The following is a 71787-nucleotide window of genomic DNA, read 5'->3' on the forward strand; positions in this document are numbered from 1 at the left end:
AATCCTAGTTCGTTGCAAGGTAGCTGGTTGGTAACATCTCCTATTAGTTGTAGAGAAGACCCAGGGTTGAATTCCACATGCACCAAGGTTGGGGGTGGGCTATCCCAGTTGTGTAGCCTCATGGAGCAAAACTAACAATAATAGTTAGGTTTGTGTATGCCCCTCAAGAATTGGGATTAGGAATGACAATGGGGCAAGGTGGCAAGGGGCCTTTGCATGTCCCATCCTTGACCCCGAACTCAAATGCCCCATCCCATATTCGCCTCAAACCTATCAGGGCTACAAATCCCAACCCCTCCCTATCCTTGTGGGGAATGGGGATCCCCAAATTTGCCCCACCTTGCCTCGGTCATTACTACATGCATACTTGAAAATTTATTTATTTTTTATTTTTTTAAACCTACTTAAAACTATATTATATTTTATAATATAATATAATATAATATAATATAATAATATTATGTACTATATATTAACTGCTACATATATATATTATGTAATATAATATAATTGAAGCGAGTTGGTGACCGGGAGAGGGGCAGGGTTGACGAGTTCACATCTCCACCCCATAAGGGCCAGCCCCACAGCACATCTCCGCCGTGTAATGGGAGCATCTCCCGATGATAGTACCACTCCCAATGATGTCATCATCGGGAGATGTTCCCAATATAGGGCGGGGATATGTTGTGGGGCGTTGTAGGGCAGAGATGTGATCTCGAGGTGGAAAAATACCATCCTGTCTTGTCCTGATGCATAGTGAAGGGAAGGGAGATCCATCATATAGATGACCGAACCATGCAGAGTGGCAAGGTGAAATTTCAAAAATTTACTTTCTCCCTTCCGAGAATCCTATTCCCTGATTTAGAAAAACTGCATTTTTCAAGGTTTGTTCTTGAAACAAACTGGACCAAATATGAAACCAAGATTAAGGGAGGGATATACCTGATACGGAATCAATAGTAGTTCCCAACATAGGTGTTCACACCCAAAGAATTCACCAAATCCGTCCTCTACTGAAGATGACACAACTTAGGGTGAAGTAGGATCAGCAAAGAGATTCTTCAGCAAGAATCACGCAGGGATGTGAGCACAACTTCAAAATTGTTTCTTCAAGCAAGAAATGATACCAAGATCCAATCTTAATCACTCCAAGAACTAGAAATCGAACAAGGTAGGGCAGCAAGAGCAGAGAGAGAAAGTAGATTGCAGAAAAGAATAGTTCTTTCTAAAGAATTCACCCCCTAATTATATCCTTTCAAGATCAACTTCCTAATCAAATTAGGAAAGGGTTCTTTGATCCAAATCTTTATTTGGATCTAGACTCTTAAGTGGATAAGACTTATCTTATCCTCTTGCCGATTCCTATCCAAATATTGATGAAGCACAAAATATGCCCACCAATAGATAAAGCACAGGATCTGTTCACTCACTCGTGTTTGGTGAGGTAGCTCGGACTGAGTTCAATCTACGGTAAGCCAAGCTGTTGTGCCGAGCTGAGAGTTGCTGAAATGAGAGAGGTTCGAGTGCCTGGGTAAATTTTACCCAGGAGGAGACTCCGATGCTTAAGTTAGTGAGTAATTCTCTTAGAGAAATTGAGAGAGAGTGAGAGCTTATGTGCGCATACCTTTTAGAGTGTCCATGGGTTCTTTTTATAGTTATTAGTGTCCAGGTGTCATTGATCAACGTCTTTGAGTTTTCTACGGAGCTGTTTCCACAGTTTGAGGGAGTGTTGGGCCATTAGTTGCTAAATTCGTGTGGCAGTTACAAGTTGCCTGCGGGTTTCGTGGCGTGCGGTTCGGCGAGCTGCCCCTATAGTTCCGGTAACAGTACTAAACCGGATATGGCATGTGGGTTGGTTTCAGGTGAGCTATTGCTGTCGGTGGGCCGAGCTTTGCCTCAGCTCGGCCACACACCTGTTATAAACTGCCACGTGTTGAACTAGCAAGCTGTCTTGCTGAGTTGGATGCTATGTTACTGATAGCATCAACATGTTCACCATTTAGTGGATTAACCAAAATGCCCCTCATCAATTGCCCCCCACTCTCGAGTCACTACCTATTAGGCGAAGAGAGTAGAAGTTCTTGGGGCATTTTTTTTGTGCCTTACTTTTGTTCTTTCCTTTTGTAGGCAAACTCTTATGGCCAGGCCTTGCTGGATCATGCTTAATCTAGCCAGAAGGAGCGAGCTAGCCTACAGACCAATGTTGGTTTGCTTAATGCCATGGTGCAGAAGCTCAGGTTGGACTTGGAGGGGGAGTGTGTGGAGCACCAACGTTTGCAGCACGAGCTGTCAGAGGCAAGGTCGAAGTGTTCTCAGAAGGAGTGCCTAGGGGCTGAGTAGGCTAGGGCAGAGGCAGTTGCTTCTTACTTAAAGTCCCTCACGTACGAGAACCAACAAGCATTGGATGGTATCCCTTTGATGGAAAGGGGTTTGAAGCTGTTTCGCAGCTATCTTAAGTCTCTTTTTCCCGACCTCGACATCAGTCTGTTACTTCTTAGAAGGTGCTACTCGAGCTCGTCACCTAGGTGGACAAGGAGCCACTGACCCCGTCGGAGGAAGAGGAAGACGACAAAGAGGGATTTGAAGGGGGAGATGGCGAGGAGGCTCAGGATGATGCTGGTGGTAAAGAGTATTCTGCTTCTTAGCTTGGCTAAGGAATCCATGGTGATCTTTGGTGGTTCTTCTTAGTTGTTTTGGGGGCTTTATGCTCTTGTTAAGATCTTGGGGCCTATGTGCCCTATATTGTCTGAACTCATGAAACCATTTTTTTAGGCAGTCACTTGGCCTGCCTCTTGTAGGGGGGAGAGTCCTAGTTCCCCTTTTTTCTCTCTTTAGTAATGGAGTTTTGTTTCTTCCAATGTTCCATGCTTGTTTATTCTGTGTGACTTAGTTGCGTTGTGTTTTGCGGGCTTACCTACTGACTACTGTTAGGCGAGCTAATTTCTAGTGCTGGCAAGCTGTTCGAGTCCCTTTTTTAGGTGTAATACTGGTGTAGGTTGTCTATGTTCCATGCCTGGGGAACCATTTTACCTTCAAGTGTCTCAAGTTCATAAGCATTCCCGCCGAAAATTTTAGACTCTATAGGGACCTTCCCAATTTGGGTCGAGCTTCCCTACTCTAGGCTCATGCATCATGATTTTCCTAAATACTAGGTCGCCAAATCTAAAATTATGTTTTCTGACTTTAGCATTATAGTATTGCGCAACACGTAATTGGTATGCTGCAGTCTGAATGTGAGTGAGTTCTCTGGTTTCTTCTAGTAGGTCGAGGTTAGTTCGTAGCTCTTCTTCGTTTGATTCTTAGGTGTATGCCTTAGATCGCAAGGTTGGAATTTGTATTTCTGTCGGTATCACAACTTCGGTTTCATAGGTTAGATTGAACGACGTTTCACCGATTGTTGTTTTGGCAGTGGTCCTGTAGGCCCATAGCACGCTTGGTAGCTCGTCCATCCACAATCCTTTGGCTCGAGATAGCCGAGCTTTGAGTCCTCATAATATTGCTCTATTGGTGATTTCAGCTTGCCCATTGGCTTGGGGATGTGCTACCAATGTGAATTTCTGCCTTATTTCCATCTTGAAATTTGATATCGTCAAATTGTTTTCTGTTATCAGAGACTAGTACTCTTGGTAAGCCAAATCTACACACTATGCTTCACCAAAAAAAATTTTCAATGCTACGAGCTGTTATTGTTACTAAAGGTTCCGCTTCCACCCATTTGGTGAAGTAATCCATAGCTACTACCAGAAACTTCTTCTATCCTTTAGCTAGTGGAAAGGGTTCTAGTAAGTTTATGCCCCACTCGCAAATGGCCACGGGTTGGTCAGGTATCTTAGGTTGGCAGTGGGCTGATGTAGGGCGTTCACGTGTCATTGGCATTTATCACATCGTTGGACTAGCTCAACTACGTCTGCTTTCATGGTGTGATAGTAGTATCCTTGTCGTAAGGCTTTTTAGGTGAGGGCCCTACTCTCCAGGTGTCCTCCACAAAGGCCCTCATGGATGTCGTGTAAAAACTTGGCTCGCTTTAGTTCGCCTCAGGCATCGCAAGTAGGGCAACATGAAGGATCTCCTATAGAGCAGCTAGACTACTATCACGTAGCAAGATGCCTGTCGCTCTATTCATCGAGCTGCATTTCTTTCTATTAGTAGCATTCCATGTTTTAGGTAGTTGTGGATTGGGTCAATCCAGCTTGGCTCTACGTCTACGATGCTTGCGATTTCCTCGCTTGTCCTTTCTATCGAAAGGTGAGGTAATTCTTCTTTGTAGATAGTTTGTTTTGTCGAGTCAATCGTGCTCGCAAGTTTAGAAAGGGCATCAGCATCTGTGTTTTCCGATCTCGGAATTTGATGGAGATACCAAGAGTCGAAACCGGGGAGTAGCTCTCTTACTTTGGTGAGGTATACTGCCATGGAGGATTCCCGTGCTTCGTAATCCCTGTTTACCTGGTTTATGACAAGCTACAAATTGCTACATAAGATTATGTGTCTAGCTCCCACTTCTTTTGCCAGAGCTAAACCTACTAGTAGGGCCTCATATTCAGCCTTGTTATTCAATGTTCGGAATTGAAACCAAAGTGCGCATTCTAGCTTTGTCTCGCAAGATCCATATAGCATTAACCCAGCCCTGCTTCCGCCCTAGTTAGACTAGCCGTCTACATAAAGTATCCAGGGCTCCTCGTCCCAACCTGCTATCTCGCAAGTTAGAGGAGGTGCTACGCTAGATGAAGCTTCTGCTTCCCGCTCTGTCGGTTCAGGCGATGATAAGTTAAGGGTACACTCGGCAATGAAATTTACCAAGACCTGTGGTGGCTGTGTACGATTCAAACCAAATATCATATTTGCTGAGCTTGATTGACCATTTGGTGAGCCTTCCTGAGACCCGGACTTGCTTCAGGGGTTGGTTAGTTTGCACCACTATGGTGTGGGCTTAGAAATAGGGCCTTAACTTTCGCGCGGCTAATACCAATGCAAAGGTGAGCTTCTCTATGTTGGGGTACCTTGTCTCAACAGTGTGGAGAACCCTGTTGACATAATACACAGGTCGTTGTACTTTGTCTACATCCCTCACAAGGATTGAGCTTATCACATCGTCACTTGTAGAGACATAGAGCTTGAGCTCGTCTCCTTTCTCCAGCCTGGTCAACTGGGGGGCGAGCTAAGGCATCGCTTCAGTTGATCGAAGGCGATCTGACATTCTTTAGTCCACTCAAAGGCCTGGTTCTTTTTTATGGCCTTGAAAAAGGAAAGGCACTTCCCAACCGATTTAGACATAAATCGGTTCAAGGCTGCTATTCGTCCTGTCAGTCTCTAGGTCTCTTTAACCGACCTAGGTGGTCTCAAATCTAGGATAGCTTGAATCTTCTCTAGGTTGGCCTCTATACCACATTGGCTGACAATGTAACCTAGGAATTTTCCTGAGGTTACACCAAAAATGCACTTGTTCGGGTTTAGTTTTAAGTTATGTTTGCGCAGAACATCAAACACAAGTTTTAAATCAGAAACTAGATCTTTTGAAAAAAGTGTTTTTATAACCATGTCATCAACATAACATTCGACTTTATTGCCAATCAACTCAATAAAAACAAAGTTTACTAAACACTGATAGGTCACCCCAACATTTTTTAAACCGAATGGCATAACCTTGTAGCAGTACATGCCTATTTTGGTGATGAAAGCAGTCTTCTCGTGGTCTTCGGGGTCCATTAGAATTTGATTGTAGCCTGAATAGGCATCCATGAAACTGAGCAGTTCAAAGCCTGAGGTCGCATCTACCAGGCAATCTATACTGGGTAGGGGGAAGCTACCTTTTGGGTAGGCTCGGTTCAGGTCTATAAAATCTATGCACATCCGCCATTTGCCGCTTGCTTTCTTTACTAAGACTGGGTTGGCTACCTAGCTCGGGTATTGGACTTCTTCAATGAAGTCTGCTGCTAACAGACTGTAGGGTCTACATTAAGCTTATGAGTTATCAAACTAGGGTCTATACCAGGCATTTCAGCAGCTGACCAGTCGAAAACGTCTAAATTATTTAACAAAAAGCTTACCAATTCAGATCGCAATGGTTCCTTCAGGTGGGCTCTTATCTAGAGTACTTTTTTAGGTTTGGCTTTAGAGACCTGTACCGTTGTTGTTTCTTCAATTGGGTAAGCTCTTTCTTCTGTCTTCTTCGGTGGTGGCTCCAAGTCTATATCAACTATCATTTTGCCTTTGACTTTTAATGAAGCCACATAACATTTTCAGGATTCCAATTGGTCGCCTCGTAACACTCCTACCCCCGTATCTATCAGAAATTTCAGCGTGAGGTGGTATGTTGAGACCACAGCTCGTAGCACATGTAGTATTAGTCATCCCAGGATTGCGTTGTATGGTTATGCAACAGCCACTACTAGAAAATCATGTTCAAAACATATTGTGTGTGGTGGCAAGCCCGCCTCAACAAGCAGTTTGATCCTGCCAATCGGGTGAACTACCTTGCCACTGAGTCCTACTAAGGGTACGTCGGCAGGCTACAGGTCGCCTTTGCTAAGTTCCATCATGTTAAAAGCTTTTGGAAATAAAATATCTGTTGAGTTGCCTGAGTCCACCAAGATCCTCTTCACCTTGAAATCATTGATGAGTAGTTTCACCACTAGGGCGTCATCATGGGGGTACTGGACCGCGCACATATCATCTTCTGTAAAATAAATGATTTCCTTCTTTCGTTGGTGCTTACATGGTTGGCTGTCTTCTTGCTTCAATTCTCGCACTATGTTCTTCCCGGCTAACATGGTACAACATGCTATTATTAAGCCCCCAACAATTACATTTATGGTCCCTTGGACCTGCCTTTCTTGTGTTTGCTTACTCTGCGTAGTTTGATCCTACTGCCTGGTGTCTTGAGGTGCTTCCTTGTTGGTTCCCGCTTCAAGCTGTCGTTCATCCTTGATGAAACGTTTCAGGTAACCTCATTTGATGAGGTCTTTTATCTCGTTCTTTAAATTCCAAAAATGCTCAGTTTCATGTGTGAAATCCTTGTGAAAATGACTATTTATTTAGGTTCCGGGTGTTGGGGTCTCTCCTCATGTTGGGAAGCCACTTTACATAATCATTGGACTGAATTTGCATTAGGATCTCCTTCCTCCTAGTGTATGTCGATGGCGTTGCTACTCGTTGTACTGCCCTCCTAACCGGCGACCTGCTTTTTTGGCATGGCGAGCTGCTACATCTTCTCCTTGGGGACTTGCTCTTTCTAGGCGACTTGCTCCTTCGCCTGGTTCTGCTGGTGCTTGCTTCTTCATCAACTCGCTTCCTTTTGGTTGTCTCAGACTCTATGCCCCTTGCTTCTTTAGCTCTAATGAAATCATTGGCTACTTCAAGGAATTTTTCCATGGTAGTCGGGGGACACAATTCAATTTTCCACTTCAACTCTCAGTGTTTTACTCCTTTCTTGGCCGCAATAAGCTGTACATAGGGATCCGGTTTTGAAATATGCAGTCGTTCCATGTTGAATTGTCGAATGTAGTCCCTGAGTGTCTCATTGGGCTTCTGTGTGATGTTGAATAGACATGTAGTTGATTTCGAATGCAACTTGTTGGTGACAAACTGATTTATAAAGAGTATGGAAAATTGGTCCCAGTTCTTTATAGACCTTGAGGCCAACCTTGAATACGATAGCCATTCTTCTTCCTTCAAAGTGGTGGGAAACGCAATGCACATACTGGCGTCATTCTCTCCATGGAGGAGCATAAGGGCTTGAAAGCTATTTGATGTTCTACAGGGTTTGTTTTTCCTCGGTAGGATTCAAGGGCGGGGACCCGAAAGTTTTTGGGTCGTGGTGCTTTAAGGATTTCGGGTGCTAGGGGAGTCTCACGAGTCAAGCTATGTTGTTTTGAGAGGGAGACCAATTTACCAGTTGGAATGTTGCATTCTCCAGGTGGTATCATACTTTTGGCCCAGGCGAGCTATACTTTCTTTCCTGCTCGGTGTGTCGATTTTTTCTTCTTGGTATACTTGGTGGAACTAGCTACATTGGACCCGACCAGTGCATCTGCTTGACTCTCTACTAGGACTTGTTCATTTCGAAACGCCACTTCTTCTTTATCTGGGACCTGAATTTGGCTTCGCACTCGTTGAGGGGGTGGGTTTTCACGATTGGAGTTATGACAAGGAGTTGTCGGCTGTTGCAAGGTTGACTTTCTCGCAGTATTTGCTGATTGTCCTGCTGAACTGGTTGATCTGGTATTGCGGAATGCGTTTGTCGATATTGTTGTTGCTAGTGCTATTGTTGTTGCTGCTGAAGAGGTTGCTGTTGTTGCCCAAAAATGAATACAAATCTATTTTACCACGTTTGCATTTGCTTTGTCATGTTGTGTACGCATCGTACCAAATCATTAAACTGTTGTACATCAACAACTGCGGGAGGTGCCACTGGAGGTAGTGGTGGAGTGTTCACATTGTTCTGAGCATCGACTGGTGGTAAAAGAACGTCGATTTGGCCTATCGTCATCATTGGCATTTGGCCATTGACGGTGTTGGTAGAAGGGTTGTCGGAAGATGCCATTGAAAGGTTTCTTTGAGGAAAATGAGAGAGATAAATAGATGAATGAAAGAAAACACAGGCTTTTTGTTGCGCTTCCCACATAGAACACCAATTGATGAAGCACAAAATATGCCCACCAATAGATAAAGCACAAAATCTGTTCATTCCCTCATGTCTGGTGAGGTGGCTCGGACTAGGTTCAATCTGTGTAAGCCGAGCTGTTGTGTCGAGCTGTGAAGCTGAGTTGAGAGTTGCTGAAATGAAAGAGAGGTTAGAGTGCTTGGGTAAATTTTACCCAGGAGGATACTCCGATGCTTAAGTTAGTGAGTAATTCTCCTAGAGAAATTGAGAGAGAGAGTGAGAGCTTATGTGCGCATACTTTTTAGAGTGTCCCCGGGTTCTTTTTATAGTTATTAGGTGTCTACGTGTCATTGATCAGCGTCTTTGAGTTTTTTGCAGAGCTGTTTCCGCAATTTGAGGGAGTGCTGGGCTGTTAGTTACTAAATTTGCACGGTAGTTACAAGTTGCTTGTCGGGTCATGTGGTGCACGGTTTGGTGAGTTGTCCCTATAGTTTCGGTAATGGTACTAAACCGGATATGCTGTGCGGGACGGTTTCGGGCAAGCTGTTGTTGTTGGTGGGCTGAGCTCTCCTTAGCTCGGCCACACACCTATTATAAGTTGCCATGTGTTGAACTGGCGAGCTATCTTGTTGAGTTGGACGCTATGTTACTAACAACGTCCACGTGTCCACCATCAAGTGGGTTGACCAAAATGCCCCTCATCAGATATAAACCCCAATTCGCCCCTTTTAACTAATCTCATTAAACCCAGTTCGAATTGGGCTTTAGGTCCATTAAGCTTTCAGGCTCACTTCCTTTTAATTACTGGCTAGTTTGGCTCTTTTTATATAGTGTGGGACCCTAACATTGATCTTCACAAAAGTCATATGGGTTCAACCTAGCCTCTGTTACAAGGCCTGGCCAAACTCATTGTTGATGACAGTGAACCCTTGAGCCCATCAGTGTGGGCTCTTAGGAGGTCCAACATTTACACTAAATGGGCCCTGGGTGCAGCCACCTTATGAAGGCCTAAGGACTATGGACTTAAGTGATCCCATCAGCTAAAAGCTCTAAATGGTCTTATACTTAACCTCTCAGCCCCTAATGATCAAACACTGCCCGACAAGAGAGGACCTCTTCCTCTGCTACAAGGTACAATGTTGTACTCTCTACTCACATGGATCTTGGGAATTAAAACATTTTGCAAACATTTTGTGAAAACATAATATATATTTATATCTCTATATAAATATATTTTGCAAAGCAAATTTAAACATGTTTGAAATCAATTGTTGATAGTTTAGGTTTCCATCAGATAGAGTGCATTCCCCGATCATTCACTTTATCCGATAAAGGGGCTAATTCTGTCACTATGTTCACCCACTCAGGTGAATTCTCAGACTGCCCTAACATACCCAGGTTTTGACCCCAACTAAGGATATCACTAATTGGCATATCAAAAACAGCCTAATCCAACACCTAGTGCAATACTATAATCGCGTCTAGGGGTTAGGTGTAAATTTTCAGTTTTGCCCATCTGTCTCCAAGGTCCAGGGCATAACTGGAAAATGGTCCGGTTCAAGGTTTCAAGCAAACCCACACTATATGTTCTTTAGATCTCACCCTGGCAGCTGAGACAAGCCACCCCAACCGGTTTGGCAGCACATTAGTGCCAGTCTTGGTAGGATAAACCTCCCTAGGTCTATCCAACGACTATAAAAATTCTAAACTAACACGAATCTCCTAAGTGTCCATTTTAAGGGTATAACATAGAAACACATCATAATAACATGAATCAATTATGTATTTTATTCATTTACAATAAATATAAAAAAGTATGGAGCTAAGAACATACACTATTTAACACATAGAATTATGGGTGAAACCCAAATTAGTGGTAAAAAAACCTTCCTCAACCGAGACAGGGCGGGGTCAAATTGCCATCTGCAATCGGGATTGGAAAGGGGTAAAAGTGAACCCTAGCTCTAATCCGATTATCAACTCAACCGGGGTTGGGTTCGGACTTACCCGCCCAAGTTGAAAACCCACTAGGCTACGAACGTCAGCCTAAACTAAAAAGAACGCAAGACACGTAAGACCTTACACTTTCTTTGGAGTTCCCGGCCCGTGGTCTTACATCAGAAAATTCCAAGGAGACACGGCGTTGGAAGTTGGTGCAAACAACTAGTCTGTTAGTGGACCAGCATTAGCATGTCGTCTAACAAGATTCGGGTGTTCGGACTTTGGATTCAACTACCGGGCAAGTTCTCATTTAAAGGACCCGGAGCCGACCACGTGGCCTTGTGGGAGAAGTGTGTGGTGCACAATATGCCAATCACGCGGCTCCCTTGGCTGAGCTGCTGAATTATGATCAACACGCAACTGTCTTCGTCACTCACCGGCTCAAAATAGAAAAACACGATTTTCCTTCCTTTCCTCACGAACGTCTCAAATTTCCAGCCAACGAAACGACGAAAACAGTAGGGCTCTCGTGGCTTATTCGGTGAAAACGCGCGCTCATTGATGACTGATGAGCTACCACAAACCACAAGGAGCCAAAAGGCCCAAAACAACGCAGCCAACTGTATACACTATACAGATCAAAATATTCTTAATTTTTTTTTTCATCTTTCTGGTTATATTTTGGAGACTGATTTGAACTTAGGTTTCAGGAGCGAGAGATTCTTTTGCTTGGATTGGTTTGAAAGTTCAGTATCCATTCTTCTTTTCTTGATTGGATTTGGATAGGTTGTAGTTATTATTATCAAATTCAGCGCAGGTGAAATGCTGAGATCTATGCGTGATCGAGAACTGTTAGGGTTAGCTAAATCCTTGAAACGGTCCTAGGGAGCAGATTGAAATTTATACATGTTTAAGAGATTCTGAGAATCTGAGGTTTCCATTGGTTGATCTTATTTGAACTTTCTACAGGCTCTTGATTGATGGGGTAAATGGAAGGAAGCTAAAGAAATGTGCGGATCGATTCTGGGGAAGGTCAGAACTCAGAAGCTTCACTTTGCAGATTTGTTGTTTTTTAATGGTTTTCTGCTAACTCTGGTGTCGAATAATGGAGATTAGAGAGGTCGTAGGCGGAAAAAAAATTTTGAATAATTTGAAAAGAATGTATAAAATATATTGGCGCTCTGCGGTAGTTTTGGCGAATAGATAAGAATAAAAAAGGGTTCCACCAAAAAGGTTCAAAGCCTAAACCCAAAAGAAAAAAAAAAGGTTTGCGACTGTTTACTTCATTACTTGATATGATTCTGGACATGAGAAGCCTTGTCCACAAGTTGCTGATTTTACCACTCTGTGTTGTCTTTATCGAAGCTTGAGGACGTGGTTGCGCCACGTACATGTCTGGAATAAAATGGGTAATGTAAGGGCGAAGATAGCTGTGGGGAATGGCTCACAGTCTCCGACTGGAGAAACGGGACAATAAAGTAATTAAGCAACAGGAAAGGATTCAAAAATTATTTTGGAGAAATATTATTTTATTTTCAGTTTTTTCTTTTTTTTTCGCACGCCGTGTCTGGCTTTTATGTGGAAGAGATTTTTTGGAAGCTCGAAGAAGAAAAGAAGGAAAAGTTTCGAGTTTTGTGAGGCTGAGAGCTTCGTCGGGAAAAGGTCGAATGTAATCAAAGCTTGGATGTATGGTTCAGTTCTCAGGTTGGAGCCACAGTAACTGCAGATCATCCCACGGTACCGCCTCCCTTCCTCCCTATAATCTATATGCGGCTTTATGTCTATCTGGCCTTCCAACTCTTTGTATGTTTGTATCTTAATTTGTGTAGCTTGCTTGGTATAAGCACTTCATCCGGGTAGTTTGATTTCTTTGTTGTTTGCTTGATTTGAATCAATTTTCTTTTGTTAGTGGTGGAAATGGGCTCTTCTGATGGTGGGTGGGTTCTTGCCCTGGTAGGCGTTTACGTTGTTTTTGCCGAGAAATGAATACATGCTTCAAGTTTATGCCTGAAGTGTATCTTTTGTGTGTCAGCAGGTTGTGGTGTTTGTGTTGAGAAACTAGGGTGGTGTGACATGGTGCTTTTCTTTGAGTAAATATAAGCTGTCGGTTTGAGTCTGAACTGGGCTTTCGTCGTTTCGGTTCACAATGGTGACTGCAGAAGTTAGAGAGTCTGGTAGAAATCCGAGCATTATTATTGCTGCTATACGTGGATGGTGATGGAGGGTTCATCCGAGTCTGGTTGGGAGAAAACTGATAGTTCTAGGGAATTGAATACTTGTGCCGTCTCCAGCGGGAGCCTTGGGTTGTTTAGTGGTAGCAGGCTCCGTTTCTCGGGCGATGCATCCAACAATGTCAAGTATATGCCAGGGGGAAAGGAGAGAGACCGGGTGCTGCTGACTCGCACCAATCACCTTGACAATCAAGTTGGCTCTTCTGGGGTGTGTGGGCGTGCCGTGGCAGTGGACTCAATTGTTCATCCCCTAGAGCGGGGTGAGGTTAGTCTGAGGCACTGGTTGGACAATCCTGAACGATCTGTTGACCTCTTGGAGTGCTTGCACATATTCAGGCAAATTGTGGAGACTGTGAATCTGGCACACTCACAAGGCATTGTTGTTCATAATGTGCGGCCTTCCTGCTTTGTCATGTCCTCGTACAATCGTGTCTCCTTCATTGAGTCTGCCTCGTGTTCAAGCTCGGGTTCTGATTCATTTGACGATACTTTTAACAGCCAAACTGTAGGGGGTTGGTGCTCGAGCTCACCATTAACCCAGGAGTTGAACTGTCAGATAGGCAGGGTAGGCAGTGGAGATTCCATTATGGAGGTTTCACAAGAAGGTACTTCCCAAAGGGCGTCGGAAACAAGTTGTTTGCGGTCAAGTTCAGCCTATGCTACACGTTTATCATCAATAGAAGAGAGAGAAGAAAATAAAATAGAGGATAACAAGAAATTTGAAAACGCTACGGAACATAAGAAAACGTTCCCCCTGAAGCAGATATTACTTGTGGAGAGCAATTGGTACACTAGTCCTGAAGAGGTTGCTGGTGCTCCAAGTTCCTTTGCTTCAGATATTTACCGTTTAGGGGTTCTTCTATTCGAGGTTTGTATCAAATAAATCTTCGTTTTTAGCTTCTTAATTTACGTTAGGAACTTTCTGGACCTTTTTTCTTTTAAACCAATATTATTTATTTATTTATTTATCAGCAGTTGTTCTGCACGTTTAGCTCCATGGAAGAAAAGCTCAGAACAATGTCCAATCTGAGGCATCGAGTTCTGCCTCCTCAATTGCTGTTGAAATATCCAAAGGAAGCTTCATTTTGCCTGTGGTTATTGCATCCTCAGCCAAGTCCTAGACCAAAAATGAGGTAACACTTGTATATTCATTGCATTTAAGCTTGAGATTGCTATAGTATCCTTAAATCCTATTTAAGTCTGTTATCAATGCCTTTCATCAGTATAATACATCCTCTAATAATAAATATTCATGGTGGGAAGAGAGTTTACTAATTGCTTAAAAAATTGTTGTATGACTTTGCTGTGTAGGGATTACATTTTCTTATAGATGTATATATTAGACTAACATTGAAAATGTTAGGCGCTTTTTGTACTGGATATCCATTAGTTACTAAAAAAAAGAATGATCTAACTTCAAGACACTGACCTTGAATTCAACATGAAAGCTATGGGACAAAGGACCTTAACCTTTGGCTCATCCAAACTACTTGAACTCAAAATCAATAGGAGTAAAAACCAGGAAAAGCTTATGTTTGTTGCAACTTGAGGACTGATAAAAAAATAAGGATGAAAGTTGGGAGCATTAGGCCAGATGGAATCAGCGAATTTTCCTTTTTTCTTTTTTACCTCTTTTGAATAGGATTGGGGAAGGCAATATGCATGAGAGAGTGTTTTGTTCTTGTATAGTGTCAGCTTAAAGAAACTGAAGGCTAAGTTTTAAGGATTCCCTATACACTTAATTAATATTATTTCCTTGTCTTTTTCTGTGTGTGTGAACATTACACTTTTAATATCTAATGTTATGTAAAATTCTTTAGAACATCTCTCTTAGTAGATATTATGGAATACTAATTGTAAACCATGGAGCCAAGGTGTTTCTTCAAAATTTTATTAGGTAAAGTTTTGTGCTTATAAAATTTTAATTATCAGGAAGCTACCTATGTAAGATATTTCCTGTCTTGAGAATATTGTAGTACCTACAGCATTGTAGATATGGATGTACTAAAAAAATTCTATTTTTGGTAGATCTCGATATTAAAATTTTTTGGGTCATCCTTGGATTGTGGTTTTATTAGAAACTTATTTCCTTTTAAAATTCATACTGGCATGCAATGCCGTGGTGAATTCTGTGCGGCTGATAGGCCAAGTCAACTATTGATTTCTGTCTTAGTAGTCTGAGGTCTTGGGAGAGGTAGACTGGATGCAGGACTAACCTTTGATATTTTATTGGATGATGTGGTGACTCAGACTGAAACCTCATTCTTATGTTTGTCAGACTGAGATTTTACCATTACACTAAGAAGTATCTCCCTTATACAAAAAGTAAATGGCTCATGTGCAGCATATATGATTATTCATCCAGAGCAATGTTTTAAAAACTGACCCGGAGACCGAACTGTTTTTGCCTCCAGGTTGTGGGTCACCGGTTCGACCGGCTGGGTCGAACGGTTCAGACTGTGCCACATCAGCACATATATGTATTAAGTATATATATATATATATATATATATATATACACAATTGCACATATATATGTGTGTGTATATGTATAAATATATATTTTAGCAATAAATAATGTATAAATATGTTTTAGATATGTTATATGTATTATTTTATATTTTTTAGTTCAGTTTTTAATTTTTTTATTTATAAAAATATAATAAATTGCAATTTGAGGCCAAAAAAGGTTTTTTTTTTTCATGAAAATAGTGGGGCAAGGTGCCTACGGCTCCTTGGGATGCATAAATCTCGAAAAGTTACCCAAAATAAAAAAAACCCCAATCGGACATTGGAGTGCCAAGTTATGGCCTCCGAAAGTTTGCATGCATCGAGTGTGCAACTTGTGACTCAGTCACTGGTTTGAACATGTCAATGGTCGAACCGGATGGGCCAAATGGTTCTTGACCAAGTCAACGGTTTTGACCATCTGGTGGGTGACGGTTTGAAAGGTTCGACTGGCTGGGTCAATGACAAGTTGAAAACATTGATCCAGAGGACTCAAAAGTAATGCTGCTCCAATTATTAGAAGGGTGATAGAAGTTTAGGCCTTGAATTCTTCTAGGATGGAAGACTAGAAGTTGGTGACACACAATACCTTTTCCAACAGCCACCCGGGTATATTTTCTGATTAGATATTTTTCTATTCTTTCCTTCTATATGCACCAGCATATTGCAAAAGGCTTAAGCTTCCATAAATTATTGCCTTTCTTTCTAAACCTCTTTTGCTGTGTTTGGTTTGTTAGAAAATTTCATATTAAGAACTTTCTCTTAACTTTCTGGTTTATTTTCTATAAAATGAAACACAGTCTTGGAGGTCTAGCATCAACATTGTGCCCGGGATGATCCATAACCCGCTTTTGGCAAAATAATTTGCACTCTAGACTACCAGTCAATTCATAATTAGTGGTGGTAGGGTTTCCTTGTATTGATTAGGTACCTTTTTGGTGTTACTATCATTAAGCAATAAGAAACCCTGTTGCACTTGGGAGTATCTATTCTTAAGATGGATGTGAAGGTAGTAGCTGTTTCAAAGCTAAGGATCCTGTTGTGTTTCGGAGTATCTGTTCTCATTTTCTGTGATTTTTATCTTTTTTAACTTAGGTTTTATGCTTAATATGGTTATTAGAAAGTACAAACCAAGAAAGAGGATGAGGGCTTTTTACAGATTTTTGAGAGTTGAAACCAAGAATGGTAACACTTATAGCCTTATAGGTTTGAGGAGTTTTAATACAAATATAGCAGGAAATAAGGAATTTCATGGATATATATATATATATCTTTGAGTCAAAATTGGTCATTTTGTTTTCTCTTTTTGGGATATGCAATTCTTGAATCAGTAGGATAGCTTGGGGATGAGGAAAATGAGGGAAAATAAATCAGTGGCTGGTAACTATGGCTAGATTGATGAATATAGGTGAGTAAAAATATGAGTAATAAACAGTCCTTATAGCCTTAGTTGGATTATCATAATGTAGATGTGTTTGATGGCTCATTTACATTCTGGAAGATGGTTTGTAGTTATTGAATTTATATTTTCTACTATAGTGCATTGCTCAAACTTACAATCCGTTCCCATTGTTTGTATTTTCAATTTTGAGAAGTTACAGATATCACAGTTGGGAAATTTTGCAAGGAATTCAGAGACATGCCAGTAAAATTTTCAGTTAAAGAAAAAAATTCCAAGAAACATAAATTTTTCTTAGTGGATTGTTAGAAGATTAGAAGAAAGATAAAATGTATGTAATGACAATTTTAGGACCCAAATTACCATTTTTATGAGTGGTTTTTTGATCAGTAATTACCATTTTTTATGACTTGGGATCCAAATACCATTAGTAGTCAAGTGTGCATAAATGTATTTATCCAAATGGGGTGTACTAGCCTTTGGATTAACATATAAGGTCATTACAATATTTGTCAAGGAAACATTTAGGTGACAAGGCACTCCTGGAGGGTTGCCTTGTCTAAGTGCCTGGCTATTTTGTACATGGCACTGTAAAATATTTTATACTCTTCTATTTTTTTGAGATTATAATAATAAAATAGACATCATTACACAAAATTATTCATTTTGTGGGTTTATATTCTAGTTTCTTTTTATCATTTTCTTGTTTTCTTGGGTTCAATCAATATAGATGTTGGAGTATGCTGTCTTGAACCCTTAAAGTCTTCAAAACCTGAACTGACAAACAAGGAAGAACTTAGAATTTTGTCTCATCAACACATTCCTCTTCTTCTACCTTTTTTTTTTTTTCTTTTCCTAGGCCAAAAGCAGGGGGCTGAGCCCCTATATTTTCTGAAATTTCTTTCTTTCTTCTTTTTCTTCTCCAGAATATGTTGATTTTCTATGTTTTAATATGAAGTCTACTTTTTTATGAGGGTTACCAGTAGTTACTAGTAAAAGATGATTGCTCGTTGCTATGGAACCTAGGGAATTATGTTAGCATTCATGGTTTTTTATTCATTTTTTTATGGGTAACAAGAAGCTTTTATTAATTACAAAAAAATTGCTATGCACAACTTATGTTTAAGCCAACTACTAGCAGTAGCTAGAACAGATAAAACTTTCTTACATTGTTTCCTGAAAGGCCCAAATACTGAGGAATGGGGATTTGTATTAAAAAATATCACCTAGGCACCTTGTCACCCTGCCCTTGCCTTGCCACCTTGAAAACTATGGCCATTACCTAAGGTTTTTCCTAGCTATCTGTTTCTTTCTTTCTTTTCTTTTTCTTTTCTTTGTTTTTTTTTTTTTTTTTTTGGAGTGGGGGTGGGAGGTTTGAAGCGGATTGGACAGATATGTAGAACAAATTATTCAAAACTATAGGTGCAACTTTGGTCAGGTGGGGTTGGGAATTTGTCAAGTTTTCAATGACTCTGAACCCTAACCTGAGGCCAATGTGGTTGAAATTCTTCAAGTTGGGCAACCTGACTTGCAGCTCTGTTTAAAACCACAGAATAGTAATGACGGCACAAGTCATGTCAAATCCATGGATAATAGAAAAATGCTGGAAGCCAAAGGTTTCCATGAATTTTTACCATGTCCGTACTGCACATTAGATAGAGGTGATACCCAAAATGCTACCTGCTGGGTGCTGGCATTGCTCGTAATAGTACTTTAACTCCAAGCAGTAGAAGTTATACTTTTACAATAGTAACGCTGAAAGTTACCCATGATTTGTTATCTTTTATTGGCTTTGTTATCTTTTTATAGTGTAGATATTTGTTGCAAGACAAAACCTGAAAGTATATGTGCAACTTGCAGCTATTAGTTATTACGGTAACTAGCTTACCAATATATTTTTGTAGATATATTGATTCTATAATTTATATCTATACATTAATGTTTATATAAATGTCAATAAGCATTTAGGAGTTTGCATCTTGGGTATCGACTGACTAGTTAGTGACTAGTTGGTCGCATAGTCATGACCAGTTGATGCATTGATAACATTGCTTTACAACTTACTTTGAACCAATTTTCAAGCACCCATCAATGAAGGAACATCTTGACTTCAATTGATTGATAAGAAAAAAAATATTGACTTCAATTGATGTTACAATAATGGGGTGGGGATGGGTATGTTTATCTTGGACCATGAGTTACCGGGATATTGTTTTACATTGTAGTGGGCTTTGGAGTGTCTTTTTTTGGTTCTTAATTATTATTGTTACTTTTTCTTTATTTTTTTACTGCTCATTGGTCTCTTTTCCTCCTTCGCAGACCTGTTTTTATATGCTAGTTTTTTTTTTTTAAATTTTTTTTCTCTTAATATAGTTTTTCATTATTGATAAAAAATGTTATATAAGATACTTTACTAGCCTTTTGTTTTGGTAAAAGGATTTTATTAATTTGAGCTTCCTTGTAATATTCCACTAGTAAATTTAGTTATTGAAAATAAGGGATTGTGTCGCATCCCACTACTAGATCTATTTCAATCCATAAAGTTAGGAAAAGAAATACACTACTAACCAAATAATGAGGAGAACCATGTTGGCTTCTTAAATCTAGCGCCCTTTCCCCCAAAAAAGAATGGAATACTAGTTTCTCCTTATTAAAGTTGTTAATTTGCCTTTGAAAAAAAAAACAGAAATGGTAATTCATTCTTTAGTAGACAAATCCCCCTCTTAATGAAAGTGCATTTCAACCTTGCCATGCTGTTCTCCCTAACAACAATGATAACAATAGTAAGATTGTAAGAATAAGAACAATAACCCCTTTTCTTAATTTTCTTTTGATCAATAGAAGAAAATTTTATTTAAAATAGAATTAAGACAAAGATTTACAACATGTAGATGGGAATGTTGTTCCTCATTTAGTATGTATTTCTATTCCACTTTACAGCTTAGCCCAAAATAATTGTTGTCTTAGTTATGGGTGGATTCGAGCCGAGCCGAGCCAGGCCGAATGGTATGAGGCTCGAGCCCGGCTCGAGACTGTTCTACAAGGCTCGAGCTCAATTTTGAGAAAAAATGTTTTATAAAAATAAAAATTATATATAAAAATATTTTTATTTGATATTTAAAAAATTAAAAATTATAATAATTAATAATTATAATATTTTTATTATATATATTATTTTCTATAATTATATATATATATATATATATTCGAGCCGGTTCGCGAGCCTCACGAGCCGAGCTTTTCACAAACCGAGCTCGATCAGCTTGTGAAAAGCTTGGCTTGTTGCCACCCCTAGTCTCAATGCCCCTTGTTTTCCAAGAGCACCAGCTAGGCCATTAGCACTCCTGACCCATTGAATTCAGTTTCTACCTCTTTTGCAATCTTTTCCACTTCCCTTTTCTTAATTTTTCTTTTGGATGAAGAAATGCTCATATTTCTTGACTCTTTCAAATTGGCCGCATTTGCATTAATCTAATGGCAAGAACTTCTTCTCCTGTGCCCAATTCTTAATTGAAGGGGTAAGGTGATTGTTGTTTAAAATGTCTATTTTATGTTTGATCTTTAATTCCATTTTTGTTGTGTTTATTCACGAGATGGTTTTAATTTCAGATGTTTTTTAAATTCAATTTTTATTAATTATAGTGTGACAGTAATTAATATATTTTTGGTTGGTAACCAATAACTAGTACTGGTATAAATGTTGATTTCTATTCTATTAAATAATGTCCTGTATAACTTCAACAAATATTTTAAGAACAGATTGGATGGAGTGGTCAAAATTTATGTGTGCATTGATTGAAATGAACTTCAAATTAGATTAGAGATGAAACTCTAGATTGATGGTATATAATGCTGGTCTGTGGGTTGGCGGTGTATGGTTGATTGCGCTTACGATTCTGAACTAATGCTTGCGACTAAATCAAGCTTTTAAGGGTTTTTTAGTAAGTGATAATTCAAAGGGCCTTTACTTTTATTGGTTGAGTGAAGGTTATCATTAAGTTCCAGAAATTCTTGTGTTCAGGGCTTAGTCTCTTCCTTTTTTCTGATTATTTATTACCACTATACTCTCATGTCTTACCAAGACATTAGTTTCATGTATTGCAGCCAAAAAAAATTATATTAGTTTCATGTAGTGAGCTACTAGGAGTTCTTTTAGTTGTCTTGTTTTGTTTTTCATAAAAATAAAAATAGTAATTTAGAAAGGTAACAACTCCATGATTTCCATGTTATCAGTTGGTGAAACTTCTTGGTCCTATTTCCTTACAGTTTGGCGTTGAATTAATTTTTCTTTAAGTTGTTGCACTGGTCGTGTCTTTGAATCATTGTGCTTGGAATGAATAATAACTGTGGCTGTTGGCATATCGCATATGTTCAGCATGTTTCATCACTTATTGTTTTGTAGGAAATGAAATGATAGATACTTACTTGACCTTTTGGTATGATGTATAACAGTGAGGTGTTACAAAGTGAGTTCCTCAATGAACCAAGGTGTAACTTGGAAGACCGCGAAGCAGCAATAAAGCTAAGGGAGGAAATAGAAGAGCATGAGTTGTTGCTGGAGTTTCTTTTGAATATACAGCAAAGGAAACAAGAAGTTGCTAATAGGTTGCATGACACCATTTGTTGTCTGTCTGCTGACATCGAAGAGGTTCTGAAGCAGCAGAAGATTCTAAAGAAAAAAGGAAATTTATATCTAGATTTAAATAGGGATGACCATTCTGCATTAGAGAAGTTGGATGATCCATCATTTCATCTTATAAGAGATGAGGACTCTGCTAATTTAGCATCAAGAAAACGCTTTAGATCAGGAATCCAGATCCCTAATGATGAGGAATTTAGTGAGCCTGTTGATGAGGCTCAGAAGTCAGAGAACCAGGAAAGGCTTTTATCCAGGAGTTCTCGATTGATGAAGAACTTTAAGAAACTGGAATCAGCTTATTTTTCAACAAGATGCAAGCTTATAAAACCAACAGGAAAACCTGTTGCTAGATGTTCACCAATCAGTAGTGGTGGTAGGGGATCTATTGTGATGACAGAAGGAAGTTCTGTAGATAATTTGGCTTCCAAGGAAGGGCATGGTGCAAGTCAAAAGAGTGAATGGATAAGTCCATTTCTTGAGGGCTTATGCAAGTATCTATCCTTCAGCAAGTTAAAAGTTAGAGCAGATTTGAAGCAAGGGGATCTGCTAAATTCTTCCAACCTAGTATGCTCCCTTGGTTTTGATCGTGACAGAGAATTTTTTGCTACAGCTGGTGTAAATAGGAAAATTAAAATATTTGAATGTGACATGATCCTAAATGAAGATCGTGACATTCACTATCCTGTCATTGAGATGGCTAGTAGATCAAAACTCAGCAGTATATGTTGGAATGGCTATATAAAGAACCAGATTGCTTCAAGTGATTTTGAAGGTGTTGTGCAGGTAAGCGAAGTCTTATCCATGTGCCTACCCATCCTGTATATCTATTTATGTGTTCAAATGAGGTTATGGCATTTTCAGTGTGTTCTCTGTTTTGTGTTTTAAATCAATGGCTTCTTCAAAACATTTTCAGGTGTGGGATGTTACAAGAAGCCAAGTATTGATGGAGATGCGGGAGCATGAGAGGCGTGTATGGTCAGTTGACTTTTCACTGGCAGATCCAACGAGGTTGGCTAGCGGAAGTGATGATGGTGCCATTAAACTGTGGAATATTAATCAGGCAATTCTATTTTTGCACTTGGTGGATGTCAGCTTTGAAACTAAACGTACTAAAGTCATCTAATTATGATCACTGTGTTTATTCTATACCAGGATGTATAATAAGTTTGCTTTCCTTACATGGGGTGCTGCTGCAGGTAGGGAGTATTGGTACCATCAAAACAAAGGCAAATGTCTGCAGTGTTCAATTTCCTCCAGATTCTGCACGCTCACTTGCAATTGGTTCAGCAGATCATAGGATCTATTGCTATGATCTTCGAAATACAAGAGTACCACTATGCACATTAATAGGCCACAACAAGACTGTGAGCTATGTGAAGTTTATAGATTCAATGACACTTGTTTCTGCATCCACGGATAATACGCTTAAGCTCTGGGATCTATCAGCATGCACATCTCGGGTCATTGATAGTCCACTCCAAACATTCACAGGACACACAAACATAAAGGTGTGCCATCTTATAAACATTAGGACTTGAGGAAAAAAATAGTACAAAAGTACAATGTCAATGCTTCATGATCTCTTACTCATCAAAAAAAAAAAAAAGGCTTCATGATCTCTTTCCTGTCCATATCTAAATCTATTCTTGGCATGTCTTAAATCTTCTGTTGAGTTTGGGAACATTCCTTTTTTGCTAAACTGGGTGCATTCCTAACGAATTACAGGTTATCCCTGTTTATAATTAGAACATTAATACAAAGGGATTTTTCTTTTTTGGAGCCTTGACCAATAGTAAGGGGTGTTTCCCCTTCATAAAAAATTGGATGTGGTCAAATCACCCCCAGGTTTGGGGGTAGTGGAATTTTCTGGGGATTCAGTTGGCATGATAAAAACATTTTGGTTCTCCTTTGTCTGGGCTTCCCAGAGTAGATGCTTTTGATATATCCCTTCTGTGGGTTGCTTTACCACGCAATGTTGTCCATATTTCTTTAGGCCATCAAGGAATCACCAGTCAACTAATGGCAGCTTGGTATGCTTGGTTTTTGAACCACCATCTACCCACCTATGTTATAGTAACCCATTTGATATTTTGTGAAGACAAAAAGAAAAATAAGAAACAGTGTCATGATCTCAACTTATCATGGGGGGTGGGGGAGCCCAAATCTTAATCTAGGAACCTATTTTGATGTGTGATCTTGGAACTTGGTCATTGTGATGGAACATGGACCTAAAATTAGAATGTGAAGCACTAATTCTTTAGAGTTCTGTGATATCAGTTTACAAAAGTATGTTTATTTGTTGGTTTTATCAATTCTGTATCCATGAATGATTAGTTTTTGCTGATACATATACTGCTTGATCTCAGAATTTTGTAGGCTTATCCGTATCTGATGGGTACATAGTCACAGGCTCAGAAACAAATGAGGTATGCCTATCAACTGAATTATACCTGCAATTTCATTAGAATTTTCCTGTCATACATACTATGTTTTTTTGATCAGCAACACAAATGATTTCATTAATAAAAAATAGGCATGAGTACAACAAGAGGTTGTGAAAAAAGAAGAAAAGCACAGCTATGGAAAAGCTGACCCCACCCAAATATTACAATTGAGTCCTGTGTACCCCTTTCTTAGCTAGATCATCTTCCAAGCTGTCATACATACTATGTTGTGAACCTGGTTTTTCATTTATTTTATTTTTAACTTGCCTGTAAATCAGTACAGATAAAAGGCATGTCTGGAGATGTAACCCGTTGACCAACATAGGTGTCATGTTTTGACATGGATACTGGGTGTCGCTGTGTCAGGCACAGCAAGCTCCAAAACATGGAAACATTTATTTACATGGCTCCTATCTCTAGGAAGAACTAAAAGGGTTTCCTAATCAGGTTGATTGGGGAGCTCCCTTGCACAACCTACACTATTTTCATTGCTTAGGTCTTAATGTTTCATCTTTTTAATTAACAGGTATTCATTTACCACAAAGCTTTTCCTATGCCAGTGCTTTCATTCAAATTTGGCAGTACTGATCCACTGTCGGGGCACGAAGTTGATGACGCCTCACAATTCATTTCCTCTGTGTGTTGGCGTGGCCAGTCATCCACTTTGGTTGCAGCCAATTCCACCGGGAACATCAAACTTTTGGAGATGGTTTAAAATGGTCTATACCTTGAAGTACAAGTAAAATTTTGGAGTTTTGACCGGTATAAGCTATTGATAGAAGGGAAAAATTAAAAAAAAATAAAAGATGACGACGAAGAGAGGAAGCGAGGAGCATCTATAATTAAAACTGAAGATGACATTTAGCAGCCAAGAACAGGGCAGCGTAGAGATTCTAGAGAATACAAGACTGGCATGCAAATTTTGGCGGTTTGTTAACTGAGAATTGACTTGAAAGAATTTGGAATTTGGCGAGGTGTAATTGGGGAGGAAGAGATGGGCGGTTTATGTACATTAATGTAATTCTTCCAAATGTATAATCATATTATAAAGTTGGGTTGGTAATTTAAGTTTTAACTGGGTTTGTTCTGTCTATTGTCCGGTCGATGGATATATTGCAACTCGGGCGGGTTGGATCGGGGATGCCATTCCATGCTTAACTCAAATATCTACATATTGAACATAGTTCTAAATATCGGTACAGGTCGATATGATGGGTGTTCTTCTTATTTTTTTTTCAGTCTTTTTTAGGCTCGTCTATCCCCTGAAACAGGTCAACCACCGCAACCAAGTTTAAAGTGGGTCATTGATATGATATGTATCAGCCAGTAAGTATGTTGTGAAATTTTGATATTTGATATCGAATAGACTCAACGGATGGGCCCTGCTTTTGTTGAGGTTGAATGCCCGTTTGGGAGGGCTTTCACACAGCGTTTCTGGCTTTACAGTGGGTGCTTAAATCTGTTTGGGTGGGCTTTCATACAGGTCAACAACCGCAACCAAGCTTAAAATGGGTCATCGATATGATATGTATCAGCTAATACGTTGTGAAATTTTGATTTTTGATATTGAATAGACTCAATGAATTGGCCCTGCTTTTGTTGGGGATGAATGCCCATTTGGGAGGGGCTTTCACACAGCGTTTCAGGCTTTGCGAGATGGACCCCATCTGGATGGCCTGAGACATATTTGATGAAAACCTGGAAAGCCAAAAATGTCTGTCTGAAAGTCAAAAACATGACTTAATGCTGAAGCTTGTTTAGAGGCTTCTCCAAAGCAGCTGAACCAATTTTTCAGCACTCCCAAACCAGGCCTGATTATACTGAAGTGGACCAGGTGGTGTTTTAAAAGAGGTCGGATTAGCTCCACTTAGATTAGATGGGTGTGTTGGGGACTATGTAACCAATAATAACGCCCCACTTCAGAGATCAAGTTTATATATATGCCCCACACAACCACTTCAATTTCTCATAAGACCCCCATCAAATACAGCTCATATGGATTAATTTTGGAAACTGCTGGGAAGGTAGCACAGGAAGTCAGGAACAAAGAAGTCTGAATGACCCTATGATCGTCCACATGAAATTTCTACTGGGGCTGACCCTTGTGTGTTTTCAGACCCATTTATCAAATATGTTGGTCCTGGGTCGAATTTGTTAAGGCCAACAGCCTACGATGAATCCATTTTGCTCATTAATAGCAATCATGTTTTAACATGTAATGAATGGCTTCCAACATTGTTTTATGGTTTCTTTTCTTCCAGGAGTTGTAGGCTAGGATGATCGATTACTTGACCAGATGTATTGGTTTGGATTGGTCACAAAAATTGGTCACACGGGCAAAGTGGATGGAGAGTCCACTGGCGCCAGTGGACCTGAATAGAGAGTGTCTTGACTTCAAGTTGTCCTGATTAAGGAGACCATTTTCCTCAATTTTAAGGTCCAGAAGGCCCACTTGGAGTTTTATTTCGATCAGAGCTCATCATACAATTTTACGTTGGGTAACCGCATTCCTTGAACCAATCTTCATCAAACTCTTCCAGGAGACATGTGAACTGAAGCTTCTATCACTTAAATAAGCTTGAATAAACGTTTTTTTTTTCAGGAAATAAGCCTGTTTTGAATAAGCTCAAATTTTTACCTTTTTTTTTTCAAGTGATTTTTGAAAATACACTTATTGCATTTCTAGCCTATCCTGGTCCGTTACGTAATATCGAAAATACCTATATTACTCTTGTTACACGCCGGACCGGATTCAATAGGCACAAACATAGGAAGCACATTTGTTGAACATTTTATAAATATTCTGACAACTGTTAAAAGTTGTCTTTAATCATCTTTGGGATAAGTAGACTGCAATCTATCTCAGAAATCTGAAATTACAGTCCTCTCCTAATTTACTAGTAGCCTCCCCCTATAAACTGCATCCTGCCCCTGGATTTGACATCGATCCACGGTCAGGAATCATCCCACCTCTACTGTGAGGCTCAGATTTCTGGGGTGGACTAAACAATAAAAACCCATCTTTTCAAGGATAGGTTAGGGGTATTTCAAAGAACTAATGTCAAAAAAATTTAAAAACGCTCATTTAACTAATTCACAATACCACGAGTACCTAGTCCGAACTGTTAATGTGGTGCAGGGGGTTGCACCACATTAACAGTAGTACCACATCATCAAGAATCAAGGGTGTTAGCGGTAATGTGAAATTCACATCTTTTTTCAGCTTTAGCAGTGGCGTTAGATTAGCATCTTTTGACATTTAATTTACATGTTAGTTAAGAAGTTGAACTTTCTTTAAATAGGAGAATAAAAGTCATGTAGGACTCTCTCTAGTTTGTTATTATAATAGGAATAATCCATGTTTGAAGGTATGATTGAAGACAATATAGTAAATCCATTAAACATGAAGATAGTATAATTTAGTGACAGTAACTTGTGGAATTAATATACCTTCATCTTCATACAGTCGTTATGCACAAGGGCAAGGTGTACAAGTCCCACGGTGAAGATATATCTGCCAAATGTAAAACTCCAGGTGAAGATAAATCTTTCCCGTTTGAATACAAATCAGATTAGAAATTTCTTGACGTAAAATTTCTGGGCTATTCCTGTTGGAGTACTTGACCTGAACGGATTTATGTAGATTACAGAAATTTCATGAGATTAGTAAAACTTTATTAGACTTGAAAGATAAGAAAGAAAAACCAAACCCTCTCTGAAAGCATCATCATAATCATTATTTAATATAACAATGTTAAAGATGCTCATTAAAACTAGAGACAGCTTTTACATTTTCTTTTTCTCTATCTGTGAGCTTTGGGACTTCTGGGGAGGAACAAGAAATTTAAGATTGTAGAGATAAAAACTTATTCGAGGAGCTCACTTAAGAGCTTAAGCTCCTCGAGATGGTATCAAAGTCCAATGTTTTAAAAACCTTGGTACTGGAATTGCTTTGGCCACCAACGGATTTCCATTTGTGGTTCAATCATTTGGTCCAAATTGATGGTCTGTTGCAATTTAAAAAAAAATAAAAGCAGCTAAAAACCATTATTCTGACAGATGGTTCAATGGGTTATTAATCAAGTGATGGAGGCCCATCTCACCCCTAGGGGCGGCATCTCCTAGGATAAGGTTAAGTCAAGATAAAGTTCAAGATTATCAAGAAATCAAGACTTAACCCAAGACTCCAAGACTTATCAAGGATCCAAGACTTATCAAGAATTCAAGATTCATCAAGAATTCAAGAGTTCAAGACTCATCAAGATTTTCAAGAATTCAAGATAATCCAAGATTCATGCATCAAGGGAGATCGGACGGTGGAGATCAAACCAAGAAGAGTTCGATCCTATCATATTAGATATTTGGATCTATCCTAGTTGTTATTTCCTAGTTCTTTTACAATTTCCAAATGTATTATAAATACTGCTATTTTCCCAGAATTATTCATCAATTCATACTTCATATTCTCAGAATTTCTTCGAGTCTCTTCTTTGAATTTTCGCCACCTTTTCTCTCTCCTAGAGAATTCGGTGTTCTTCGCTAGATGCTAGTGATCGCCCGGTGCTTGCATAGCCAGCTCCGGTTTCCATTGCTTCCACGCTGCGTCAGGTGGTATTAGAGCAGGGAGTTCGCCCAGTCATGGCCAACCCAGACGGTAGCAGTCGCAACCCACCCCGTGACAGAGATCAGGGGTTTCCAGCTGTTTGGAGAGCAATCGAAGAGTAGCGCATAGCCACACGTAACATCGAGCAGCAGTTGGCAGAGATGGCTGAACAACTGCGAACCTTGTTACGGGAGGTTGCTCCACGGAACTGGGAACATCCACAACAAATCGAGGGAGACGACCACGACAGACCACCCGTCCATACTGCGTTTCGACGACCAGTCCTGGACGACGACAATGATGATGATTTAGAATTTTGTGGTGCTCCAATTCTTCCCGGCAATGACAGAAATGGCAGAAATTGGCATAACCAAGGTAATTTCAATCTGCGTAGAAATAATGATGAATTCAAACTTAAAGTAGATATTCCTACCTTTAGTGGAGATCTTGGCATAGAGGGACTTCTGGATTGGATCACAAAAGTCGATAGATTCTTTGATTACATGGAAATACCGGAAGAACGAAGGGTAAAACTGGTAGCTTTCTGATTAAAGGGAGGCGCATCTGTTTGGTGGGAACGGATGAGAGAGACCCGGATCAAAGAAGGAAGGGGTCCTGTTCGAACCTGGAGGCGCATGAAACAATTAATCAGAGGTAGATTTTTACCTCCTGATTATGAACAATATATGTTTGAATCTTACCAGCGGTGTGCGCAGGGTTCACGTAGTGTTAATGAGTACACATCAGAATTTTTAAGATTAATAGAAAGAAACCAGTTGTCTGAAAGTGATAACCAGCAGACAGCCCGTTATCTGAGCGGGTTAAGACCGTCCATCAGAGACAAAATTGGTGTACAAATGGTTCTTAGTGTGCAGGAAGCAAGGAACCTAGCCCTGAAAGCAGAATTAATGTTCCAAGACAAGGTTTGCAGTGATAATTACCGCCGGTACAGCGGGAGCGACAACAGACCAGCAACTGTCGATAGGAACAAATCAGTCCCGGCAGTACAACCCTCTCACCCGGCAAGCACAAGTAACGCCAGTAAGGCTACTACATGAGGACATACTCGAGGTAATCCTTCCAACCCTCCTAAACCCAGTAACCCTTATGCAAGGCCTGCTCCTATTAAATGTTTTAAATGTAATGAGGTTGGACATAGATCCAGTGAGTGTCCCAAGAGGAAGACAGTTAATATGGTAGAAAGGGAGGAGGAAGAAGATATTGAGGAGGAGGTATACTGTGAACCTGATGGGGAGGATGAAGAGGGTCCATATGAACATGAGGAGTATACTTGTGTGGTAAGAAAATTAATGTTGTCCTCGAAAAATAAGGATACTTCTCAAAGGCACCGATTATTTCGTACCAGATGTACTGTCAAAGGAAAATTATTTAATTTAATTATTGATAGTGACAGTCAGGAAAATATTATTTGCAGGGATGTCATCCAACAATTACAGCTGATTCCTGAAAAATATCCCAACCCATACACAATTGGGTGGATCAAGGAAGGAGGCGGTGTACGAGTGGAAGAACGCTGCAAGGTACCTTTTTCAATTGGTAAGTACCATGACGAAATATATTGTGATATCGTTGATATGGATGTTTGCCATATTTTGTTAGGGAGGCCTTGGCAGTTTGATACAAATGCAAGGCACATGGGTAGGAAGAATACCTACCAACTTGAAAAAGAGGGTACACGTTATACTTTGTTACCCATAGCTGAGAAAATTATTTCAACTGCTCCAAAAGCCCATGAGAAGAATTTCCTTACCATCACCCATCATCGTACTGAATTTGTTAAAGAATGTAATGATACTCATGAAATACATTTGTTAGTAGTAAAAGGAGAAGATGTTAATGATGAAAATAAAATTCCAGCTGAAGTACAAGGACTACTAGATGAATTCAATGATGTAGTTCCAGAGGAGTTACCAAATGAACTCCCTCCCATGATAGATATACAGCACCATATTGATTTTGTTCCAGGTGCCAGCCTACCTAACCTCCCACATTACAAGATGAGTCCTAAGGAGAATGAAATCTTACGGGAAAAAGTAGAAGAACTATTGAAAAAGTGACACATTCAAATCAGCATGAGTCATTGTGCAGTACATGCCTTACTTACACCTAAGAAGGATGGCGGTTGGAGAATGTGTGTCGATAGCAGGGTCATTAACAAGATTACTATTGGGTACAAATTTCCCATTCCTAGGCTGGACAACATGCTGGACCAACTGAGCGGAGTTGTAGTTTTCTCAAAAATAGATCTTAGGAGTGGATATCATCAAATCAGGATCCGTCCCGAAGATGAATGGAAGACAACCTTCAAGACTAGAGATGGCTTGTTCGAGTGGTTAGTCATGCCCTTTGGACTAACCAATGCACCCAGCACATTCATGAGGCTGATGAACCAGGTATTGCGCCCCTTCATTGGTAAATTTGTTGTAGTCTATTTTGATGATATTTTGATATACAACAAATCTATCACTGAGCATGTGGGACATATTAGGGAGGTCCTGAAAACATTGAGGGAAAATAAATTATATGCTAATTTGAAGAAATGCATCTTTATGAATGATAATTTATTATTCCTGGGATTTATTATAAGCAAGGATAATGTAAAAGTAGATGAAGAAAAAGTGAAAGCCATTAGGGAGTGGCCAACTCCATCCACTGTCACAGATGTCAGGCGTTTCCATGGGTTGACAACCTTCTATAGGCGCTTGATTAAGAATCTTAGTAGTATCATGGTTCCCATTACTGAATGTTTGAAAAAGGGTAAATTTCAATGGGGAGATGAACAAGAGCAACATTTTGCTCTCATAAAAGAAAAATTATGTACTGCTCCTGTTCTTGCCTTGCCAAATTTTAATAAATTATTTGAAGTTGAATGTGACGCCAGTGGAGTTGGCATAGGGGCTGTATTGTCCCAAGAGAAGAGATCCATTGCTTTTTTTAGTGAAAAATTATGTGAAGCCAGGAGAAAGTTGTCTACTTATGACAAGGAGTTTTATGTTGTGGTTAGAGCCCTGAAGACTTGAGAACACTATTTAATTGCAAGAGAATTTGTTCTCTACACTAACCATCAGGCCCTAAAATATCTTAGTAGGCAAAAGCAATTAAGAAGTGATTTGCATGCTAGAAGGTCTGCCTTCCTAGACAAGTTCCCATATAAAATTGTGTATAAGACAGGACAACAAAATAAAGTGGTTGATGCACTTAGCAGGCGTGTAGCCCTCATCAAGACCCTCAGTGTTGAGATTGTGGGTTTTGAGTGCCTAAAATACTTATACGCCCAGGATGAAGACTTCCAACAGGTATGGGAGAAGTGTGTAAACAAGCAGCCAGCAGAGGACTTCTTTATTTATGATGGGTTCCTTATGAAAGGGGAACAGCTGTGTATCCCTTGCACCTCCCTCCGCGAAAAGATCATCAGGGATTTGCATGGGGGTGGATTAGCAGGACACTTGGGAAGGGATAAAACAGTAGAAGCAGTTAAGGGGCGATATTACTGGCCGAAATTAAGAAGGGATGTGTCTACCATTGTAAGCAGGTGCTATGTTTGTCAGACAGCTAAGGGACAAACCCAGAACATAGGTCTCTACATGCCCCTACCCGTTCCTACTGCTATATGGGAAGACTTGTCCATGGATTTTGTGCTAGGCTTGCCAAAGACCCAGAGGAACATGGACTCTGTCTTTGTGGTGGTTGATAGATTCACAAAAATGGCTCACTTCCTCCCATGCAAGAAAACAGCAGATGCATCCGCAACAGCCAAATTATTTTTCAGGGAGATTGTCCGCTTGCATGGGGTACCCAAGACCATCACATCAGATCGTGACACACAGTTCCTCAGTCACTTTTGGATGACCCTGTGGAGGTTGTTTGATTCATCACTTAATTTCAGCAGTACAGCCCATCCGCAGACAGATGGACAGACAGAAGTGGTAAACCAGACCTTAGGGAATTTAATTCGCAGCATATGTCGGGAGAGGCCAAAACAGTGGGACTTCGCCATAGCCCAGGCCGAGTTCGCCTATAACAATGCAGTACACAGTTCTACAGGCAGATCCCCATTCTCCATCGTGTACATGAAGGTCCCTAACCATGCACTGGATTTAGTGAAGCTACCCAAAGTACCCAACGCCAGTATCTCAGCAGAACAGATGGCAGAACAAATCCAGTCCGTCCAAGAGGCCGTGAAGCAGAAACTAGAGCAAACTAACGCCAAGTACAAGATGGCCGTAGACAAGCACCGCCGACCTCAAGTGTTTGATGTAGGTGATGAGGTTATGGTCTTCTTAAAGAAGGAAAGAATTCCCGTAGGTACTTACAACAAGTTGAAGCCTCGGAAGTATGGTCCATACAAGATCGTGAAGAAGACTAATGACAATGCCTATGTAGTGGACTTACCAGATCATATGGGTATCTCCAAGACCTTCAACGTTGCTGACCTTTACCGGTACTTGCCAGAAATTACACTTGCCTATCCTAGTCACGACTCGGGGTCGAGTTCTCTCCAAGTGGGGGGAGAATGATGGAGGCCCATCTCACCCCTAGGGGCGGCAGCTCCTAGGATAAGGTTAAGTCAAGATAAAGTCCAAGATTATCAAGAAATCAAGACTTAACCCAAGACTCCAAGACTCCAAGACTTATCAAGGATCCAAGACTTATCAAGAATTCAAGACTCATCAAGAATTCAAGAATTCAAGACTCATCAAGAATTCAAGAGTTCAAGACTCATCAAGATTTCCAAGAATTCAAGATAATCCAAGATTCATGCATCAAGGGAGATCGGACGGTGGAGATCAAACCAAGAAGAGTTCGATCCTATTAAGATTAGATATTTGGATCTATCTTAAATGTTATTTCCTAGTTCTTTTACAATTTCCAAATGTATAATAAATACTGCTATTTTCCCATAATTATTCATCAATTCATACTTCAAATTCTCAGAATTTCTTCAAGTCTCTTCTTTGAATTTTCGCCACCTTTTCTCTCTCCTAGAGAATTCAGTGTTCTTCGTTAGACACTAGCAATCGCCCGATGCTTGCATAGCCAGCTCCAGTTTCCATTGCTTCCACGCTGCGTCATCAAGTCAACGGTTTTTCAGCAAAAACCATGCCAAAACCTGTTTGACCTGGTCTAGTATATGTGGACAGAATGAAACCTATTTAAGAACCTCACCTAATAGGTAAGCTTTTGGTTTGACTGGTCCCTTGGGAGGATTAAAGACTGATAGACTTAGATATGCCTTGAACCAAGTCTAAGATGAAACAAAAATACAGTATTTGGGTTGGCACTGTATGGGTGATAGAATCTTCTGAAAGTAAAAACCCTTGAGAATAATCTGTAAGTACGAGCATCCAGTCACACATTGAAAACATCTATCGATTTAAGATCATGCACAGGAGATATTCCTGATGTGCAATTGGAATCCATGCCCAACTAAACATCCGGTTCACTGCGTGGCTCATATTGCTTATGGGAAGAATTCTCACAAAAAAATATCCAGTTGTTTGGTTGGTCACTTGGTTTTAGGTAAAGCTTGAATCCCAACTCAGGTTTCTGGTTTTGGTTTGGTGTTTACTGTTTTCCTGGATGCAGGAAAATTTTTAACTTTTGATAAAAGCACAATGACAGACACTCAGATTTACTTGGAACTATTTGATTACAGCGGAAATGGCTAAAATGAAATTGGATAAATCATTGTATCCTTAAAAAAGTTATTATTTAATTATTTTATCTATTAAAAGGCAAAGCTCAAAGCTCAGTTAGCAACCTCAACCTTTATCAAACGGTTCAGGAGATCAATAATTTGAAGCCTTGGAGATGAGGTTGATTAGGGAATGGGTACACACTGGAAAGAATGAATGATTCAATTAATTTTACATTTTATCCTGGATGAATAATGTTTTGAACAACTCTTAAAACAACCTAACTGAGAAACTCAAGACCCGACTATTGCCTAATCCACCCACCTAACCCGATTGATTTACTTTATTCTTTTGGTGCTTGTCAAGGTTTGTCGCATTAGGCTTGATAAGATGTATTAAATAATCTCAAATGTAGATGGTTCAGATGTTGGGCCACCTTAAAAACAGGCCAAAATCCTTAATCCCTTGTAGCATCCAAAAAGTTTTTTTTTTTTTTTCAAAATGCAAAAAAAAAAAAAAGTATTCCTTAAAATGGTGTTCTTCAAAAAGTACTTTCTTTCATTGTCCAGTTGGTTTGGATGTTCTCTGTCTCTATTGGATTTGATTTAATCCACATTTTGAATTCAAGGAGTGGCTGAAATGCTGGTGGGTTGCAGATGGTTTAGGTCGAGAAGCTGTTAAACCTACAATGACTGGTTTTGCTCTCTGAAACAAAAAGTTGCTCTGTTTGCAAAGAAATTGAGATACCAAAATTATGTCCCGCAACCAGCAAGAGGACTTTCTGGGGGGTTTACTTTGTTGTTGGAAACAGGACTTAGCCCTTCAGATTTTGCATGTCAGTGATCGAGTGAAAATGTGTGAAATACGCTCTCATATAGAACCATGGTTCCTTTGTTTGACATATGGTCACCCAATTTCCTCAAGGAGGAAAGAGTTGTGGTCCTCGTTGTTGGAACTTGGACATTGATTTCCTTCAGAATGCAAAATGGGGATCTAAATGACACTGTATCAAACAGTGACTATGAAGGAAACAGAAGCCATAGACACCAACCTTCCTCGTATCTTCTAAACTCAGTTATCAACAACTTCAGCCTAGTGGAATTAACAAGTAGGGGTCCCTACTATACATGGTCAAATAGCCAACATGGGGAAGCTAGAGTCAGAGAGAGATTAGACAAGTGCCTAGTTTCCCAGACCTGGTTGCAAACTTTTCCCTAAAGCAAATGTATTGAATAAATTCTCAATACACTCAGACCTTGCTCTAATGCTCTTGGAGACTGAGCCCAAAAAATTGAAAGGCCGAACTCAATTCCACTTTCAACCATTTTGGACAGAGAGCTCTGAATGTGAGTTGATCATTTAGGAGGAATGGCAAAAACAAATTAAGAAATTGCAAAATAAGATAAAAGAATTGGAATAGGGAGAACTTTCGGTTTTGTCCCAAACAAATTGTAACAACTAGAGAACCAACTTGGAAAATGGGAGAGATTACAAGAAGATGTTTAGATATCTGATGAATGGAAAAAACTCCAGGAGTATCAAATTTGGCTCAAAAGAGAAGAAGAAATGTGGCAATTGAAGTCTAGGGAATTGTGGTTGATAGATGGTGATAGAAACACTAAACTCTTTCACCAAATGACAAATTTTAGGAGAAGAACAAATTATTTTAAGGGAATCAAAGATGTAAGTGGTAGATCTCTGCCTATAGAGGAAGTAAATTGCGGTTGAGGATGCACACCCTACCACATTAGACCTAGGAGACTTGAATCTCCCTAAATTAATAGAGGAAGAAAAATAAGACTTATTAACACCCCCAACAAGAGAGGAGTTATGGGATATAGTAAAGAACATGAAGCCCCACACATCCCCTAGTCCTGATGGGTTCTCACCTTTTTTCTATTAGCATTTCTGGCATATAGTTGGAGGGGATGCTTATGAACTTGTTACAGAGTTCTTCTCCACTGACAAATTCCAAAAACATTTAAGTTGCACAAATTTAGTCTACATTCCAAAGAAAAAGAATGCAGAAACAGTAGCTCAAAATGCTTATGACAAGATCATAAGCATTTAGTGTTGGAGAATCAATGAACCTTCAACAAAGGGAGACAATGTACGGATAACATAAACTTGGCAAGGGAGTTGATACATAAAATGAGAAAACAAAGAAAGAGGATTGGTTGGATAGCTATTAAACTAGACATGTCAAATGCTTATGACAGGATGAAAAGGAGTTTCATCAACAATGTTTTGAAAGAGATGGATTTTCTGTAGAAATGGTGTGATCTCATCACACAATGTATCTGTACCCCGTCTTTCTCTATTAAGGCCAATCGAGTACCGTCAAATCTCTTCAAACATCAGTTGGGCCTAAGACAAGGAGACCCTTTATCCCTGTATCTATTCATTCTAGGAATGCAGACTTTGTCCTCTTTGCTTCACAAAGCTGAAAACCAAGGACAAATAAAGGGGCTGAAATTAGCAAGAGGATCTCCTTTAATTACACATCTCCTTTTCGCAGATGACTGCTTGTTATTTTGTAAAGTAGATGTGAAAATGTTGGAAATTCTCCAACAAATTTTGAATGATTTTGAGCTTTTGTTAGGAGAAAGGATTAACAAACAAAAAAGTTTCATGATATATAGCTCAAACATTCACCAAGGAAGAGAAGATTCATACAACAAATGTTGGGAATGAAACAAATGGGAGAAAATGACAAATACTTAGGGGGGGGGGACTATGGATTGGTAGGAAGAAGATGATAGCCTACAAAGAGATGGTGGATGCCATGAAACAAAAATTCTTTATGGAAATCAAATCTTTTGTCACAACTCACAGGCAAGAAGAAATGTGATGGTAAAGGCTGTAGCTCAAGCTTACCTGTTTACTGCATGAATACAAGCTTAATTCCAAAGGGGTTACTCTCTGAGATGGAGAAGATCCAATGGGATTTCTGGTGGAAGGGAAACAATAGTAAAAAGGGTTTGTACCAGCTCAGTTGGGGAAAGTTGTGCAAGCCAAAAAAAGAGGGGTGGGTTTTAGAAGGTTGAGAGAAATGAATAAAGCGTTAATGGGAAAACAGGTGTGGAATAAAGGTCATTAGAGCCTAATACCTCAAATCGGGTTCTATTTTTTTTTTCCATAAAGCCGAAGCAACATGATTAATGTTGGTGGAAGCGGCTGTTAACCTTGGTGAAAGAATTGAGAAATGAGATTTTGTGGCAGGTAAAAGATGGTGTGTTCATCTCCCTGGTAGATGACCCATGGGTTCCGTCAATACCTAATGGATTTCTAATACCCAAACCACAGTCTGTTATAGAGGCCAAATCCCTTTTGGTTAAGGAAATGCTATTACCAAATGGAACATGGAACATTGATGATCTTTCACATATATTTCATCAAAATACTGTTGAACATATTCCAAACATACAACCTATAGATCAGATATCAAATGATATGCCTCTGTGGAAGCACTCAAATACTTATGGAGAGCTTTTTGGGACGCAATTCCCATCAAGGACAAACTATCTTTCTTTAGCCTTGAAGGTAGACCGTGTGTTTTTTGTGGTGAAGAGAATGAATCAATACATCATCTTTTCTTTAGATGTCCTTTTGCACAGGCAATATGGCTCGGACTTCAGATGGGCCTACATTATTGGGTTGAAGAACCAAAGATGCTTCATGAAATTCTAAATCAATGGCAGCAAAAAAGTTCACACATCTTATCAAAATCAGAGATCAAGGGAAAAATGGAAAAGGTAGCTATTGTTTTGAGGCTGATATGGGAAGCTCGTAATTATATATGCTGGAAAATGATCATAGAGAACAGCACAAACAATTACAAAGGCATACACAACATAACTCAGAAGAGACCACTCTATATACTGATGGATCGTATATGCCTAGTACAAATAGATCAGCTATTAGTTATGCATTAATCAAACATTCATGCAAAGTCATAGCAGCACAGAGCTCAAGAACCTCAGCCCAAACTCCTACTGAAGCAGAATGGCTGGCTTTAACTTGGGGAATCAAAGCAGCAAAAGAAATGCATATCAAGTGCCTCCGAATTCGATGTGATGCTACGTATATAGTTCATCTTTTAAATCATCCCTTTAAGCATTGCTCTTAGAGAGATAAGCTATACAGGGATGAAATTCTGGACTTGATTAAATACTTTGAGATATGCTATATCATACATGCGAACAGAAATCAGAACGATCTAGCTCATAGACAAGCTTATAAAGCCTGCAAGGAGGGAATAAATTTGCAATATCAACTACCGCCTCAAGGCTTGGATGTAAATATTTTAGAAATATCCTTCAATAAAGTTTTTCTTTGCTTTGTTTGCTGACAAAAAAAAAAGAAAAAAAGGAAATCAGCTAGTTTTTTAGAGGAAACAACTTGAATCTAAGATTAATAGTGTTTTGTTTCGTGGGCGTTTCGTGATAGGCGTTTATCAAAACACTTCCATGTCATCGCTAAATCAGCATTTTTTCCATCATATTCATTCGTACACATTGATATTTACAAAAGTGGGTTTTTGTTTATGTGTGCACCAGTCGTTGGGGGAAGCTTCATTTTAATGCTTCCCCCAATAGTTGAACATTTATTCACTGTTCTGCTGATGTGGCATATAATAGTGCCTAGTTGTCCATAAACGGTTTATCAAGTATTTTTCTCGGCTTTGAAGACAAATCAAGTACAAACGTTTATTTAATAAACGAAAGTTATACCAAACACACACTAATTATTGCTATTTCCACATTAAAGACTTCCCTCATTCTAAGCCTATTAGAGTGATTTGTAACTTTCTCTTGATTGAGAAATCAACCTTAGGGGTCAGGGCTTCAACAAATAAACAAATAACCATCTATTCAAAAACAAGTTAGTAGAAAAATTGGACCAAGAAAGTGCACAAGTTAATTGGATGATGTTAAATTTTGCAAACTTAGTTTGGGAAGAGTGTAAATACAGATATATTTAGTGCAAAACCATGTTTTAAACATTGTATTTGCACCAAAGCTTCAAAAAATGACCTGGAACTGTCTTGGTCACTGGTTTTTGGGTTGATGGTTTGACTAGACAGCCCATTCTAACTTAAAAAATTAAAAATTAAAAAAATAATTAAAATAAAACGACAAAAAACCATTCAATGGGCCAACGGTTCGACCGCTCAGGTTAATGGGTCATTGACCAATTCAACAGTTTTTGACCAAGGACCAGGTTTAGGGTAAAACTGAACCGGTTGCCTGGATGGTTCTCAGACCGAACAGTTTGACCATCCCAATCAATGATGGTTTGAAAACACTGATTTGCACTATACATATTTGTATTTACACTCTTTCCAAACTAAACCTAATGGTCTTAATCTTTTAGAAAAGAAGCAACATTAGGTAGGAAAAAAATACATAATGCATGATACAAGGGGACTCATGGTTGGGAAAGAGTAGGGTGTATGTGAGGTCTCCCCAAACTTTGTTTTGCAATAAAGACCCCCTTTTTTCTGGTATTAATCACACTCGAGACCCCATAGAGGTCATCACTCTTTTAAGTGAACAGTACAATATCACATCAACAACCTCAAATGATCATACAATTATTTTATTACAAAGATGATAATGGTGAGATTCAAAACCTCACCACTATTGGGACAATTCATCCAATGCACCAACTGACTTGCCCTCACTGGGTTCAATAAAAGCTCATTGAAGTTTGGATTTCAGCACTTTACCCATGTCACAATTAATTTCATAGAATATCTCATTAACCATTTCCAAAACACTAAACTTTTCTACAATCCTAACTCTTGCATGTTTCTTTATACATTATTTTGATAAAATTCATCTTGTGAATGCCTTGACAATGGTTTGTACTTTAAATCATTATTTTCATTATTTTGATATTTATGTTGTCAACCAATAGAATTATAATTGGGAAATTTAGTAATTCAACTTTCAACATTAAACATTAACCTTGTTAGTGGGTCAAGGGGGTTCTAGAAAACCAAATTTGGTCATGATAGTCATATGCAACTCAATTAGGAGAAGAGAATAGGTTTCTCCTTTCTAGTCTTCCCTCTTTTCTTCTCCTTTTCTCTTCTCTTTCTCTTCCTATCTTCTTCTCTTTCTTTCTTCTATTCTTTTCTTCACATTTTCTTACTTTATTAAAGTTGGAACATGGTATCAGAGCCAGGTTGTATTAACATTCTACTAAGGTTGAAATGACTACAATACCCTTAGGAAAATACAGTAGATATAAGAGAGAAAGAATAACATGAAAAAGTCAATACTACCCCTATTAACTACTTCTATCAATTCTGATACTCCCCCTCAAGCTGGAGCATATATCATAAAGTTCCAGCTTGTTACAAATATAGTCCATCCTTGAGCGACCCACATTTTTAGTAAAAATATCAGCTACTTGATCTTTAGATTTAACATAGAGAGTAACAACCTCTCCACTTGTCACTTTCTCTCTCTTGTTTCCTTCCACCTCGCCTTTCTCTCTTCCTCCTCGTGTGTTTGGTTGTGTGTGTTTTGTTCACAAATTGGGTCCAGGCCATCATAAACTTGGCTCTAGAGCTATTAGATGTGTTTTTCTTGCTTATCCTCACACTCAAAAAAGTTATAAATGCTATATATGATCCTATTTTATGGAAAGCCTTTATTGCTCCAGATGTTACCTTCTTTGAGAGTTTACCCTATTGCTCTGGGCGTAAACCTTCACCTTTTATTCCTCTTCCCTCTAAATCTGGTGATATCTTTATCCCCATGCCTATTATGGAAGAGCCTATTCGACCATCTATTCATAGAGTGTACTCTAGACGTGATAGACAACTAAAATTGTCACTGGTAGTTGATCCAACTCCAACTTCACCCATGCCACTAGAGTCTTTGTTGTTGACAGATCGACCATCCTCAATTCTTGATCTTCCTATTGCCCTTCATAAAGGTAAGCATACTTGCGTAGATCACCCCCTTTGTCAATATGTCTCCTTTGCTCACTTGTCTCCTTCACATCAATGTTTCATTTCCCTTCTATCATCTATTTCTCTACCGTGTTCTCTAAAGGAATCCCTCTCATCTCCTAATTGGAAGAAGGCAATGGATGAAGAATTTCATGTTCTTCAATCCAATAATACTTGGGATCTTACTTCCTTACCACCTGAGAAGCAAGCCATTGGTTGTCGATGGGTATATACAATTAAACACCATCAAGATGGCAGTATTGAGCGGTTCAAAGCTCAAACCTATAGTGTGGACTATTCAAAAACCTTCTCTCCTGTGGCTAAAATAGGTTTTGTACGAGTGCTCATTTCTTTAGCTGCCCACTTTGGTTGGCCCCTATTTCATCTTGATGTAAAAAATGCATTTCTCCATGGTGATCTTCAAGAGGAGGTATATATGGAGCAAACTCCTGGGTATGTTTCTTAGGGGGAGTCAAGAAAGGTGTGTCGATTGAAGAAAGCTATCTATGGGCTAAAACAATCACCGCGGGCATGGTTTGGTCGTTTTAGTAGTGTGGTGCAAGATTTTGGCTTGAAACAGTGCAGTGTTGATCACTCTGTGTTTAGTAGAGACTCGTCATCTGGGAAGATCATTCTAGCAGCGTATGTTGATGATATTGTTCTCACTGGCAATGATACACATGAAATTGGTGAGTTGAAACCGTTCCTACAACAACACTTTCAAACTAAAGATCTAGGAACCTTGAAGTATTTTCTTGGAATTGAGGTAGTTCAATCGAAGTGGGGAATCTCTCTGTCCCAAAGGAAGTATGTTTTAGATATGTTGGATGAAACTAGGTTGTTAGGATCCAAACCAGTTTAAATTCCCATGGATCCTAATGTGAAGATGACTGATAGTTAGGGGGAGCCATTGGAAAGCCCTACAAGGTATCAGAGACTAGTAGGCAAGTCGATCTATCTTACCATCACTAGGCCTAACATCTCCTTTAGTGTTGGAGTCCTCAGCCAATTCATGCAGAATCCAATAACTACTCATTGGGATGGTGTTATGAAGGTGCTGAAGTATCTAAAGGGTGCTCCTGGTCAAGGGTTTTTTTATAAGAAAGGGAGAGATATGTCTCTGCTAGGGTACTCAGATGCAGATTGGGCAGGGTCTCCGATGGACAGGAAGTCTACTATAGGTTATTGTACTTTCTTTTGCAGAAATCTCATTACTTGGAAAAGCAAGAAGCAGAACATAGTTGCTAGGAGTAGCGTTGAAGCTGAATACAGGGCAATGACCCATGCTACCTGTGAGCTAGTTTGGTTGAAGCATCTTCTTCGGAAGATGAGTATTACAATTTGTTAACCCATTAAATTGTTTTGTGACAACCAAGCTGCAACACATATTGCCTCTAATCCAATGTTTCATGAAAGGACTAAGCATATTGAAGTTGATTGTCATTTCGTGAGAGAAAAAGTGACAAGTGGAGAGGTTGTTACTCCCTATGTTAAATCTAAAGATCAAGTTGCTGATAATTTTACTAAAAGTGTGGGTCACCCAAGGATGGACTATATTTGTAACAAGCTGGAACTTTATGATATATATGCTCCAGCTTGATTGGGAGTGCCAGAATTGTTAGAAGTAGTTAACATGGGCAGTATTGACTTTTTCGTGTTATTCTTTCTCTCTTATATCTGTTGTATTTTTCCTAAGGGTATTGTAGTCATTTCATCCTTAGTAGAATGTTAATACAACCTGGGTTGACAGTAAGGAGAAGAGAATAGATTTCTCCTTTCTAGTCTTCCATTTTTTCTTCTCCTTTTTCTTCTCTTTCTCTTCCTATCTTCTTCTCTTTCTTTCTTCTATTCTTTTCTTCACATTTTCTTACTTTATTAAGTTGGAACAGAATCCATGTCGATTAAGGATATTAATGAGTTGGGTTCAGCTCAACCTAAAACCAGCCCAACTAAATGGTATATGATATATTAAATCTGATCCAACCTGCACTACAAATACTACACCCATATTCTCAATCAACCTAAGTCTATATGTATAAATGGTTTATTGTAACAAAGTCAACAGATCAGATTTGTAATGTATTGGCCTCATTTGAATCCAATGGCTGATCCAATTCTAACTCAATGGAATTGGCTCAATGTGGATTTATAGCCATAACTTCTTCAAAATGATCCAATGCACATCTCACTATGAGATTGGGATCTATTATAAAAGTGGGTCCTATAACCAGTGGTGGAGTAAGGAATTTTTTATTGGAGGGGCCAAGTTAATCAAATAAACGAGATGAGGAGAAAGAGAAAGATAAGGGTTTGAGCCTTTGGGGAAAATAGCCTAGAAAAATTTAGATTTATTATAGATTTTTTAAAGAATATATATATATATATATATATTATTTTTGGGAGTTGGGAGAGCCTTAATCCTTTATAAATTCAGTTCAAATTTTAGGGGGGAGGGGGCAAAGACCCAATTTATTATGTTTTTAAGTAACCATATAGATATGGTTTTAACAAAAAGCTTGCCCCCCCCACCAATATACTTGGCTCCATCCCTGCCGGCAATGTATGAAATGTGCAGAGTTAGATCATATTGGTTGAATGTTGGAACATATTTTATTGGTAGGAGATTCGGACTTGTTTGTGCCGGTCATGTCCCCAATAGTAGGAGGTTTTTAAAAATTAATGCGAATAAATGCGTCTTACTAGAGGAATGGCACAAACCTATGATGTTAATAACATTATTTGTTACCATCAGTTCCACTCTGGCTGAAGATAACCAGCTACATATAAATATAAAGCTAAGTCCTCACTAATGGAGCTAAAATCTAAAATGGGACTTCTGTTCAGTTTTATTTTTGTGTTAATTTTGGGTTTGACTATGATAATACCAAAAAAAAATATATGACACGAGAATATTTGCAACCAATTAATGAATCGATATTGTAAAAAGTGGTAAGTGGTAACCAATCAAGTGGTATTTATCAAAATTTACATGTAAGTTTTGATTGGTCAAAGCCTTTCTAGAATCATGTCTTAATTTCTGGCAGCATATCTTTTCTCATTAATTTTCTTTTTCTTTTTTTTTTTTGAAAAAGTAATAAGTTCAACCCTGGAAGTCGTGGGGCTAGGGATGTTTACAGTTTGGTTTAGAGGAAATTTCAGATCAAACAAAAAAAAAAAAACATTCAGAAATTCTTAAACAAGATCAAGTCATTTTAATATAGAAACCAGACCAGATCAAACTATTTTACTAGCTAGATGGCAGCTCGGAAGTCGGTCACTTAGTTGGCCGGTTGAACTGCAAGACAGGAAAGCTCAGAGAACCCAGGGTGACTCACCCGATGTGGTTGCTCTGGTGCTTAAGTTAGTATCTAGTTGTGCGAGCTAGTAATCTCAAGTGCAAGAGTGCTAGTAAGCAGTAAATCGCGCAAACCTTGTACCACTAGGGTAGGTGCCCTTATATAGGTGAGCTGCCATGGGTCTAACGAAACACCTCTGAGATCCTTGGCCCACGTTGTTAGGAGTCCGTTCCGCATCGGGAGGTGGATATCATCTTAGCCGATAAGGCTTATCATGTTCGTCTGATCTGGGCGGGATGAGGATAGGACCCACAGCCATGCGACATGATCCTGAAGAGTTCAGAGATAGTTGGCATGCTTCTAGAGGTCCGCTATGTGTCACCTTGGTAATGTCCCGAGCTACTTAGACCTTGGTCTTAGCTAAGGTGATCGAGACACCCGAGGTGGCCTGACCTTCTAAGGTGGTAGGAAATACTGAGTCAATGTCCAATCATCAGGTCGCATCCACATATCCATTGTTTACTAGATCGGGCCAAATCACCCCTCATCAATTGCCCCCCACTCCTCGTGCTAAGGGTCCTGACCTGGCGTAGGGGGCCATGATGAATTAGACAGACTTGGCCCGATCTTCGCCTAGGTCAAAGTCTGATCCGACGGTCAAACTGTAATGGCCCGGTTGGCTCGACCACTAAACCAGGTCGTGTATCGGGGAGACACGGATGTCACACGGGTTACAAATTCCGTGGACGTCAAAACGCGTGCTCAGCCAATTTTGGCCTCGATAGCCATGCAACCAGTTTTTACGAGAACCATCGGATTGCGTTGATCTGAGCCATCCAGGATTGACTACCGTGGTTATAAATTGGGGCCTTGGGGTCCCATTCTCCTTGTCTTGTTATGGATTTTGCAATTTGGAGCTCGTGCGCTAGATTCCAGGTCAGTGGCATCTGTTTTTTCTCAAGGTCTTTCCTCCTTCTCCTTAGGTGAGTCACTTTTCCTTGCCCTTTGTTTGAGTTCGCTTCTTCATTTTCACCATGTCTGGTAGTAGTATTGGTAGTTTGTTCGAGGTGAGTAGTGAGTCTGGTAGGGCCGAGGTGGGCACCTTGGTCCAAGACGTAGAGTCTGGTCCGGTCGAGATGGCCACATCAGCTCACAGCTCGGAGTCCAAGTCCTGCCCGACTGAGGTTGACACCTTGGTTTAGGAGCATAAAGCTTCTAGTAAAAAGGCCTATTCTTTGTGTCGCGCTCGTCCTTCTCAGGGACCTGACTGCTTCGGTCCTTTGGTCTTAATGCCGAAGAGGTTTGAGGCGTTGGTCGCCCACTATAAATTTCCTGAGTACTTTGGTTACAACCTGCCCTTAGAAAATTTTCCCTGGGAGCACGATGATGACAAGATCATTGTCTTCGAGGAGCAGTTGATCGTCGAGCTCCGATTTCCACTTCACTCCCTTATCATTGAAGTCCTCAACTTTTTTGGTGTCACCATAGACCATCTTCACCTGAACTCATTTTGCACTGTGGTCAGCACCATCTCTTTATTTCGTGACCATGGCCTCCCCTTGGACATTGATTCCTTTACCTCACTCTACTAGATCAAGAAGAACCCTGCCGGCCCCAAAGGGATTGACATGTTTAGTTATTACATAGCTTACCGACTTGGGTACAAGTTGCTTCACGAATATCCTTCCAAGGTGTCGGACTGGAAAAATAGGTATTTCATTGTGATCGTTGAAGGGGGATGGCCCTTCCCAACTCGATGGAGAACCGCCATCAGTAACCCCGGGGACTGACTAAGTAGGAAGATGAGGAAGAAAATGCAAAAGTTGGTTAATCTCGACCAGAAATTGGGAGATTACATGGCCGAGGACAAGCTTGTCAATGTCGGGTTGAGTCCTCTGGGTAGGTTGCCACCTCGGTACACACACACACTTCGCATTTTTATCTTATTTCTTTTATCACTTCGGCTGACTTGGTCTTTGCTTTTTACAAGCATTATGTCGGGCATTCCTTCCACCAACCTCTTATCAAAAATGAAGAAGAGGGATCTGTCTTTCCTTTGTAGATCTCCAAAGTTGGGGTCTTAAAACCTTTTGGTCTCGAGGCCAAAAGGATCTCCGGTGCTAGGGGGAAGGCAGGCTAAACAAAACAGGAGCCAATTGTGCAGCTATTGAGCTCACTTCTTCCCGTTGTCTCTCTAATATGGTCGTTAAGGGGGCAGTGCTCTTTCCTGAGGTGCGGCATGCTCTGTGACGGCGTTGCTTCTATGCTGCTTCTTGATTGGTGCTATTAACTTCAGTGTTGGCCGGTGTTTCGGCCCGAGTGTTCTCTTGATCATGGACACTACCGCGAGGAGGGAGTTGGTCTCTGTTGCTGGCATGATCATGGACGCAAGCTGGATCCAGACTGTTGCGGGGAACGAAGGGGTTCCGAGTTGGGTCATACCTCTTATCTCGGGTTGCTGTTGGTTACCGACCTATTGCTCATCGTGGGGGTGGTGTTGTTCATTGTGTGACTATTGTTGTTGATCACTATGACGGTTGTGCTATGGTTGGTTTCTCTGGTTCACAACTGGTCGGGGTGGCGATGGGCGCCAACTTTGCCAGGGGTCCCGAGGTGGTGTCTGGTTGCGAGGTGGAGTTGGGGCCTGAGGAGGTGTTCGATGTGATTCTGATTCTGATTTTGGTTCTACTGAAGAGGTGAGACCTGTTGCTGGTAATAGTATTATTGTTGGTACTGTTGAAACTGGTGGATCTGCTGCATCTGAAGCTGCATGATCTGGACATTCTGCACTAGCTCGTGGAACTATTGTGCTTAGAGCCTCAAACCCAGGAGGAACCATGGATGGCTCTACAACTGGGATGACAATGCTCACATGAGGCAAGGGATCATTAACGGGCTGCGCATTGAAAGTCTGGATCTGGACTGTTTGTACCCCCGAAATGGTGAGGGCGATGGTGAGCAGGTCGACCGTCACTGAGGGGATCTCTGGATTAAATTCAGTTTGTTCCTGCCCCCAGTAACAGTTGCATTGACGGTCTTTATGGTATTGCTTGAGGATGCCATTGATAAAATGTTGTAGAGAAAGTAAACAAAGTAAGGACTTAGCTTTTCATAACGCTTTCCACAGACGACACCAATTGATGGTGTGCGATTTGGTTGCTCCTAGTTGGATGGCAGCTCGGGCATCGGTTGCTTAGTCGGCTGGTCGAATTACAAGACAGGAAAGCTCAGAGAACCCAAGGTGGCTCACCCAGTGTAGTTGCTCCGATGCTTAAGTTAGTATCTAGTTGTGCGAGCTAGTAATCTCAAGTGCAAGAGTGCTAGTAAGTAGTAAATCGCGCGTACCTTGTACCACTGGGGTAGGTGCCCTTATATAGGTGAGCTGCTGTGGGTCTCACAAAACACCTCCGAGATCCTCGGCCTACGCTGTTAGGAGGTGGATATCGTGCTAGCCGATAAGGCTTATCGTGTCTATCCAATCCGAGCGGGATAAGGATAGGACCCGTCATGCAGCATGACCCCAAAAAGTTCAAAGATAGCTGGCATGCTTCTAGAAGTCCGCTATGTATCACCTTGGTCGGTTTGGCTATCCCGGGCTACTCAGACCTTGGTCCTGGCCGAGGTGATCGAGACACTCGAGGTGGCCTGACCTTTTGAGGTGGCAGGAAATACTGAATCGATGTCCAATCATTAGGTTGCATCCACACTGTTTACTAGGTCAGGCCAAATCATCCCTCATCAGAAACCATAAACCAAAATTTTGAAGTTTTTTCATACTAAAAAAACTTTTTTTAAGACCCAGATCAAGCCAAACCACTAATTTTCAATTTGATTCTGGTTTGGACCATATAATGAACACCCCTACGTGGGACTGGAGGAAATAGATGAGTGAGATATCATTAGAAAAATCTCAACGACCAGAAGAAAATAGAAAGGATAAGATGGCTTTCCTTTCTCTTTTCAAACTTTCTAAACCCTGTTTTTTTTATAAATAGGGCCCAAGTGAAATGAGACCAAAGATAGTCTGGTTAATAATGCTAAAAAATTATTAAATGGCATTATGGCAAAACTTTGTCTTTTTATAAATTATTTATAGGGACTCATGGGATGCATTATAATACTAGCTTTTGTTTGTGGATTGGCATAATAATATCCACATCTGTCCATTTGTATGGATTTATTTTTTAAAAAAAAATAAAACAATTAACACATCACTTTTATTTTAGTTTTTTTTTTTAAACCCGAAGGCAAATTTTACATTATCCAAAAACAAACATTACAACTCAGCCAGCACCATAACCCTTAAGAAATCTGGGACAAGAGACCAAGTCATGGATCAGTTATGTCTAATAGTGACGTGTCATTTTTTTTTTTTTGTTTTATACATATATACTGATAGATCACAAACGCCCCATTAATGTTTGTTGTTGCCAAGACGTGAAGAAATACTCTTACTTTGTGGCCAAAGCAAGCTGGGGTATATTCTTTATTAAAATATATTAATTCTTTTAACAATTCATAGGGCTGACGTGGAATCAGATCGGCCGAACATGATGATTCTGTAGCGTGTTGTGTAACCAATAATAATGCCCCACCCCAGCCCTACTAGAGGAAGAAGAAGAAAGGTCTCATAAACTACAAGATGATTTGAACTTAGAAAAAATAAAAGATAAAAAAGCCGGACAGCAGGTTAGGCATGTGTTTAATAAGTTGAAAATAATAATATTGGATAAGACACTAATAGCTAATTATTAATGAGTCATTTACTAGAACACTCACTATAATTTCACAGATTATTTAAATCTATTTTATAGTTTGCAACTATTTGTTTTGTCATCTGAAAATGGTAATATGATCATTTAAACTAAGAGAAAAAGGTTCAAGGTAAGGGGCTCATAGTTGTTTGTTTCAAAGGTATTGATCCATGGTTGTTTATTTCAAAAGTACTCCTAACATTTTTTTGATCAAATAGAGAAAAATAGTGGTTGCCTAAGGTGAAAAATCGCATTTTTGTTTTTAGTTTCTTTTGATTAAATTTATTTGAATAGATGTTAGTGTTAAAATTGCCATTTCATCTAATGGGAGGTTGATTGTAAACTATGCGGGATGCATTAATCAAGGTTCAAAGTATCGATACGTATTAGTCCGTATCGGCTGATACGTTTCATGTTGGTGGCTTACCGATACGCCCCTCTAGGGGTTGTATCGGGTCAGACACTAGTTCAGAGGGTGATCGGGCCTTAAACCGACTCCTCTGAACCATTTTTGAAAAAGATAAATAAAATTTAAAAAAAAAGTACCGATATAGGCCAATACGCCCTACTAACGTACCGACTTGTATCGATACTTTGAACTTTGGTTTTAATGAAACAAGGATAGGTTTTGGTAAATTTATAAAATTATAGAGATGTTTTAATAAATGATCCATTATTAATTATCCCTTTCATAAGGTTGCTATTTATTGGAAAACCGGGGGGAGTGGTCAAAACTTACACAAGATTTGAACATCACCTTTGACCTAAAATCGTATGCTATTACTTTTTAGGTCCGGTATCCCTTGGTGGAAAGCAAGGGAAATAGATGGAATTTCTTGTCAATAATTATAAACCGAGTATTTTTTACCCGATCCAAGGATCAATATTGAGAATTCGGATCAGTTTAATACCATGGGTGTGAATTAGGCTGTGTAACCAATGAAAATACCTCATGCTAGCCATAAATGCCGAGAGATTGTGTGGTATATACGTTTTAGCCATTATCCTATCTCCAATACAAAGGTTCTAAATATAAATACCCATATGTAGAATGGGGCATATCGGTATCTCATATTTGTTGTTGGATTTGCTATTTTTTTATGGGAAAATTCTATTTTAGTACCTTGAATTTTGGGAGTAGTGTGAATTTAGTATTCAAACTTTTAAACGTGTTATTGTAGTACCTAAACTTTTAAAAAGTGTCAAGTTGGTTGCTGCCGTTAATCGAACGTTAATTATTTATTGAAAATGTCAAAACTACCTTTCAAAAGAATATACTGTTCATTGTCTTCTACCTTTAGATTGAACCAGTTATCTTCGAAGAAGACAATGATTTCATTAGTTTAGAATCTCAAACACCTAAACCAGTTTAGTCTCAAGGTCATGGTCTCACTTGATCATTGAATTTCATTAGTTTAGAATCTTAAACACCTAAACCGGTTTAGTCTCAAGGTCATGGTCTCACTTGATCATTGAATTACTTAAGTGATTTGATTGTTTATTTTCATTTTAATATTTAATTATGTATACTAAATAATATAAAAGGTTGACGATGCACGATCTAGAAGCTCCTAGCTGAAGGGATTGCCTGGACGTACTTGCGTGGTGGGTTGGATCAAACTGCAAAACTAGGATCAAAGGGACTGAAGTGGATGACCCGGGAAGGTTGCTCTGATGCTTAAGTCAGTATTCTTGTAGTGGTTGCGAGCTAAAGTTTGGGTGCTAAAGAGCTTGAATGTAAGTAATTGCGCGTACCTAGACCCTAGAGGGGTTGATGCCCTTATATAGGTAAGCTATCATGGGTCTTGTGAAACAATTCCGAGATTTGTGGCCTAAGTGGATGAGATCCGTTTCCATTTTAGTTGGGGAGTAACGTATTAGTCAATGAAGTTTATTATTGTCGCCCGATTTGGGAGGGGAGAAGACAAGGCCTGCCGTTACGCGGCGTGATCCCGTGATATTCGGAGTCTGTCAAGAAGCTTCTAGAGTCAATTACGTGTCACTTCGGTTCCTGAGCCCCGAACTGGCTTAACCGTCAAGGTGCCTTTATGCCAAGGTGACTCTATGTCGAGGTGATTCTATGCCAAGGTGGCTGAACATCTGAACTCTGAAAGCTGCTGATTAGGCTCCCCTTGCTGAGTTGTCATTTTATGGGTAGATCACGTTCACGTGACTTTTATTTACTAGGTCGTGCCAAATTACCCTTCATCAAAGATAATGTTTACAAAATTTAAATTACAATGACAAATTTTAAACCATATTAATATATTATGATAATGTACATATTAAATTATTCAATTTAATCAATAAAGATAATATATATTTTAAATATATATTATATTTATAAAAAATCAAGTTTTTAAAGGGGAGAGTAAATAAAGAATAGGTTTCACGAATAGAACTTAAAACCATTAAGGTTAGAACCAACCCTAAAACCAATATTTATGGAATAAATTTCAGATTCTACCACGAAACCAAACTGAACCGACCCATACTCACCATAAAGAGTAAGCAAAACCATGTTACTGCATCTAATCTTTGTTTAACTAATTAATAACAAATATAATATTATTTTATGCAAGTAGAACTTTACAAAGAAGTAGGTGGGCGACAAGCCTGGTCCCACATTGGGATAAAACCAAGATATCCACGTCCGCATACAGCCTCACGTGGCCTCCTCGTCAGATTCTCCAGTTGGCATCTCATCATTTGACTTCCAGCCTGCGGGGTCCCTACACGCTCCCAACATGAGGATAAGTCCCAATGCTTTTGGGATCTTATAGACTTATTGTACACTTTATTTAACCCAAAAGAAATTAGAAAAATAATGGAAAAGCAAAAAGAAATTATATAAAAATCGGATATTCGAGTCAATTAGATCCGGATAAAATTTGGAACTCTAATTATTGGACTAGACTGACGTGGATCCTCGCTGTTTCATCCATCACCCACCCAAACTACTTCTTCGTCAAAATGCGCCATAACCAATGGGGATTTGCCACCTGGACTATAGTCCTCACCCACATATTAAGCGGCGGCTCGTTCGTCCACGTTGGCAGCTGAGTCCCGCCCTACTACCCTACTACTACCACAAATCGGAGATCTCGCTAATACAAAACTGGTTCATTCAGAATTTTGATAGTAGTAGACACTAGAGAGGCCATGGCCGGACCGACGGCGAGAATACCGGGGAACTGCCGGAACATTAATTCTGGTGATCGTGAGGTTGAATGGTTCGGGGGAAGGCCCAGCTTCCCCGTTCCCGATGTGTTTTTTGGCTTCCTCGAGGAAGGAGATGGGTCGCCGGAAATCTGTTCCGATAAGGGCGATGGCTATAACCAAGACGGAGCTGGTTTCCTCGTCGACGAGGACGAGGAGGAAGAAAGTTCTAGCAACGCTGAGGAGAGCAAGGCGTTTTGGGAGAAGCAGCACCAGCTTCTGCAAGTAAGTTACACAATCATCCTTCCTAACACTTCTCATGGAATTAATCCCGTCTTCTGAGAGGATTCAGTGATGTCTGTGTCTCTGATACATATCCTCTCTGTTATTTCTTCCTTTTTTTTACCTTTGTCGGTATTATTGTCATAAAGATATCATATTTCATCACGCGGCGACGGGAATGCTAACCGGAAAACTTCACCAAATTGCAGGCGACCTTGTGCAGGACCAGCTCTCTGGAATCCAAAATCAGACAAGCCACCAAAGAGGCCATAACGGAATGCCAGTTGGCAGGAAACATTTGCATTTGCCGGAAACCCGTAGCCGGAGGTTGCCGGAGATGCTTGCAGCGGGAAGTTTCTGACCATCTTCTCAAGGCTGGTTACAACAGTGCCATATGTAAATCCAAGTGGAGAAGCTCCCTAGACATCCCATCAGGTATATAAGATTTTCACAAAACCGTAGAACTTGGTTTTAAGCTTTTCGACCAAATCAAATAATTTTACCTGAATCTCTTGATTCCATTTGGAACTTATACCATCTTAACAAAAACAAAGACCCTACTTTCAGAAGCTCAGATTTCTCATTATCATACAAGTATCAACTGCTCTGTATCCAATGTGGCTCACCCTTTTGAACTTCTTACAGGAGAACACACCTATCTCGATGTGGTGGAAAACAATCCCAAGAAAGGGGATGTGAGAGTAGTGATCGAGTTGAATTTCCGGGGTGAATTCGAGGTGGCGAGAGCAAGTGAAGAATACAACCGGTTAATCAAACGGCTTCCTGAAGTTTTCGTCGGAAAGGCCGAAAGGCTACGTACTCTGATCAAGATATTGTGTTCAGCCGCTAAGAAATGCATGAAAGAAAACAAGATGCACATGGCTCCATGGAGGAAACACAAATATATGCAGGCCAAGTGGTTCGGAACCTGCGAAAGAACGACGCATGCCCCACTATTTCCGGTGGGATATTCTGACCGGCCGACAAGGCCAAAAGCTTCTATGCTAACATTCGATTTGTTGGAGAAGTTGCCCAGCTTGCATTGTACAGCGGTTGAAGTTGTGTGATTCCAAAGTCCAAACATAGTTTTGTCCACGGTCTTTGCCTGTTTCCCTTGGAAATATACAATTTTAACGACCCTCTGTAAATTTCAGAGAGAATAAATATACATACTTGAAATTGAATGAACGGGGTCGGTTCTCCTATAATTGTCGATAATTGTCTTTCATTCGATGTCTGTTGGGTCTGATCCATTGGATAGTAGTTTTGAGTTTTTTTTTTTTTTTTTTCTTAAGATGATTAATTGCAGAGGCTACAAGTTCTTCTCCCAATTGAAGACGGAGAAGAATCAAGCAAGGAACAGAGGAAGAGGATATTTTTGTTTTGTAGTTGATATAAGTAATGGCGTGATTTGAATGTATAATTGGGTTTTAGCAATTCAGGGAAACTAGAAAGGGTAATCCAGTTGTGTAATTACTAATTACTTGTTAGGGAGTATTGAAGCAGAGTCAATTTCTTTCTTTGTTTGATACTGCTGTTCTTTTCCCAGTATCCAATCATCAATCCTAAACTTTCGGAAAAAAAAAAGTATTCCACCGGACTAGGGTTAAGAGTCACGGAAACAAGAAACGTGTTTTGTTTGCTAGAGTCGAAATTACCTACAGCTTGTCACTTCCTACTTTTCCTTGACAAATGTCCCATCTTTGCAGGACACTCGTAAGAAAAAGTTAAGCTATATTTGTTTGCAACTCAAATCTGAACCGGATACAAATACCAGGTGGTTCAGTTTTGCATCCTTCATTTGTTTGTAACCATGACTTTCACTCTCATCAGATGCAAAATGTGTTTTGCAATCTCTGACTCTTGAGGATAAGCAGATATGGTACAATGTTACCATTGGTGAAATGAGAAGAATCAAAGTAGAAGCAGAGCATATTCCTATCATGCAAAAACTGTCTAATTCTTCTATAAATTCTTCATTTAGCATTTTCTCCCAATCTCCAAGTGCGCATCTTTCTTCAAATTTAAATCAAGAAATTCAACATTCAGCCTGTAGTGATAATTCAAGTATTTTGTGCTTCCCCCATAGAGTTGGAACTAGAAAGTGTTTCCATGAACTCTTGAGCTGTATATAACAGACTTCATCTTGATTCAGCACTGGTACAACTGCCTTCCCAAAAATCCTTCTAGATACCTTTTGATGATGATATCTTAAGTTCGTAACTTGATTTTGTGCTGAACTGTGATTGTGCAAGAAGGTTATAAAAATGTCTCTTGATTCTTATCCTTCAACTAACAGAGCTTAAAAGGTTCTTGGGTTAGGATTCCACACATTAACAGATCCATTGCAATCTCCAAAACAATGAATAAACATTTGAAACAGAAAATGTTCTACATTAGATCCTCTGGCATTGCGAGAAGTGCATCTGGGAACACTCTCGCTGCTTCATTCTGTCAAAAATGCCTAAATTTTGATGATATGACCATGGAAAATATAGAAATGAACATTAAAGTGTTGACTGAATCATTTCTTAATCGAGAGAGTGAATACCTGCATTTCGGGATCCATCTCCCTTTATAAATATCACTGTTCACCAGGCCTCAAATTGTGGAAGGATTCAATCTACTCACAGACTTTCTTACCACATGATAGATAAGGGTGCTTGTCTATTTTTGGTAGCTCTTCAACCGACTACAGTTTTCAATTTGTGGCTGGTGAATCAGGGCAGCCGCAACTAAAATTGCTTCTGTTTACTCTATTTACACTGGTTATGAGAAAATTTAGATGAAAAAACTAGCCTAGTTATGAGCATTGCAAGCCTGCGTGCTCCTCGCCCTGGTTTAACATTGGTTGGGTTGCCCACCTCAGAACAAGGGGGGTTTCCAGAGCACCAACCACCAGGTGTGAAGCCACCATTCTTCCGGCCAAGAAGTTCGTTATCAATCTTATCCAAGATAGGGTCATTTCGTTTAAACTTTCTGGCAAAGGGAGCATTGCTGTTAATCATCATCATTGTGTCATTAACGCTGAGGGTGTGAGGATGCTGTTTCGGGGGAATGTCCCATGATATGTAATGCATATCATGGTTGACAGTGGTCTTTGCGAACTCTGGCGCATTGCAAATGACTGTTTGGAAGTATCCTTCAGGAGAAGAGATGAAGTTGGTGTAGTACATGAGAAGGATTCTTGGCAAGTTGTCCCAGCCCCATATGCAGTATTCCACAAATGAGCGTGATAGAACCATCCATGCTGATCCTGTACCAACAATATATGTCAATTATGACTTATAAGGAGAGAACATTTCAAATTGTCAACACCTTCGGAAACTTTTTGATCCTTTATTGCCGAAAACAAAAATCTTTGATCTCTTAATCAGCAGGTCATACTGTGGTGGTTTCTAAGCAGACAGCAGATCAGAAAATTTTCATTCAGTTCCCATTTTTTTTCTATCAGTTTAGAAACCACAGAGATTTCCTAATTAGAACATGCTGCAAAGGAGAGATCAACCCTCTTACATATGTCCCGCAGACAGTCAGCTATAGAAAATACTTGGTTTACACATGCATACTTCCATCTTTTGGTTATAAAAGAATCTGCAGAAGTGGGGTTATTGGGTCAAGAGTAGAGCCTTCATGTTTGAATGATGCAATTACAACCAAGAAAAGCAAAAGAGCATGTTGTGTAAAATCTTGTAGATGGTGATCAAAGTAAATCCTCCATACTGAAGAAGCATTTACAGCCAAATAACAGACAACATGTATATTATTTTTTATTCCTATTCCTCCAAGGAGTATGGTTGCATCTTTTAGCAATAAAATAAACAACCCTGATAGCTGATCTAATAAAGTTATCGAGCTCAGCTTAGCTTATTAAAAGGGTACTATCCCAGGCTTAGATATATTTATAAATGAGAAACAGTTTTGGATAAAGTACAGGTAAGCGTCTCGACCTTATAATTAACTTATAAAAGCAAAGGTAGCAATTTTTGACATGGTCAATGATATATTTAGAGTTTTCTAGCATCCTACTTAGGTCAAATTTCAGTGTGCAACCATCAACAAAATTTGCGGTTTATGGTTTACTTTTCACTACCCCAAGGTGTCAAGGAAAGGGAGGAGAAAGAAAACTAACCAGTGAATAACTTGAATGCTGTTGGCACTTGTCTTCGTTGAGTAACCCAGAAAATGTCTGATTTTGTTGACAAGTAAAGCCCAGGATCAACAATCAAGGGTTTTGCCCTTTGTCCCCTGTGTATCACAACCACATAATATAAGGTTGATGACTCTTCACATTCCCAATTCATTAAGAAAGAAAGTGAACAAGAAGAAATTGAACTTACTCCTTCCACCCCAATCGACTTGTGTGTTCTATGAAATTCAGATTTCTGTCCACAGTGGAAAATGCGTGAAGAATATCTGCACCCCAACAATTCTGATCAATCACAAGAACACCAAAATATGCTCGGAGTACAAGAAATTATCAACTCACACTAAACAGAATGAATTTCCATGACCAAAACGACCCACCAAGGAAGGAAGGAAATAAAAAGAAGGATCAGAACCAACCATCCTGTGTCACAAGTGGATAATCCGAAGCACTGAGGTTTATGAACCAATCCCACTCCTTGCTTTCCCTGAGAAGGATGGCACAGGCATGGAGAGTATTAGCAACCATTGTCGGTCCTCTGTAAGTAACCATATTCGCTTTGGTAATCATGCGCACATTCCCAACTTTTCTGAAGATTGTATTGTTTTTTACGCGATAAGCAAGCTCCAATCTTTCTGCAGCTGGTGCTTCCAAGTCCAAATGGACGATGTAATGGTTCCATGGGTGATACAGTGCGTGGAGGGTCCTCCAGAGCTTCTCCAGATCACCTCTTGATCCAGAGACAAGGTAAGCCAGACGAGGGATAGGGGGGCGAGACGGTGGGGGTGGCTTATGATGAACCTTTGATTCAATGAAAACTGGGTCCGTCTGGTTTCCAGAGACGCGGATTGGAAGGATTGAGAAAATTGAATTGATTGTGTGTACTGAAGACATAAGACCCATGTTGAAGCAGGTGGCGACGAGGAAAATGAAGATTAGAGAGCTTACAACAAGCGGGAACACCCATTTCTTCTCCACGTTTAGGGCTCCCATTAGAAAATCTTTTCATGTGCTCTCTTCAAATTCAATCAAATTCTAGTATTTTTATCTCCTGATTGATCCAGCTTTTTCCGACCTAAGAAGCGGATTCAAGGGGCAAAATTAATCCCCCGGGCTTTATAGTTGCATTGATCGTTCACGTAAGACGAATTCACTTTACCTGTTGGAACGGAACAACGCCAAAACAGAAAACAATTAAGACCCTGTTCTTCCAGGAAAGATGAAACTTTATTACGCTATGCCAAATTCGAATTAATCGCAAACAACAAGCTTAGGTGATGGAACGGAGGAAACCGAAGGATAAAGAGAAACACCAACGCAGGATTAAAGTAACTATGAAATGAAAAAAGAAAAAAACGAAACATACGATTCATTGAAGACATAATTAAGATTCAGAAAACTTGTATCGGAAACATTGGAAGCTCCGAAAGAGAAGGAAGAAAACAAACACATGAAGATAGATTAATGCTTTCCGTAAATGGCTGAACTTTTTTTTCCCTTTTTTTGGGTATAAAAAAAGAATAACTAAAACAATTCCAAAACTCCAGATACCTGACGAAGTATAACTTTTGGGAAGAACCAGAGCGGCAGAGCTCGACGCTTGTAAATCGAAACGAAACTCGAAGATAACGAAGAAACCCATGAATTAAATCACAAGAAAGCACCGAGTAATTCAATAAACGCATATCCATTTTCAGCACAGGATAAAATACAAGGAATTCAACAACAACACCGGAAGTCCGGACCATAAAATGAATCAAACATAAAACAACAACATTCGTAAAGGAAAAAAAGGAAAAAAAAAAAAATCTGTGGCAAGAGAACCTGAAGGTGATGCAAGAGAAGGAGGAGAGCAAGTTTGTTGTTTGTAGCACCTTCCCGAAGAGAGCAAAAAGAAGAAAGGAGAAAGAGAAATTGGACGGACATGAACGGATGGATGTGCTCCGACCCGTGTCTCTGGTAGTTGATTCCCCGCTTCTTCTTACAGAAAAAGAAACAATATAATATCGCAAGAAATAAATTAAATAATGGCGGAGCAACGAAACCCCCCAGGAGTTCAGACGTGGGTTGTGGGTTTCACTATCGTTTGGGCGTTTCTGCCTTTCTGGCTTGGTTTTCCACTTCTCCTCCTCCCTCCACTTTTCTGTAATTCTGTTGTTTTCTGCATTTATCGATATCGCCGGTTTCGGAACTCGGTTGACCCAGGGCAATATCCATCTACGTATCGACTACCTCTAGCTTTGTAACGTAGTACTGGGGTTATATTATCCACACGATCTGTTGAACAATTAGTGTTTGACATTTTGATGACCAATCCAAGGGCTTTAGATTCGTCGGTATTTCGGTATCACGAGTTTGTGTACGTGCATATGGCATCGTTGCTTTTTCTCGAACTCCGTATTTTGTGAGTGAAAGCTCCCAACGACCTGGATCATCTACCGACCATCCTCGTTCTTTAAGTCGTTATTCAGTAGTCAGTCATTAGTGTGTAGACCAGGTTTGCCGTTTGCGCATGCACACACGTGACACAACACACCGATGTAAAAGGTGCAGGACTCCACTATGGTGGGACCCATTTAAAGACGGGATAATCTTGGCCGTCAAAAGTTGATTTTGCCACAGAACCTGTAGGTTTGAGACCGAATCAGCCCTTAACTAGACTGCCCCACAGTACATTTCCGCCGTATATTCGGAACATCTATCGATGTTGGCATCATCATTCTAATATCATCGGAAGATATTCTCAATACACGGCTGGTATGTCCGTTGTGGGACTGATTTTAACTCTCCAAGCTCACAGTGAATATGTAACTTTCAATAGAGAGCGTGCACGTCACCAATTCGAATGAGGCTACTCCGTTATTTCATTATCGTTATCTTCCCGTTAAGCAGGTGATACGGCTCACCCTGTCAGAAAAAGACAAAAAATAAATAAATAATTCAGAATTCTCGTTTTGAATCATAGGAACACTCTCCTTCACCTTTTTTTCAACCGAACCCTATAACAGAGACCATGGCAATTTCTGAGCACAACCGAACTCTGACGGTAGCAATCTATTTGAATCTTCAAATTGCAAAGGTTCTGCTTTCTATGCGTGGAGAAGTAACAAACTGATAATCCATTCTTTTAATAAATAAATGATCTATCTGATTTTACTAAAAAGAAATAAGGCTCGGTAAGTTATTTATCCGGGTGCATTTATCTGGGTAAGTTTTTCTTGGAAAACATTTATTCAGGTAAGTGTATTTATTTATGTTCTTTTATTTCTTAAATAAATAAGGCAATAACCATTTTAACCATAAAAATCCATTATTAAAAGGGAGATTTTTGTCCTATTTTGAGAGGGGGTGAAATTATTTACCCATCTAAGAGATGGGGGTAAGTGATACCTAGGAAAACAAACTTTCCCTGATCCCCACATAATTTTGAAAAAGGAACATGGGATTCTTGGTCAATGGGAATCAAAATACCATTGACCAACTTCCCCCCTCTCAAAATCCGAAAAAAGAACATGCCCTAAATGTTTTTTCTTCATCAACTTCTTGAAAGTTGTGCACAGAGAGACTGCTGAAAGTTGAATTTACATCATCAAATTAACGGTGATTCCATCATACACAAATTGATACATAGAACATCGGTGGTTTCAATTAATTAATTTCTTAATTCAAAGCACTGTGGAATCAAAATAATAAGAAAACCAATACATTGGGCATAGATGGTCAATCCATTCTTGTTGCATTCTTGGCAACAGTTTGTCCATCTATCATCAATCCCTTCATCATGACTGACTTTGCAATTGCCATTGCAGTTGAAGCACAATACGAAGTGTATCCTGTGCAGCCGTCACATGGGCCATTGGAGTGATTGACTGGGACTCCTTGCAAGAGTGGTCGGAGCTTCCCTTGCTCGTGCAAGCTCACCACCTCATCAGCTCCTCTGATGTATCTCCCCCTTGCAAGAGCAGGAAGCAACAAACAGATACTTATCACCAGGTATTTCTTACCACCATCGGAGTTCAATTCTGCTTAGAAATCACCAATGGTCTCTTACTCCAGGGCAATAGCTCAGTTGAAAAAATGGGAGGAAGGAGAGTTCAAATGATTCAGAATGAGAGCTTTGGATTATTTGTCTTTTTTTTTATCAATGATCGGATGAATCTTATACACCCACTTAACAAAAAGACAATGTTAATGGAAATGTCTTGATTTGAATAGGTGACATGCACGCCTCCTATTGGAGGATACACACTCGCTGTGAACCTACGGGTTCATTGGATTTATTCTCGCATTTGAGAATGTAATTTTTTCGTTTTTTGCATAAAAGGGCTTTTGAAAAAGTTATTTTGAAATGGGCTTCTTGGAAAAAAAACACTTAGTGTTTGTTTGACACTCTGGTCTTTTTTTTTTCCTTTTTATTTCTTTTTTGATAAAAGGCCTTTTTTTTGTTCAAAATAGTGTATTGTGATTTATAAACATGAAACTGCTTTTTATCTAAATGGACTTTTTTTTTTGTATTTTGATACAAAATGCCCCTTCTGATTTTTTTTCACTAAAAATGATTTTTTGACGGGATTTTGTATTCGCAACAATGTTTTAAAAACAGACCTAGTACCGAAACTACTTTGGCCATGGGTTTCTGGGTCAATGGTTTGATTGTCTGGTTTGAATGAATAGTCTATAGAATTTTTAAAAAGAAAAAAAAAATAATTAAAACAAAAATGGCAAAAATTGTTATTTGAGTTGAATGGATCATTGGTTTGACCACCCAGGTTAGCAGGTCATTGACCAAGAGGGTGTTTGGAACCGTGGGCAGTTTTATTCAATAAAACTGCCACATAGGCACCACTTCGGTTTTTGTGCACGCCTATTGTCTAGGGAAGTTATTTTTTAAAGCTTCATCAAACGGTACGTTTTTTCACTGTTATGCTAATGTGGTGCCTAGTGACACCTAGTTGTCATAAACTGTTGTAATTTTTGTCTTTTTTGATTTTGCAAACAAACAAAGTACAAATGTTGAATGAAAAAACGTAAATAGAACCAAACACATACTAAGTGTATGATTTTTGAAAAATGAGCAATTTTAGGATAAAATGGAATTAGCTGTTTGAACAGTTTTTGGGCCGAACGGTCCAACCATCCGACTCAATTTCTAAAACCGAGACCGAGAGCGCTTCTGCATTAAAAGTCATTTGCAGAAAATTTTGAACCATATGATCTATTTGACTCCGAGGTGTGGTGTTAATCAATTGACACGTGTTCCATCAATGGAGTTGACAGGCCCACATTGGAAATTTGGCACGCACCCCACCATCACCACCCCCCAAGTATCTTTCCCGGGGCACGGTTTTTCTACCGCGTGGACGGATAGAAATACCAAACTCAAAGGGTTCATGTGATCAGTCCATGTCCATACTTATCTCATCAACTCACTTGTCAATATCATTCTCATATGAGTCATATACTCATATCTCATCAACAGATCAACGCAGAACGCACCCTCGTCTGTTCCAATCTCCCAAGCAATTAATGGTCGTTATTTCTTCCATCAGAATGATTTGCCAGGTGTAACATGGGAAAATGTAGCAATGAGGAAATGTGTGGGCCCAAATGAATCCCTCTCCAAGTCTCCATGATTTCATGTCTCTCACTCACATTTATAACATGAATGACAAACTGTGTGATTGAATGTTGGTTATATTGGTTACGATATTTAATAGAACTATACTTATCCGGTGGTTCTTTATAATTGTTGTTTGGTGGTCGGCTTAATTAGATGACGCGGTATGGCGCCATTTAATCAAGTTGGAATAGCCGAATAGGAAGTTGGAGCTGTTGCATAAAATGATAAAATATTAAATGGACCATGAGAAATTAGGTCATTCCATTTAATTTCTGGCAATTCTTTTCCTCTTACAGGTGTTAAATGGACCAAAGATTAACGGTTTGAATTGGACCTAGCTCATATGAAATGGGGGATTTTATGAGAAGTTTAGGTATAAACGAAGATAAGATATGTAATTAATTGAACCCAAGACCTAGAATTTGTCCCAACTATGTTAGTGACCCACTGCTTGGTGGAGTTGACAGATGGCAAGCATGAAAATGTTTATGCATTGGAGAACGACGACTTGGAAGATAAAGCCCAAGGTGATGACCCCTTATATGCTTAGGTTTTGGTTGAGTTTGCTTTGAAGAAACTATTAGACAAGGCTGCAACAGTGAACTATACAAGGGGATTCGTATTGGCTTTGGCTGTGTAGATGGCCGTGGAATCAATGGTAATGCCTAGGGGTGAGTATTATTCAGTTTTAACTGAATAATCGAACTGAAAATTTCGATTTCAGTTTTTTTAGTTTGGCTTTTCCAGTTTTTGGTTAAATTGGTTTGGTTTTTTCGGTTTGTGGCTATTTTGGTTTTTGAAATTAGAATTTTGGTTAACTGAATTAATCAAACTTTTTATTATTATATGTAATATAATATATAATATGTAACATATAATATGCAATATATAATATACTAAAATTTGGTTTCATAATATATATATATATATATATATATATATATATATATATATATATTATAATATATAATATATGTGGAATCAATGATAATGCCTAAGGGTGAGCATTATTCGGTTAAAAGCGAATTATCGAACTGAAAATTTTGATTTCAATTTTTTCGGTTTGGCTTTTTCAGTTTTTGGTTAAATCGGTTCGATTTTTCGACTTTTGAAATTAGAATTTCGATTAACCAAATTAACCAAACTTTTTATTATTATATGTAATATATAATATATAATATGTAACATATAATATATAATATATTATATATTTATATATTAATATATAATATACTGAAATTTGATTTCATAATATATATTTTATAATATATAATATATATTATATTATTAAAATTCGGTTTTAACTGAAAACCAAACCGAAAATTTTGATTTCAGTTTCGATTTTCATTTTTTTAATTCGGTTTTAAAATTTCGATTTATTCAATTCAGTTTTTAACTGAATAAACCGAATGTTCACCCTAATAATGCCCTACTTAAGTGATAAAATATATAAGGCCTATAGTGAGAGATTAAATAGTTGTGGGCCCATATATTTTATCACTGATGTAGAGAGTTATTGGTTTTTCACCTTCTGGATAGCTATTGGGTTTAGCTAATCCTATTTCCTAGGCAAGTGACTGAAAGTTGATGTAGCAATTCGAGACTTTTCACTAGATGTTGGTTATAGGCATTTTAGGTGGAGCACCTCACATTGTAAAGCCAAAAGCAGTAATGTGAAAGCCCTTCTAGTTGAGGTGATCTGAAATTGAATTTATCACCATAATCATCTCAATAGACCTTGTAGCCAAGGTTGTCAAGGGATGCATGGACTAGCTAGTTTTATTGGATCTGTTTTTCTTTTTTTTCTTCAGTTCATTTTTTTAGACTTTTTAGGCTCCATTTTGGAAAGAGTGCAAATAAAAAAAATATGTATAGTGTAAATACAAGGTTCAGAAATACCATATACAAGATTTTGTACTGTACATGTTTGTATTTATACTTTTTTTTTTCTAAACTAAGCATTAGTAATTCAAAGTGTTCTGTGCTACATAGGGGTGTCGATTGGACAGGATTTGGTCCAACCCAATCCAGTCCAATGTGAGTCCATTACAAATGGACCAGGTCCAATCCAATCCAATGAATAATTTGGACCGGTCCAATTCATTTTAATTTAGACTGGTTTCAACCCAAACCCGGTCCAGTGATACCTATATTCTTATCTTGTATCAATGGACTGGATATTGGCTAAATCCAATCAAGTCTAATATAAATTTATTATGGATGGACCAGGTCCAGTCCAATCTAATAAATATTTTGGACTGGATTGGTCCAATCCACTATGCCTTTTTGGTTCGTCCAATCCATCCAAATTGATTTTGGAGTGGACGGAGTCTAATCCAAAACCAGCCCATTGACACCCTTAGTGCTACACAAGACGAGGGTAGTACGATCCCACGAATCACACAAGCAAATTAAACTAAGACCCCCAGGGGGATTACTATGATTAAAAGAAATACAACCATTATCTGCTGAAAGAACTTCCCTAGCAATCCAATCCACTGCTTGATTTGCCTCTCTATACACATGCCTGTATTTCGCCCTTTGACTGAGATGATCTCTGCACAATAAGCATTCTCTAACAATGTTACTAATGGTCCACGGCGGCCACACTTGACCTTTAAGAAGGAAATGACTAATCGTGATTCCCCTTCTATAATATGGGCCTCCCACGCAGCCCATGCTTCAACAGTATTGATGGTCGAATACCAAGATTGTAGCCTTCGAAATCGACGATATTGCCCAAGTGATTTCTAACCACTACTGCAACGGAGAACTCTCCAGATCTCAAGCATTGAAGTTGATTTTGATTGTGCCTGCTCTCAGGGGGTGCCAATAGACATTCCGCCACCTCTTCTCCACTACTGCAACATTGGCAAATGTCTTCTGATTTCTACTTTTCCACAATTGCCATAAGATGTAACCACTCTTTTCAAGCACATTGTTATTATTCTTCTTATAGGTCTCATACACCCTAGTCCACCATGACATCATGTTCGGGTCCAAAGTAGAAGGGCCCACTAAATTGGGGCCCACAATATTCCATACCTGTTTTGCTTCTTCACAGTCCCTCTCCACAGAAGATACATCCTCCGTCAATGTTAATCCCCTTGGCCCTTAAAAGGCTCTTTGTGAGGAGTCTACCTTTTAGAACCAGAAAAGGAAAGGTCTTGAGTTTGGGTTGACATTTCAGATTCCAAATGTGAGAATTCCAGTTAACACACTGATCATTAGCCACAGACAGGCTGCATTTGAACTTGTATGTTGTTTTCATTGAAAATTCACCATTAGCATTTAATCTCCAAATTAGTCTGTCCTTTACGTCCCCTGAGGGGATAAAGATAGATCTTATTTTGTTCCATAGAGGATTAGTGATAAGACTACAAACTTTTTCCTCCCTCTAAACTTTCTTATCATGGTTAATGCAATCATTCACTCAAAGATCTTCATTAGCACCATGGGGAATATTAAGATTCTCTCTAATGATAGAATTATCCATCCATCTATCGTTCCAAAAATTAATGGACCTCCCGTCCCCAACTTCCCATCTCAGCCCTTTTTTTAAAAGATCTCTAGCATGAAAGATCCCTCTCCAGGCCCACGAAATCCTCATTTTCATTTTAATACTAGCGAGGACCCGTGCGATGTACGGAATTTATTAAGCGAAAGCTAAATAATAGAAATTGTCATTTACTAAAATACCCCTTATAGTTTCATGGATTTACTAAAGCCTACCCTATAGTTAAAATTTTACTAAAACACCACTTATAATTTGCAATGGATTTAATCAATCTTCCATTAGATGATAGTGAAAAATGACAGTATTGACCCTAATGTTCATTTAAATAAATTTAATCAAAAGAAAATAAAAATAAAAATACAATTTTTGCCCTTTATAGGACATGGGCAACCACTCTATTGGCTATTATTATATTATGAAGTCAAATTTTATTATATTATATATTAAATATAGTATGATATATATTGTATATTATATATTACATGTTATATAGCAAAGTTCGGTTAATTCAGTTTTTCGGTTAACCAAATTTCTAATTCTAAAAACCGAAATTGAAACCAAATTTTTGGTTCATTTTTTCAGTTTTAACCACATAATGCTCACCCCTAATTCACCCGGCTAATTGGATTGGTGATCCAATTAAGATAAGTAATCATTGCTTATCTTAATTAGATCAATAAAGTAGCACAATATTAGAGAGAAAGACCTTTGGGTTTTCCAATGCCTCTTATTTTAATGCATGTTATTATTACATTTAAAAAATATATTTAAGAGAAATAGAGAGAGAGAGAGAGAGAGAAAGATTTAAGGCCTTTTTTTGTATATGTGTGTGTGTGTGTCTCTCTCTCTCTCTCTCTATATATATATATTCAAGGCCTTTTTTTAATGCATTGTTATAATTACATTTAAAAAAGACATTTAAGAGAGAGAGAGGCAGGAGGGAGTAGTAATAATAATTATTGTATTTTAAAATTCATAGAATTAATAATAATTACAATATTTTTAATAACTAACATTATTAACCGTGTATATTAAAAATAATGCATTTATTAATTAATAGTATTTTTACTAATTAAAAAATTATATAATTATCATTATTTATTCAAAAACAATTTTAAATCATGTATTTCTTAATTAATATAATGTGAGTTATAATTCATAAAAACAGTATTAAAAATTATAGTATTTATTAATTGACAGTAATTAAATAATTATAGAATTGTACTAGTTAACAATATTAACTATAGTTTTAATTAATAAAATATTTATAATAATTGCAATATTATAAATTAATTAAAATTATATATTAAAATACTAAATTTATTAATTAATAGTATTTTTAATTAATATTGTACTTTTAATAATTATAGTATTTTAATTAATTAAAATTATCTATTAAAAATAATTTATTTTTATTAATAGTATTTTAAATAATTATAGTATTAGTAATAACCGTATTTTACAATATTTTCAATAATTGCAGTATTATTAATTAACAATGTTTATTAAAATATTGTATGTGTTAAAAAATATTAATATTTTTATTAATTAATTAATTAGTAGTTTCTTAAATTGTTAATTACTGTAAGTTATAATTTAAATTGTATTTTAAATTATATGTGAAACTATAAGTAATATAATTAAATTTTAAACTATAATTAAAAGTAATTATATTTAAATTATTTATTTAAACATAACTTAAGCTATAAATAACATAAAAATACTTTTAATGAATAGAAATTAGCCAAGAAAATAACCAAAAATAATGTAACTATAAGTTTGTCATAATTACAAAAAATTATCCAAGAAATTACCAAAAATGGATTAACATGATTTCTAGTAAATATGATAAATTACCCAAAAAAAATATAACCAATAAAATTACTTTTGAGAGAAGCTATTTATCTATTTTCTCTTTGTATTTTTCTTTTTTTTTTTAGAAAATATAAAAAAATAATCATTGCTTATCTTGATTAGATTAATAAAGTTGCACACTATGAGAGAGAGACGTTTGGGTTTTCGAATGCCTCTTATTTTAATGCATGTGATTACTACATTTAAAGAAGACATTTAAGAGAGAGAGAGAGAGAGGGGGGGGGGGGGGAGGGAGGGAGGAAGTAATAATAAATTAATAATTACTGTATTAATTTTAAAATTTACTGTATTAATAATAATTACAATATTTTCAATAATTTACAGTATTTTTAATAATTATAGTATTTTTAAATAATTAACAGTATTTATTCAAAAATAATATTAAATAATGTATACTTTTATTAATATATGATATAAATTATAATTTATTAAAAGAGAGTATTAACAATTACAACACTTAATAATTAGCAATAATTAAATAATTATAGTATTTTTAATAATTACAGTATTATCAATTAGTTAATAGTATTTATTAAAATACTGAATTTATTAATTAACAATATTTTTAATTCATATAGTACGGTTAATAATTATTTTATTTTAACTAATTAACATTATTGTTGAAAATAATGTATTTTTTATTAACAGTATTTTTAATAATTACAGTATTAATAATTAACCATATTTTATAGTATTTTCAATAATTGTAGTATTTATTAATCAACAATGTTTATTAAAATACTGTATTTGTTAAAAAAATTAATATTTTTTAGTAAATCAATATTTAACATTGTTAAAATTGTTAACTAATGTAAGTTATAGTTTAAAATGTATTTTATATATTATTTTAATTATATTTGAAACCGTAAGTAATATAATTAAATTTTAATGAACAGAAATTAGCCAAGAAAATAACAAAAAATATAATACCAATAATCTTGTAAAAATTACCAAAAATGAATTAACATGATTTCCAATAAATATGGTAAATTACAAAAAATAAAAAAAATATATAACTATTAAAATTACTTTTTGAAAATATGTACTAATTATCAATAATCTTCAAGAAGTAAATATTATTGGTTCATAGTGTATTAAATTACAATTTATATAATTTAAGCATTATAATCCTTGCCTATGATGATATTAGTTCATAGTGTTACAATGGAAAACAGAAAACATGTGTTTACTATTATGTATTTCCATTATTTAAGTTAATAAATATTAATAGGAATGAATGCACCAATACGAAAAAAACAAATGTATTAATGAATTTTTAATTAATAAATAATATTTATGAGTTAAGAACTTTATTGGGCATAATTAACTCATTAAAAATGTTAAAAATTCATGAAAATTTAAAATGTAGAATCGGTTTTATTAATAGTATTTTATTATAAAATTTACTGAATAATAATGAAAAATACCAACAATTAGTTAAAAATATAAAACAAATTCTAAAAGACCTAAACATAATTAAAATACTAAAAATTAAAAAATTGAAAATTAAGAATATTTTATGTTAATAATGGTATTTACTGTAAATAATTAAAAAGTACAGTTAATAGTATTTTATTATTAAAAAATACAAATAATTATTAAAACATATTGAAAATTAGCTGTATTTTTTTATTAACTATGGTATTTATTTAGTTATTTAAAGTAATTTTTTTGAAAGCAAATGAAAATTAAATTTTTACTGACTAATATGCTAAAATAAATGCTAAAAATATTGAACATTATTGAAAAATACTCATATGCAAAAATTACTGAATAATAATGAATAAACACCAAAATTAAATAAAAATCCGAAAATTCTAAAAAACCTAAAACAAAATTAAAATACTAAAAATAATTAAAAAATAAATTAATTGTATTTTATTGCAAAAATACTGAATAATAATGAAAAAATAATGTATTTTAATTATTAATAGTAATATAATTAACAATAATTATTTTTACTGTAATTAACATTTATTATAATTTAAGCTATAAATAGTAGAAAATTAAATTTAATTTGTTTTAAGCAAGAAATTAGCAATATTTCTGAAGATATGATAAGTTCTAGAAATTATTGTATTTTAAATAAATATAATAGTTTAATAATTACAATATTTTAATAGTTTATAATATTTTAATAATTAATAATAAAAAGTAACGAATTGTTTATAACTTAACCTAACCCAATTAAATCTATAAATTTGCAAAATCAAGCAACTATTTTCTTTTGAGTTAGGTCTAGCTGAGATTTGCAACATGTCCACACATTATCACAGATAATTAGATTTGAAGTCTAATTAGATATCAAACTTTTGAAGTCCAATGAAGTTTTTAGCAAATAGAGCCCAAGCTGAACAACCCTTAATAAGCTGAAGTTGCAAGTTATATGCATATACGGTAAATAGTATTATTTAATATTTAAATGACAAATTTTATTTAATATATATAGAAATGTTATATATTTTTTTATACTAGACTATAATTAAATAAAAATTTTAATTTGTAAAAAATCATAGTTTTATTATTAACATGTGCCTCTTTATCAATAAAAAATGTGCAAGCCCGAGCCCAGCCCGACCATTGGACCTAGATTTTGAGCCCGAGCCCAATCCTTATATAAACCCCGAAGCCCGATTTGTACACAAAATGTCTTATTTTAAGTATACTTTTATAAACTAATATTATTAGTAATAATTTAATTATTTGATAAACTAATTTATATTTCCTAATAATAAATTGATATTTATTAATAATTTAAGAAGTATATATATATATATATATATATATATATATTATTATATATAACATAAGTACTTGTTTATATATGTAATAGTATTGGGTCGGGCTTACTTGAGAAAGCTCGAGCTTGAGCCCACGGGCATGAAATTTTGTCCAAGCTTGAAAAATAGCAGGTCAGGCTAGGTCGGGTCGTCGGGCTACCCAGCCATGAATAGGTATAACATAAGTACTTGTTTATATATGTAATAGTATTGGGTCGGGCTTACTTGAGAAAGCCCGAGCTTGAGCCCACGGGCATGAAATTTTGTCCAAGCTTGAAAAATAGCAGGTCAGGCTAGGTCGGGTCGTCGGGCTACCCAGCCATGAATAGGTCTAATTGTATATATAAACAATTGTATACATAGAAAACCATATGAAATAAAAATTTAAACATCTTTTTCATTTTTTTTTAAATGGGCCACTCATAGCTTGGCTCGGACCTGGCCTAGCCCAAGGCCATGGACCAGCTTGACCCACGACATGGCATGGGCCCGTGCAAGCTCGGGCCGTGGGTTGTACCAAACCGGCCCCCCAAATTATCCCACGGGAGGGAGGCATGACCTGGGATGCCCCGTGGGCCAACATAGCACAACCTGCAAGTCATGTCGTGATAGCCCAGCCCGACCCGATTTACACCTCTACTTCAACCCACTCAATAATAGGGATGGGGCAGGGAAATTCAAGGATTCCCCATCCTTGATGAGTAGTGGGGTGCGTTGTCCCTAAACTCACTGACATTGAAGAGTGGTTGCCTTGCCCTGAACCCCCCTAGCATTGGGAATGGAGCGGGGATGGGGTAGAGTGTCTTGACTATGGGGTAGGGACAGGGATGGGGTGTCCTGCCCTAAACCCATCCCATTGTCATTCCTATATAATTGTTAATTATTAGTGAATTAATAAGAATGTTAGCTTTTGTAATTATTTTTATTTATTTAAAGGCAATCAAATTTTCATTTAAAAATAACAAAAATAATAACAATTATTAAAATTCCTCTAAATTATTAATAAAGCTAAATTTATTAAAAAAAATTGTTCATATTAAATTATCAATAATTATTTTTTTGTAAATCAACATAAAATGAAAAATACAATTATTAAAATTTTAGATATTAACAATAACTTTGAATACATTTAGTTAATTAACAACAATTTTTTATTATTAATTAATAGTAATTAAAATTATTAAATCTTTCAAATTTTCCCATGCATCCCATGGGTCCCCGCTAGTGACTACAAAAGTAGAAAAGAGAATTGATATTTGATGCATGAATAGATAACTAGGTCAAATGATTTAGCTATTCAACCATTAATGCCATTGGGTCATTGACCGAGTCAACAAATATTTCCATACAAATGGTTTGTTGGTCCCCC

At 38.0% G+C, this 71787-nt stretch overlaps 4 protein-coding genes across 18 annotated transcripts; 3 read left to right on the forward strand and 1 right to left on the reverse strand.

Annotated features, from left to right (window-relative positions):
* Positions 1 to 11060: 11060 nt before the first annotated feature.
* Positions 11061 to 24854, forward strand: LOC104599396 (protein SPA1-RELATED 3-like). 13 transcript variants are annotated; one of them, XR_016073561.1, is made up of 8 exons: positions 11061 to 12277; positions 12576 to 13639; positions 13744 to 13904; positions 21131 to 22100; positions 22231 to 22423; positions 22514 to 22825; positions 23684 to 23743; positions 24288 to 24854. XR_016073561.1 is itself a non-coding variant. In XM_010261908.3 (8 exons), exons 2-8 carry the CDS (start codon positions 12752 to 12754, stop codon positions 24474 to 24476), a joined length of 2727 nt encoding a protein of 908 aa, XP_010260210.1. In that variant the 5' UTR covers positions 11066 to 12277; positions 12573 to 12751; the 3' UTR covers positions 24477 to 24854. The 13 variants fall into 13 exon arrangements, 10 of the variants coding, with proteins under 10 accessions (XP_010260210.1, XP_019053678.1, XP_088742996.1 ...); XR_016073567.1 differs by having other exon boundaries at positions 11063 to 12277; positions 13747 to 13904; XM_010261908.3 differs by having other exon boundaries at positions 11066 to 12277; positions 12573 to 13639; positions 22231 to 22377.
* A 7601-nt stretch (positions 24855 to 32455) lies between these two features.
* LOC148803492 (uncharacterized) lies at positions 32456 to 42588 on the forward strand. The gene is made up of 6 exons (XM_088896320.1): positions 32456 to 32641; positions 37244 to 37564; positions 40579 to 41214; positions 41569 to 41754; positions 42043 to 42280; positions 42365 to 42588. The coding sequence occupies exons 1-6, from the start codon at positions 32456 to 32458 to the stop codon at positions 42586 to 42588; spliced, it is 1791 nt and encodes a 596-aa protein (XP_088752446.1).
* Positions 42589 to 52106: 9518 nt separating this feature from the next.
* LOC104599397 (uncharacterized) lies at positions 52107 to 53645 on the forward strand. Its single transcript, XM_010261910.3, has 3 exons — positions 52107 to 52482; positions 52689 to 52914; positions 53125 to 53645. The coding sequence occupies exons 1-3, from the start codon at positions 52201 to 52203 to the stop codon at positions 53544 to 53546; spliced, it is 930 nt and encodes a 309-aa protein (XP_010260212.1). The 5' UTR covers positions 52107 to 52200; the 3' UTR covers positions 53547 to 53645.
* A 1179-nt stretch (positions 53646 to 54824) lies between these two features.
* On the reverse strand, positions 54825 to 58766 carry LOC104599398 (beta-glucuronosyltransferase GlcAT14B-like). 3 transcript variants are annotated; one of them, XM_010261911.3, is made up of 5 exons: positions 58451 to 58766; positions 57046 to 57785; positions 56820 to 56895; positions 56612 to 56727; positions 54825 to 55735 (listed from the first exon to the last, which is right to left on the reverse strand). In XM_010261911.3, the coding sequence occupies exons 2-5, from the start codon at positions 57617 to 57619 to the stop codon at positions 55236 to 55238; spliced, it is 1266 nt and encodes a 421-aa protein (XP_010260213.1). In that variant the 5' UTR covers positions 57620 to 57785; positions 58451 to 58766; the 3' UTR covers positions 54825 to 55235. The 3 variants fall into 3 exon arrangements, with proteins under 3 accessions (XP_010260213.1, XP_088742999.1, XP_010260214.1); XM_088886873.1 differs by having other exon boundaries at positions 58501 to 58763; XM_010261912.3 differs by having other exon boundaries at positions 58178 to 58484.
* Positions 58767 to 71787: the final 13021 nt, after the last annotated feature.

The sequence above is a fragment of the Nelumbo nucifera genome, chromosome 1, assembly GCF_055504915.1.
Source record: "Nelumbo nucifera cultivar China Antique chromosome 1, China Antique-T2T, whole genome shotgun sequence".
Taxonomy (NCBI): Eukaryota; Viridiplantae; Streptophyta; class Magnoliopsida; order Proteales; family Nelumbonaceae; genus Nelumbo; species Nelumbo nucifera.

Coding starts and splice junctions, on each gene's coding strand:
- LOC104599396 (XM_010261908.3), top strand. CDS start 12,752: ATGGTGATGGAGGGTTCATCCGAGTCTGGTTGGGAGAAAACTGATAGT. Junction 13,640..13,743: donor TAGGGGTTCTTCTATTCGAG/GTTTGTATCAAA, acceptor TTTATTTATCAG/CAGTTGTTCTGCACGTTTAG. Junction 23,744..24,287: donor CAGGCTCAGAAACAAATGAG/GTATGCCTATCA, acceptor TTTAATTAACAG/GTATTCATTTACCACAAAGC.
- LOC148803492 (XM_088896320.1), top strand. CDS start 32,456: ATGAAGGTCCCTAACCATGCACTGGATTTAGTGAAGCTACCCAAAGTA. Junction 41,755..42,042: donor AGTATTTTCTTGGAATTGAG/GTAGTTCAATCG, acceptor GGTGTTATGAAG/GTGCTGAAGTATCTAAAGGG. Junction 42,281..42,364: donor GGCAATGACCCATGCTACCT/GTGAGCTAGTTT, acceptor GTGACAACCAAG/CTGCAACACATATTGCCTCT.
- LOC104599397 (XM_010261910.3), top strand. CDS start 52,201: ATGGCCGGACCGACGGCGAGAATACCGGGGAACTGCCGGAACATTAAT. Junction 52,483..52,688: donor AGCAGCACCAGCTTCTGCAA/GTAAGTTACACA, acceptor ACCAAATTGCAG/GCGACCTTGTGCAGGACCAG. Junction 52,915..53,124: donor CTCCCTAGACATCCCATCAG/GTATATAAGATT, acceptor AACTTCTTACAG/GAGAACACACCTATCTCGAT.
- LOC104599398 (XM_010261911.3), bottom strand. CDS start 57,619: ATGGGAGCCCTAAACGTGGAGAAGAAATGGGTGTTCCCGCTTGTTGTA. Junction 56,896..57,045: donor TCCACTTGTGACACAGGATG/GTTGGTTCTGAT, acceptor GTTGGGGTGCAG/ATATTCTTCACGCATTTTCC. Junction 56,728..56,819: donor AGTCGATTGGGGTGGAAGGA/GTAAGTTCAATT, acceptor TGTGATACACAG/GGGACAAAGGGCAAAACCCT.